Source organism: Gopherus flavomarginatus, chromosome 1, assembly GCF_025201925.1.
Source record: "Gopherus flavomarginatus isolate rGopFla2 chromosome 1, rGopFla2.mat.asm, whole genome shotgun sequence".
NCBI lineage: Eukaryota > Metazoa > Chordata > Testudines > Testudinidae > Gopherus > Gopherus flavomarginatus.
Genome location: NC_066617.1, coordinates 368,899,496 through 368,971,187, shown reverse-complemented (window position 1 = coordinate 368,971,187; position 71,692 = coordinate 368,899,496). Strand labels below are relative to the sequence as shown.

General features: G+C 46.2%; 3 protein-coding genes and 1 pseudogene across 3 annotated transcripts; all 4 read left to right on the top strand.

Moving 5' to 3' along the window:
- Window positions 1-16,609: 16,609 nt before the first annotated feature.
- Window positions 16,610-17,575, top strand: LOC127037633 (olfactory receptor 51G2-like). Its single transcript, XM_050929665.1, has one exon. The coding sequence runs from the start codon at window positions 16,640-16,642 to the stop codon at window positions 17,573-17,575; it is 936 nt and encodes a 311-aa protein (XP_050785622.1). The 5' UTR covers window positions 16,610-16,639.
- Window positions 17,576-27,443: 9,868 nt separating this feature from the next.
- LOC127044068 (olfactory receptor 51G2-like) lies at window positions 27,444-28,371 on the top strand (annotated as a pseudogene).
- Window positions 28,372-45,884: 17,513 nt separating this feature from the next.
- Window positions 45,885-48,984, top strand: LOC127058030 (olfactory receptor 51G2-like). The gene is made up of 2 exons (XM_050967451.1): window positions 45,885-45,899; window positions 48,043-48,984. The coding sequence occupies exons 1-2, from the start codon at window positions 45,885-45,887 to the stop codon at window positions 48,982-48,984; spliced, it is 957 nt and encodes a 318-aa protein (XP_050823408.1).
- Window positions 48,985-63,349: 14,365 nt separating this feature from the next.
- LOC127036898 (olfactory receptor 51G2-like) lies at window positions 63,350-64,318 on the top strand. The gene has a single exon (XM_050928208.1). It carries the CDS (start codon window positions 63,383-63,385, stop codon window positions 64,316-64,318), a length of 936 nt encoding a protein of 311 aa, XP_050784165.1. The 5' UTR covers window positions 63,350-63,382.
- Window positions 64,319-71,692: the final 7,374 nt, after the last annotated feature.

Sequence of the window (71,692 nt, the reverse complement as noted above, 5' to 3'; positions counted from 1 at the left end):
TAGGCACTGTATAATTCCTAGCTGGTGGCAGCGATACCAGGTCCAAGCTGGTACCTAAGCTTGGAGGTTTTCATGCTAACACCCATATTTTGGAGGCTAAGGTCCAGATCTGGGAAGAAATGTTATGACAGGAGACGAGAAACATGGATCACCTATTCCATCCTGGAGCCTCCCATCCAGCTCTGGGTGCTGTGTGATCCATGGGGACTGCTCCAGCTGTGGTCAGGGGCTATTCATGGGGCACAGTCACACATCCTTCCCCTGCGTCCTCAGGAAAGGGCTTGTGAGTGAGTCATGTCAGAGACATGATTAACACAGGAACCCCAGGAGAAGCCATTCAGGCAGCCCAGCCACTCCACGCCCATTGATGGCTCTGCATTCAGCAAACCTACAGAGTGCCCCCCCATCTAGCCGTAATTCCCCAGATGTGGAGCACAGCTGTGTCTGTGAGAGAGGGTCGACTCTGGCCCATTTTCTGGCCATCATTCCGCTCATTTGGTGCTGCCCCAGCAATGCAAAGGGGTGGAAACAGGCCTCAGCTCCCTGACAGAGGCACTGCCAGCTCCTATCCAAGCCCAGCCCATTCAGTGCAGGATGGCTGCCCTTTCTAAAGGGAAAAGTGGGACACAGGCAGGAGCCCCATCCCCTCTGCGACCCCGCCCTTCCCCCTCATCTTCCCCCAAAACCCATCCACTAGAGAGGCCAGAAGCCAGAGCTAAGCCAAGGTAAGTGCCGCTCAGGGAGAAAGGGTCACTCTGGGGAACCTGGACCCTCCAGCTGCCCTGGGCGGGTTATGGGGACTTGGGGGAAAGAGGAGCAGTAGCAGGGCCTCGTAGTGAGGGGAGCTAGGACCTTCTCATCCCCCTCCCCACTGAGAAGAGACTCGCGCCACCCATGAGCTTCAGGTATTCACAGAATGGCACCGCAGGGAATTCAGACTTGGCCAGAGTAATCTGTGCTCCAGGAAGCCGTTACTAATGGGCAGAGGTCAGCCCAGCACCCAGGCTGCTCTAAACTCCACTGGGGAAGACAGAGAAAAGGCCAGAGAATCAAACCACTTTAACTGGACTTTGCCATCTCCACTCTCTGCATCGCACGGCGGAGCTCTGCTGGCACAGCACAGAATCCAGCCGGGCCTGTCAACACTGAAAGGTGAGATTGCCGAGCAGTGTCTTGATTCCAGAAGTTGGGGCTTTAAGAAAGATGGGCAATAGTGCAAGTCTCCTGATGAAATCCCAGGAGCTGGCACTGCTGGCCGTATCTCAAGTGGAGCACCCACAAACGCAGGCACTGAGGGTTAGTTAGTGGTCACACAATCCATCAGTTGCAGAGACGCTGTTACCCTCTGCACTTGGCTGCAAAGACCCCTGTTGTAAGGAACAGGGTTACACCATAGACAGCCGGACATAACAGTGACGGGCTCGCAGAGCCGCTGGGTTCCTGGGCACAGTTCAGAGGGTCTCCTCCCCTAGTCAGGCATGAGACACACACACACTGGGTAAGCAAGGCCATGCACATTCTTAATAGACATGGGAATGACCCAAGCCAAGCTCACATGCCTGCTGCTAGCTCTCTATTGAATCCACACAAATCCTTCCCCAATCTAAGTGCCCCCAAAGTTGGTGACATTGGAAATTTGGATGCAGGGTTTGAGATCTATCTCCAGCTACAAAAGTTCTTAGTGCTCACAGAGCAGGTGAGGATCAGGATCAGACTGAGGGGCAGCCCATCTAGGCTCTGTTCTGCCAGGCAACTCTCTACAGATACTTCGCTGTCTGAAAGCACGTCCTGATTCCCCCTCTTACTGCCGAGCTGCAGGAGGGGCCCAGAACCCCCTCATCAAAGGGGGCTGTGCTAATGACAGGCCGCATCACCAAGGGATGTTGGGAAGGGTTCAGTTTCTCCACCCAGAGCCCCAAATCGTCCTTATGAGGCACACAGAGCTGAAATCTCTCTAAAGCTCTTAGCTCTGGGTATAATTACTGTAGCATCTGAGCTCTTCACAATCACTGACATGTTTATCAGTACAACACCCCATGATGCTGTGCTTTTAACTCCACTGAGCAGATCCCAAGGCCAGAAGGCACCACTGTGATCACCTAGTCTGACCCCCTGTATAGCGCAGACCAGAGACCTGCCCCACAATAACTCCTAGAACAGAGTTAGAACAACCTCCTGCCTTGATTTAACAGTTCTCAGTGATGGAGAATCTACCACGGCCCTTGGTAAATTGTTCCACTGGTTAATTACCCTCATTGTTAAAAATTTACACCTTAGTTCCAGCCTGAATGTGTCTAGCTTTGGCTTCCAGTCTTTGGATCCTCTTGTAAGTTTCTCTGCTAGCTTGATTGTTAAACATTTGTTCCTCATGCTGGTATTTACAGACTGTGATCAAGTCACACCATAACCTTCTCTTTGTTATGCTAAATAGATCGAGCTCCTTGAGTCCATCACTATAAGGCAGGTTTTCTAATCCTTTAATCATTCCCATAGCTATTCTCTGACCCCCCTCCAATTTAACAACTTCCTTCTTGAACAGTAGACACCAGAACTGGATCCCTGCAGTGGTCACACCAGGGCCAAACAGAGAGGTAAAATAACCTCTCTGCTCCTACTCGAGATTCCCCTGGTTGTACATTCCAGATTGCACTCACTTTTTGAGCCCTAGAACTGAACTGGGAGCTCACGTTCAGCTATTATAACCCCCAAGTCGTTTTCAGAGTCACTGTTTCCCAGGATTGGGTATCCCATCTGGTATAGATTGCCTGTGTTCCTTGTTTCTAGATTTATACCTGTATATTGAGCGGTATTAAAACACTTATTTTTGTGGCACAGAGGGACTAAGTGAGTTGCCTAAGGTCACAGGAGAAGTCTGTGGAAGAGCCTGGAATTAAGTCCGATCCTCTGTCTCCCAGGGTAGCACTTTAACCATTGAACCATCACTCCTCATGGGGGCTAGTGGCTGGAGAGGGGGCAGCTGGCAGCTCAGCAGGCTGAGATTAGCAAAAACGGAGGAAATTAAAGTCCTGTGACATCACAAAACAGGAATACAAGAAGAATTCCTTTTCCAGATAATAATGCAGAGTCATGCTTTCTCCTGAATCGAATTCTTTTTTGGACCCAATTAACTTTTGGCCTTTACAACATCCCTTGGCAATGAGTTCTTCAGGCTGCATGCACGTTGTGTGAAGAAATACATCCTTTTATTTGTTTTAAACCTGCTGCCTATTAATTTCATTTGATGACCCCACTTCTTGTGTTATCATAGAATATCAGGGTTGGAAGGGACCTCAGGATGTATCTAGTCCCACCCCCTGCTCAAAGCTTATGAAGAGGAGTAAATAATACTTCTTTATTTACTTTCTCCACATCAGTCATATCCCCACTAAGTTGTCTCTTTTCCAAGACGAAAAGTCCAAGTCTGATGAATCTGTTAATCTCTCCTTATATAGTAGTTGTTCCATACCTCTAATCATTTTTGTTGTCCTTCTCTGTAGTCTTACCGTTCAAATGTATCTTTTTTGAGATGGGGCAACAGGAAGTGCACGCGATATTCAAGATGGGGGCGTGCCATGGCTTTGTACTGAGGCAATTTGATATTTTCTGTTTATTATCTATCCCTTTCCAAATGGTACCTAACATTCTGTTCAGTCTTCTTTGTCTGCTGCTTCACCATGAATGGATGTTTTCAGAGTACTATCCCCAGTGACTCCAACATTTTTGAGTGGTACTCAACTTTTTTGAGTGGTAACAGCTAATTTTGACCCAATCATTTTGTATGTATCATTGGCATTATGTTTTCCATTGTGCATTACTTTGCATTTATCAACACTGAATTTCGTTTGCCCTTTTGTTGCCCAGTCCCCCAGTTTTGTGAGATCCCTTTGTAACTTTTTGTAATCTTCTTTGGACTCCAGTGTATTGAATAAATTTGCTCATCTGCAAATTTTGCCTCCTTTTTTCACATAATTTATGAGTATGTTGACTACGACTGGTCCCCGCACAGATCTCTCTGGCACACCACTATTTGCAACTCTCCATTCCAAAAACTTATCACCCTTTCTTTCTTATCTTTTAACCAGTTACCAACCCATGAGACCACGTTCCTTCTTATCCCAGGACAGCTTTCTTTGCTTAATAGCTTTTAGTGAGGGGCCTTGTCAAAGGTTTTCTGAAATTCTAAATACAGTATGTCCGCCGGATCCCCCTTCTCCACATCCTTGTTGATGCCTCAGAGAATTCTAGTAGATTGGTGAGGCAGGATTTCCCTTTACAAAAGGCATGTTGATTCTTCCCCAACAAATTGTATTAATCTGTGTGTGTGATAATTCTGTTCTGTACTATAGTTTCAACCAATTTGCCTGATACTTAAATCAGGCTTACTGGCCTGTAATTGCCAGGATCACCTCTGGAGCACTTTTTAAATATTGGCATCACATTAGCTATCCTGGAACATAAGCTGATTTAAATGATAGGTTACAAACTAATTAGTAATTCTGCAATTTCACATTTGAGTTCCATCAGAACCCTTGGGTGAATCCCATCTGGTCCTGACGACTTATTGCTTAGTTTATCAATTTGTTCCAATTTGTTCCTATGTGATTGGAATTTTATACAGTTTGCCAAAGGAGGTCTCACCAGTGCCTCGTATAAGTATATTAATATTTCCCTATCTTGCTCGACACATTCTAGGATCTCATTTGCTTTGTTCACAGATGCATCACATTATTGGCTCACAGTCATCCTGGGACTGACTAATACATCAAGCATTTTCTCCTCTGTCGTTTCCAAGTTTCCCTCGGCTATATAAACAGGGGTGCAGTGAGTAGAAGTAGGGAAGATAGAGAGCTGACTTGTTGACAGTGAACAAACACGTTCATAGGGACAAAATACAGCCAGGTATTTCTCTTCCTCTGTTGTTTCAAACTTACCCTTGGCTGTATAAACGGGGATATAATGAGCAGAAATAGGAAGACTGAGAGCTGATTTGATGACAGTGGACAAGCACTTTCACAGGGATGAAATATTAGCTACTAATGGGCTCTTTAATCTAGCAGGGAAAGGTATTACACCAACCAATGTCTGGAAACTGAAGCCAGACAAATTACGTTTGGAAATGAGGCACACATTTTTATCCGCAAGGGTGCTTAGGCAATGGGACAAACTCCCAAGGGAGGTGGTGGATTCTCCTGATACCACCAGACCAAGACGGGATACCTTCCTGGAAGATGCGCTTTAGAAGAACACAAGTTATGCGTTAGTCAAGCAAAAGTCACTGGGATCAATACAGGAGGTAACTGGGTGAAGTTCTGGAGCCTGTGCTGGTCAGACTCAGTCAGTGGTTCTTAAAAATTTTTGATCACGCCCCCTGTTCTTTGTGTCTGTACGAGTTTACTCCCCCCTCCCCACCACACAAATACATATACTGATATATGGTGGAGCAAGGCTTCACTTGAAGCAGTTTCAGCTTCTTTGTTCTTCATTTGTGTTTTTTTTTTTTTGTTGCACAAATGAGTCAACGATCCATAGGAATAAGAGCAAAAAAGAAAACTGTGACTTACCTGTCTGAAGGAATCAGCTTTGCTAGTTATTCATTGCTCTGGGTATAATGTGCACTGGAAGGTCTTTTCTCTAAAGCTTCTCATGCCTCCCTGGATACATTCTCCCACCCAGGGGCACTCGCCCCCTGTTTGTGAATCTCTGGACTAGATGATCTAATGGCTCCTCCTGGCCTTAAATTCTATGACTCTAAGAATCATGGTCATTAGTGGATTGTTATCTTGAACAAGTTGCTGCTCTGCATGCTGATAGGCACTCAACAAGAATATACGTGTTAGGCAAAAACATTCTCTACCCCAAGAATCAGACAAGCACAGACAATACTGAAGGAGGATTCATTCACGGCACCGGGAAAACTGGTAAACAGCTTAAAAAATATGGTGCCCCAGTGGCCAGTTATGTACATTTTCTTATCAATTCATTTGCATTTATTTGTACATACAGATACAGACATTATTAGAAGTAGGGGGGAGGGATAGCTCGGTGGTTTGAGCACTGGTCTGCTAAACCCAGGGTTGTGAGTTCAATCCTTGAGGGGGCCACTTAGGAATCTAGGGGAAAATCAGTACCTTCATCCTGCTCTTGAAGGCAGGGGGCTGGACTTGATGACCTTTCAAGGTCTTTCCTAGCTCTAGAAGATAGGATGTCTCCATTGTTTAAAGAGAGAACTCTTAACAAAGATCATAATAGGTACTTACAGAAGTCATCCTGATTACATCTCTGATGAAGGGATTAGCACTGAAATTGACTCTGCTGGGTCAAATTTGGGGTAGTGTGGTTACAATTCAACTGTATTGGCCTCCGGGAGCTATCCCAGAGTGCTTCATTATGACTGCCCTGGACAGCACTCTCAACTCAGATGCACTAGACAGGAAAAGGCTCTTGAACTTCTGAATCTCATTTCCTGTTTGGCCAGTGTGGCAATCTGCAGGTGAGTGCAGATCTCATCAGCAATGGTGAATATGATGGAGTCCTAGAATTGCAAAAGAGCCCCAGTATTGACCGAACGGGAGGTACAGGACCTGATCCCTGTATGGAGAGACAAATCTGTGCTATCAGAACTCCATTCCAAAAGATGAAATGCCCAAATATTTGAAAAAATATCCAAGTGCATGAAGGACAGAGGCTGTAACAGGGACCTGCATCAGTACCAGGTGAAACTTAAGTTGCTCAGGCAAGCCTACCAAAACACCAGAGAGGCAAATGGTCACTCTGAGTCAGAGCCCCAGACATGCTACTTCTATGATGAGCTGCATGCCATTCTAGGAGGTGCCCCTACAATTACCCCACGCCTGTACTTTGACCCCTTCAATGGAGTAACACGCAATAAGGATGTGGGTTTTGGGGACAAGGAAGATAGCTCACAGGAAGCAAGCAGAGAAACCATTTCCCCGAGAGTTGAGAACTGTTTCTCGCCCTAGACCTGGAATCAGTACCCCCAAACCTACCCAAGACTGCCTCCCAGACCAGCCAGGCAGAGAAGGAACCTCTTATGAGTGTACCTTTGTAAATATTGTACATGGTTTAAAAGCAAATGTATTTAATGATTAATTTGCCCTAGCATTAACGGCCAGTACAACTACTGGAAAAGTCTGTTAACGTGTTTGAGGATAGGCGGAAATCCTCCAGGGACATCTCCATAAACCTTTCCTGGATGTACTCCCAAAGCTTTTGCAAAAGGTTTCTGGGGAGGGCAGCCTTATTTCATCCTCCATGGTAGAACACTTTACTATGCCAGACCAGTAGCACATAGTCTGGAATCACTGTATAACACAGCGTACGGTCCTGGTGTTTGCTGACATTTAAACAACATCTGTTCTTTATCTCTCTGTTATCCTCAGGAGAGTGATACCATTCATGCTCACTTGGTTGAACTAGAGTGATTTTATTAAGTAGACATTCAGAGGTGCCCGTTCCTGCTGGGCTGTTTGCCTGTGGCTAAACAGAAATGTTGTCCGCTGTTAGCCACGCAGTGGAGGGAGGGGTGAAGTGATCATCCTAGAGAATTGGGTGTGTGGGGAGGAGGTTAGTTGGGTTTGTACTGCATGTTAACCCAAAAAACCACAGTCCCTCCTCCTTTTAAATTGCCAACCCATTTTAAAAAGTCTATCCATTGTTCTCTAAAATGTCGTTTTAACTAGCACTCTCACTTTTTTTCCCTCCACCAGCTGCAAATGTTTCAACGCTAACACTATCTTCTCCTTCCCTGAGGCTACCAAAGATTATAAGGCAAAAAAAATGCACTCACGATTAAATATTCTCTGAGCTCATGCAGTCCTCCCACACTGAAAGAGTTCAGAAGAATGCGTGAAAGCACAGTATGAACAGGAGGACAGGTGGTGGGCTGAAGATGATACGTGGCATCAGCTTGTTGACAGAAAGCAAGAGGCAATGCTGAGGCGACTGGAGGAACAAACTGATATGCTCCAGTGTATGGCTGAGGTTCAGGAAAGGCAGCATGAGCACAGACCAGCACTACAGCTCTGTGTAATCAATCGCCTTCCACCCCAAGTTCCATTGCCTCCTCGCCCAGCTGCCCTAGAATGTAGTGGAGGGGCCTCCACGCCGTAGGACTGCCCAAGCAACAGAAAGCTGGCATTGAATAAGTTTTAAAGTGCAGTGTGACTTTGTCCTTCCCTCCTCCCCCACCCCACCTGGTACTTGCCTCCTCTCCCACCCCTCCTGGGCTACCTTGGCAGTTATTCTCCCTATTTGTGTGATGAATTAATGAAGAATGCATGAATGTGAGGCAACAATGACTTTACTGCCTGTGCAAGTGGTGATTGAAGAGAGGAGGGGAGGGTGGTTAGCTTACAGGGAAGTAGAGTGAACCAAGGCAAGGAGGGGGTTTCCTCAAGGAGAAACAAACAGAACGTTCACACCATAGCCTGGCCAGTCATGAAACTGGTTTTCAAAGCTTCTTCGATGCGCACCGTGCCCTCCTGTACTCTGCTAACCATGCTGGTCTCTGGCTGCGTGTAATCAGCGGCCAGGCGATTTGCCTCAATCTCCCACCCCACCATAAACATCTCCCCCTTACTCTCATAGATATTGTAGAATGCATAGCAAGCATTAATAATAATGGGAATATTGGTTTTGCTGAGGTCTAGCCGAGACAGTAAACTGCACCAGCAAGCTTTTAAACGTCCAAATGCACATTCTTCCACCCTCCTGCACTTGCTCAGCCTGTAGCTGAACAGCTCCTGACTCCTGTCCAGGCTGCCTGTGTACGGCTTAATGAACCATGACATTAAGGGGTAGGCTGGGTCCCCAAGGATAACTATAGGCATTTCAACATCCTCAACGGTTATTTTCTGGTCTGTGAAAAAAGCTGCAGCATTTGAAACAGACCAGAGTTCCTGACGATGTGAGTATCATGTACCTTTCCCGGCCACCTCTCGTTGATGTTAGTGAAATGTCCCTTGTGATCCTCCAGTGCTTGCAGCACCATTGAAAAGTACCCCTTTCGGTTTATGTACTTGCTGGCTTGGTGCTCCGGTGCCAAGATAGGGATATGCGTTCCGTCTATCGCCCCACCACAGATAGGGAATCCCATTGCAGAAAAGCCGTCCACTATGACCTGCACATTTCCCAGAGTCACTCCCTTGATATCAGCAGCTTTTTGATTGCCTTGGCTACTTGGATCACAGCAGCCCCCACAGTAGATTTGCCCACTCCAAATTGATGCTCAACTCACTGGTATCTGTCTGATGTTGCAAGCTTCCACAGGGCTTTCACCACTCGCTTTTGAACGGTGAGGGCTGCTCTCATCTTGGTGTTCTTGGACTTCAGAGCAGGGGAAAGCAAGTCACAAAGGTCAATGAAAGTGCCCTTACACATGAAAAAGTTTTGCAGCCACTGGGACTTGTACCAGACATGCAACATCATGTGGTCTCACCATTCTGTGCTTGTTTCCAGAGCCCAGAATCGGAGTTCTACAGCATAAACTTGTCCCATTAACACCATGATGTCCACATTGGCAGAGCCTTCACTTTGAGAGAAGACTGTATCCATGTCCTCATCACTCGTCATCACACTGCCATCGCCTCCTCACCTGGTTTTGCTTTTGCAGGTTCTGGTTCTGCATATACTGCACGATAATCAGCGTGGTGTTTACAGTGATCATAATTGCACAGTGACCTGAGCGGGCTCTGTGCTTGCCATGCTATGGCATTTGCAATAAAGAAAGGTGCAAAATGATTGTCAGCCATTGCTGTGATGGAGGGAGAGGTGACTTGGCTTACAGGGAATTAAAATCAGAAAAAGAGGTGGATTTGTATTAAGGAAAAACATACACAATGGCCCCCTCAAGGATTGAACTCAAAACCCTGTGTTTAGCAACCCAGTGCTCAAACCACTTGTCATAAACCGATAGCTAAGGGTTAATGTTCTTTTACCTGTAAAGGGTTAACCAGAGGACCAATCAGGAAACAAAACTTTTTCAAATCTGGGTGGAGGGAAGTTTTGGGTGTGTGTCCTTTGTTCTTGGTCTGTTCCCTCTCTCGGCTCTGAGAGTGATTTTTCTATCTCCAGGTTTTCTAATCTTCTGTTTCCAAGTTGTAAGTACAAGGATAGTAAGACAATAGGTTTATATTGTTTTTTTATATTTACATGTGTGTAGTTGCTGGAATGTGTTAAATTGTATTCTTTTTGGATAAGGCTGTTTATTCACTTTTTTTCTTAAGCAATTGACCCTGTATATTGTCACCGTTATACAGAGACTATATTTTATGTCCTTTTTCATTCTTTTTATACAAAGCTTTCTTTTTAAGACCTGTTGGAGTTTCTCTTTAGTGGGGACTCCAGGGAATTGAGTCTGCAGCTCACCAGGGAATTGGTGGGAGGAAGAAGTCAGGGGGAAAATCTCTTTGTGTTAGATTTACTAAGCCTGACTTTGCATACTCTCTGGGTGAGGGGGAGAGAGATTAGCTCTCTCGGTACTTGTGTTTCCAGGACTGGAAACAGGGAGGATAGAATCCCTTTGTTTAGATTCACGGAGTTTGCTTCTGTATATCTCTCCAGGAACCCAGGGAGGGAACACCTGGAGGGGAGGAGGGGGAAGGGAAATAGTTTATTCCCCTTTGTTGTGAGACTCAAGGAATCTGAGTCTTGGGGTCCCCCAGGGAAGGTTTTGGGGACACCACAGTGAGCTAGGCACTGTATAATTCCTAGCTGGTGGCAACAATTACCAGGTCCAAGCTGGTAACTAAGCTTGGAGGTTTTCATGCTAACACCCATATTCTGGACACTAAGGTCCAGATCTGGGTAAAATGTTATGACACCACTGAACCATCCGTCCCACCAGTATTCAGAGTGGGAGGGAGGGGGAGCAAATGAATACAAAAGAAAAATCTGGTCTTTTGTTTTGGTCCATTCTATCTCTCTTATACATCTTAAGCTGGCAGCAGACAGCGCAGTATAACTGCTAGCCATCATTGTCTCCTGGGTGCTCTCCAGAAGACGGTGCAGTACCACTGCTAGCCATCCTCTCCTGGCTCCTCACTAGAAGACAGTGCAGTATGACTGCAGGCAGGACTAAATCTCCAGGAGATGAAACTTGAAAAGAGAATGACCTGGAGTCACTGTCATTTATGTCACCAAGGTCTGCCAGGAGCACCCATGTCTGCCCAGACGCCCCTGACCGACCTTACAGAGGTCAGCTCTCGTACTCCTCAGTCCTCTGGCAGTTCGCCTTCCCACTCTCAGCTCCTAGTGCTTCTGGCTCCCAGATCCTTGCACACACCTCTCTGGCTGAGGTGAGGTCCTTTTTAAACACAGCTGCCCTGATTAGCCAGACTGTCCTAATTGATTCTAGGTGCTTCTTCATTCTTCATTGGCTCCAGATGTCATAATTAGTCTGCCTGCCTTAATTAGTTCCAGCAAGTTCCTGCTTATTCTGGAACTGCCCCTGTTACCTTACCCAGGGAAAAGGGACCTACTTAATTTGGGACTAATATAGCTGCCTTCTATCACTCTTCTGTAACCATCTGGTCTGACCCTGTCACAGGTGTCACTCCAGGTTTACATGTGTAAATTTGATCAGAACCTGGCTCTGTTAATTTACCCTTATCAAATGCTCCAGGTGTTACACTCTTACCCCCAAGAATCCCTCCAAGAGAAGTGACGTGGTTTATCTGCCCAGCATTGGCTGAATCCAGAGAGTTTGATCATCCTATAGGCGTCTCTTCATCCTCACAGGACCTGCATCCTATCCCCATGCAAGGGTCTGTAGGTATCTGGTAAGATACGAGCTCACACAGACAATTACTTCAGATGGGTAAGGGAAGGGTTGAAGTCACAAAAGGGTGAATAGTGCAAACACTAATTTTGCACTTGTATACAGTTGAGTGTTATCATAAACAGACAGTTAAGGGTTAATTCCTCTTTTACCTGTAAAGGATTAAGTTCACAATACCTAGCTGACATCAGACCAGAAGGACCAATAAGAGAACGAGATACTTTTAAAGTTGGGACAGGGGAAAACACTCCTTTGGCTGTTCTGTCTGTGCTTTTGCCAGCATCAAAGACCCCCAAAACAACCATCTAACCCTTATTTAAATTTTGAGTATTTAGACAAGAATGTGGAAAATTTCTTTATTTTTCTCTTTGTCATTTCTTTTGCAAACATAGAGGGAGAATCAAATTGGGTTTTTGTGTAACATTAAGGTTTTGCCCAGAGGGACATACTCTGTGTTTTGAATCTGTTGTCTGTGAGATCATCTTGCTTTCTAATCTCACAGAGGTATTCCTTTCACCCTTTCTCTTTAATTTAAAGTCTTCTTTTAAGAACCTGATTGATTTTTCCCTGTTTTAAGATCCAAGGATTTTGTATCTGGGCTCACTAGGAATTGGCCTTGCTTCCCTGTGTGTGCATTCATATATAAAAGTATGACTGGTTCCGAAAAAGAATTAGATACGTTGATGGAGGATAGGTCCATCAATAGCTATTTGCCAAGATGCTCAGGGGACATAACCCCATGCTCTGGGTGTCTCTAAACCTCTGACTGCGAGAAGCTGGGAGCAGATGACAGGGGATGGATCAGTAGATAATTGTTCTTTCCCCTTGAAGAGTCTGCACCATTCACTGTCAGAGGACAGGACACAGGGGTAGATGGACCATTGGTCTGACCCAATATGGCCATAAAAGTGTTACACTGATGGAGGGGCTGCTGCAGAAAAGCCTTTTCCAGGGATCCCTTTATAGAGCTGGTGTAGCCACCCTAGCAGACATCCAGGGGTTGCTCAGTGTGGGAGGCAGAGAGGTCACTACTGCTGCCACCTAGGAGTGTGATTCTGTAGCACAGGTGATAGAGGCTCATGGTTTGCACTAAATCTGGGCTGGAAAAGAGAGTCCCCCCCCCCAACCCACACAAAATGTCTTGACCCAAGCTGAAATGTTTCCTTTTCATCCATTTTTTTGGGGTAAGATTTCGAAGAACACTGGTCATTTTTCTGTGATAGCTCAGTTACAAGGATGCTTCCTAGTTGCAGCTGCCTGGATATCAAGAGAAATTAGAGGCTTTTCATCTGGCTGCACTCTGCGTATGGAAAGGTCAAAACCTTCTGCCCAGTCTATGGCTGGGATATTGTGCCCATCAGCTGCTTTAACCAGCCTTCCCATCTCTGGGCAGCCTCCTCCACCCAGTACATCTCCCCCTTCAGAACATGACAAGAAATCTGTTTGGAATTTCTGGTATCCTTCCAAAATCAAATACCCACTCTACCAGCACCTAGACAATCTGTCACAGCGATCTGAGTTACAGTATCACCAAGCCTCATTCAACAAGCATGAGCCACACCTCCAAACACCAATGCGACTGGATTAAAAATAATGGGATATAAATATACAGTAATGTGGGGTTCGTTTTCATGTGTCATTGGTTTCTCAGACTTCTGGGGTGCAATTGATTCAGGGTTTCTAGCTTTTCTGCAACTATTTTTTTTTAAATTCTTTGGAAAAGTGAAAGCTGAGATTCCTGCACAGTGTCTAGATTCCAGAAGTTGGGGCTGTAAGAAAGAGAGGAACTAGTGTGAGAATCCCAGTAAAATCCCAGTTGCTGGCACAAACACGGAGCCTTAGTGATGACAAGCCCAGATTCGAGGAACAGAGCGTGCAGCAGGGCTGGTGCTGCAGTCCAGGTGGGTAGGATCACCAGGCACCCCCTGTGATTTACCCTCCTGCAGTTTGCCATTGGGTGTGACAGGGGTTAGAGCTGCTGCACACTAAGCCAAGCAGCTGAGGTTCCCTGATGGCCAAGTGGCCCCCCAGGGAATGTGCAGATGTGCTTCATAAAGACACTTGCCTCCCTGTCTGAACAGATACTGCCTGCTGCCTGTGCAACCTCTTCAGTGACTCCCTGTCCTTCAGGGTGAAGATCTCTGGTGTCAGCGGTTCCTCTGCTAGCAGGAATTGGGTAAGTTAGCAGGATTCACAATCTTTAAAATGTGAAGTGAAGGGGAAAGGCTACAAGTTGTTTCCATTTTCAGATATTCTGTGCAGCAGCAGGGGACTCAGCTGGGCTGTCAGGGTGACACAGCGATAGTGGCTTTAGGGCAGGCAGCAGTAGGTAGCTTGGGACCCTCTCCCCTGCCTGTGCCCATGCTCCACTGTGGGTTATTAAAGCTACACAGAAATCTGAGATTCAAAGCAAGTTCAAAGTGTGAAAACGCCGATGCCCCAAGTCAGGATTTCTTAAGGGGTCCCATTTCTAGAGGTGCCATGTGCTCTAGGCCCGATCCTGTCAGGGGCTGAGCAAGAGAAGATGCCACGGAATTTCAGTGACTAGTTCCCAAGTCACCTCAGGTGTATTTGCTCATGGAAATTTAATCAGCAAATGCATTTTCAAAGGTTTTATTCTCTGGCTCGATTGTGAATATAGGAATTCAGAGCTGTGTTGCTCTGTGGAAATAACCTAAAGAACAGGTGTTGGAGTTACTATGTACTACAGAGTGATACACATACTAATCCCAGTGCCCATTACTACTCCAGATACAGACTTCAGACTGACAGAACAGAACTTGAGGAGAACCAGTCACCTATTAATCCAGGGACAGAGGAGCTCCTAGATTTTTGTTTGCTGACAAGCCACTGACTGAGGGCTGAGACACAGGGATCTTTTCAGGTTCTGAAGAAATCCCAGTGACAGATGCTACATTTTACATCCCGCTCTAACCTGAGAAATCATCTCAGAAAGCAGATCACAGGAGAAATGATTGGTGGACATCTGTGTACTAAAGTACAGATGTGTAAATGTTATGAGAAAATTTTTCCATTCTAATACAAATATTACAACTCAAACTTTCAAGATATGCCTGTATACTGAAAGCCAGCAGCAGAGTTGTTGGAATCTCTACAGGAAGGAGCAGTGGAAACTTTACTGCTTAATGGCTTTTGCTTTAGAAAGTATTTCAGAAGTGCTTCACATACTGTGTGCAATGGGTTTGTGCTATTAACCCATTGTTCAGTGAACAGTTGGCTGATTCTTCCATCTGGTAACTGACCAGTAGCTGTTTCTAACGCTTACATTCAGGGTCAAGAACACAATCCCTCTGCAATCCCTGGGCAAGACTTTCCAAAAAGTAAAGTCATGAGAGAACAGAACTCCTGGCCTCTGTTTCAGCAGAGTAGAGCTCAGCTGCAGAAATGGGGAGTGCAATAGGGGTTGTATGTAATTGACTCCCATCACCACTTACACAAGCATGGCTGAAGAAACTGACTCACTCAAGCAGATATTAATGCAAACATAATGTTTTCACTGTTCACCCATATGTGACGCTAACCAAGCATCTGTCCAAATAAAGTAAATGTCTGTGTTAGCTTGTAACTTTCCAAATATCTACAGACCATCACCTGTGGAGAGGGTGCAGGTCCTGTGAGGATGAAGAGAAGCTTGTAGGATGATTGAACTTTCTGGATTCAGTCAACATAGGCCAGGCAAAGTACTTCAACTTCTCTTGGAAGGATTTTTGGGGGTCAGAGTGTATCACTGGGATCATTTGGTAAGGAAAAGTTAACAGAGCCTGGTTCTTATCGAATTTACACATGTAAATCAGGAACAATGTCGTTCAAGTCAATGTTATTGAATTAAGAACTTGTGCCTAAGAATGTATCTGATGTACTGCAAAGAGGCAGTGGCTGAATGTGGACTCTCAGGACTGGAGAATATAAAGAAGTGTATATAATGAGACAATGAAATACATTTATAAATAGCTTCAGTGCAGGACAGAAAAATACAATGACAGTTTTATCCATGCACTTCCTGTGTGTTCACACTCTTCTCATGATAAAAATGGACCACTCTCAGAAGTGGAAGGCCAGAAAGAGTGTCTGTGGGAAAGTCACAATTATAAAATCACACAGCGCTCAAGTAAGTTGTGGATCTCCCAGCCACAAGATATCAGTTAGACCAAGAGTTTAATATGATTTAAAGAGGGACTGGATGTTTATATAGATAACCAGAAAATTGAATTAGAATAGTGAGGATAGTTCCAAAAACTCTTCAACGGGTTGTAAAACTTCCTGATTTGCATCACAAAAATTGTCTAATTAGTGGGTGCAGTTTATTCCAAAGCTCCCTATTGCAGGGCGTCTTCCACTACCTCTGAAGCACCCGGAACAGGCCACTTCATACTAGGCTAGATCAGTGATTCTCAAACGGTTGTACAGGTGACCCCTTTCCCACAGCAGCCTCTGAGTGGGACCCCCTCTTACAAATTAAAAACACTTGTTTATTTATTGAAAAGCATTATAAATGCTGGAGGCATAGCGGGATTAGGAGTGGAGGCTGACAACTCGCTACCCACCCATATAAAATCTCCTGACACCCTGAGGGGTCCCGATCCCCAGTTTGAGAACCTCTGGGCTAGAGGGACTATGGGTCTGATGCACGATGGCAATGCCTATCTTCCTATGTGTTGTGTAAATCCAAGACTGTGTTTTTGCTGATCTTCCCTGAGCTCCTGGAAGTCTTTAGACTTGCACTGAGAGCAGAAAGATGTCTCATTAAATGGCATCTAGTCTCCTGTTCTTTTTCCTTATAGGAAGGAAAGTTCAGAACTCCTCGGATCTGCCCAGTACATTATGTCAGCTGTCAATGACACCAACTACAACCCTGCAGTGTTCCTGCTCACCGGGATACCTGGGCTGGAAGATGTCCATCTCTGGATCTCTATCGTCTTCTGTTTAATGTACGTTTTTTCCATAGTAGGAAATTCAGTCATTCTGTTCATTATAAAAATAGATCCAAGCCTCCATGAGCCCATGTACATTTTCCTTTCCATGTTGGCTGTCACAGACATTGGCTTATCGATAGCCACCGTGCCGACAATACTGAGTGTATACTTGTTTAACTCTAGGGAAATCAGCCTCAATGCCTGTTTTGCCCAGCTGTTCTTCATCCACTTGCTTAAATGCTCTGAATCCTCTGTGCTCTTGTGGATGGCCTTTGACCACTTCATCGCGATCCGTAACCCGCTGAGATATGCTTCCATCTTAACCCTGCCAAGAATAAGCAAGATGGGACTGGTGTGTGTGCTAAGAGCGGTGGCTGTAATACTTCCAATCCCTTTTCTCCTTCAACGGTTCCAATATTGTCAGTCTAATGTCCTCTCCCATTGCTACTGCATAAACCAGGAGGTCATGAAGTTGTCTTGTTCGGATATCAGAGTGAACAGCATCTATGGCTTGTTTATTACAGTTCTAACAGTGGGGTTGGACTCGCTGCTCATCTTTCTCTCTTATGTGATGATCCTCAAAAGAGTGCTGAGCATCGCGTCCTATGCGGAGTGTCTTAGGGCCCTGAACACCTGTGTCTCTCATCTCTGTGCCGTCCTGCTCTTCTATATGCCAATCATCGGCCTGTCTGTGATACACAGATTCGGGGAGGGCTCTTCTCCCTTGTTTCAAACTGTCCTGGGTTATATCTACCTGCTCGTCTCGCCCCTGATGAACCCAGTTGTGTACAGCGTGAAAAGCAAACACCTTCGTGGGAGGATAATCAGGGCATTCATCAAGTGAAGGGTCAGTTCAACATCCAGCTCCAGGGCTGATGAAGTGATATACAAAAAATACAGACCACTTATTCCATCCTGGACTCTTAAATCCGAGAAGACATGAGCTAGTGATCTCCATTATGGAGAGATAGGTTCAGATTGGGTCTAAGGCCTGGAGCAATTGGAGAGCAGCTGGTGAGGGCGGACAGGACACTGGGGGAAGGAGACCAAGGCAGGTAGCAGCATTTAAAAGTGACTGTGTTTGTGAAGAGCCAGGGAACCAGTGGGATACTGGTCAAAGAAGAGCCACATCAGTGGCTGCTCTGACCTCAGAATTCCTGTTGATACAGTTAATAAAAAGAAGGGATGTAGATGCTGTTTCCCATTACACTTGGCCTGTCACTGTCCTGTCTGTGGTTAAACACTCATAGGCTATGAAAAACGGTGCAGCGCTGTTCTACTGTTGCTGTCCTGGCCCTTCCTGAGAGCTCTGGGTGCTGCGAGTTCCTTGGGGGCTGCACCAGCTGTGGACAGGAGCTGTTCAAGGGGCACGGACACCCCACCGTCCCCTTATGCCCTCAGCCAGATGTTTGTGACTGAATCATGTCAGATCCATGATTAACACAGGAGCCCCCGGAGAAGGCATTGAGGCAAATCCTCTACCCCCATTGATGGCTCTGCACACAGCACACCTCTGAGCCCACTTCTCACCAAGGCAGAGCTGCCTGTGTGAATGAGGTTCTGACACATAGGAGACCTGGCAAGAGACTGAGGCCCACGTTCCCTCATCCTCCCCTCCATTTGTGTTGCCCTAGCAATGAAATGGGAGTGGAAATAGCCCTTACCTCCCCAACAGAGGCACAGCTAGCACCTGTCCCCTATTAAGAATGTGCATGGCCTTTCTCATCCGGCATGTGCATGTCTCATGTCTGAAGAAGAGGAAGAGACCCTCTGAGCGGTGCTGCAAGAACCAGTGATTCTTCGAGACAGTCACTGCTATATCCAGCTGTCTGTGGTGAAACCCTGTTTCTTACCATAGGAGGCTTTGTAGCCCAGTTCAGAGAGACGCAGTGTTTCTGCCACTGATGTACTGTGTGACTAGAAATATCGACTAACTAACCCTCAGTACCTTTGTTTGTGCCTGGAGAGGCTGGCTGTGTCACCAGCAGAGCAGTGTGAAAGAAGCCAGCCCAGCTGAATGGTTAGGAGCTCAGCAGTTCCAACAGCTCCCAGACTGCACCGCGAGGTTGATGGCCGATCACAATGGCACAACAAGCCGTGTTAAATGCATAGCTTGCTGTTCAGGGTGAGATTTTCACTTCATACAGTGGCGGAGATTTTAAGTGAGGTTTATGTGAGGTGGCTTGAGCTCTGTCAAAGAGGTTTCCACTTTGTTATTATCTCTTTGCTTATTTGGGAAAAGGAAAGTAAGGACAGAAAAGCAGGAGAATGAGTGAGAGTGAAACTGTTGTGAAATTGGAGTCAGTGCAGATTGCAGGCAGAAGGAAAAGAAGATGAACATAAAAGACTTTTGGAGTTAAAAGAATTCCAGGTAAAAGATAGGGAAGCTCAGAAGCAAGCGGAAGGAGCTGCACACCAGAGAATTTTGGAGCTCAAACAGGCAGAAATTGAGTAAAAGAAACTAGCCATGTAACTGCCAGGCAAAGAAATGGAGGAGAAGGAGAGAGAGAGAGAAGGCAACTGGGCCAGCAACAGCAGTTTTAGTTTGAGTATGTGGGAATGGGCTCAGGGCTAGGGGCAGGGGGTTATAGTGTAGGGTGGCTCTTACATCAGGGTTGCGGGAACCCTGTCTCCCACCGTCTTGTACGTGCAGCTCCTAGAAGGAGGGGCCAGGTGGCTCCGCATGCTGCCCTCACCCACAAACTCCACCCCTGCAGCTCTTATTGGCTTCAGTTCCCATATGCTCAGGAGCTGCAGGGACACATGCAAGTGGGTAGATAACCTGCCAGTCTTATCAACCCCCGCTCCCCACCACTGGCACGATGCTGCTTTCCCTCCCCTTCCACCATCAGAGGGGTTCCCATGCCATGTGTCACAACCACACCCTCCCCAGCACTAGCAGTGGTCCCAGGCCGTCTCTACCAACACCTCCGGTGTCCCCAGATGACGCCCCTCCCTGGGCACCCACAGCCCTCCAGCCAAGTTTTAAGTGGGGTACGTATTAAAAGTCATGTACAGGTCACGGACCATGAGTTTTTGTTTATTGTGCAAGATCTGTCGAGGAATTGTCCTAAAAATACTTGTGACTAAAATATAGCCTTATTGATGGCTCATAGACACAGACAGTGGACCATGGAAGAGCTTCATCTTCCTGTGAGCATTTCAGCCAGCCTGTCAGTAATGGATGCTATGACTCAGCAGAGCATCCAAGGACACAGGACCAGATCATTTGATACTGAACTCCCTTTCGGTACCTATATTTTTCCACACTCTGGGCTGGGAACTTGCCTTGTTGCATATCTTGGCTGTCTCTGAGCCTCTGCACAGGTGGATAATAGCCCTGGCCTGCCTCACAGGGGTGGCAAGAGGATCAATACATTCCAGGTGCTCAGATAGTCTGAGACCCTAAGATCAGGGCCATGTCCGGGTTCCACAGAGCAACAATTCTGACATTGTCTGTCAAAAGCCTCTTACCACAGCCTCCTGTGACAGCTGGTTTCTGGGAAACCCTGTGACTCCAGCACCTTGGTGTCTATGGCAGATGTGGGGGTGCTTAGGAGTGACAGTGAGGGGTAGGTAGTAGAATTCTGAGGGGAGTGCTGGAGTTTCACAATGATACCGAACCTTTCGGCACAGTCAGCAGACCAGAGTTTGCAGCCACTGAGGTTGAATGGGTCTAACTGCCAAACAATGGATCAACGGCCATGGTGGCCTCATCTTAGATGGTCTCGTTGGGAGAAAGCCGTCTGAGGGCAAAGGTCAGCTTCATACCTTGGCCCCTTAACACAGATACGGCTGAGCACTGTGATGGCTGGGCCCAGGCTCACACAGGTTTCAGCACAAGCTGCTTCCAAAAGAAAGGAGCAAAGAGATGGGAAGATACTGTCAGGACACAGCGAAGCTAGGCTGGGTCTGAAGCAGTGTGTAGTCATGGGTGGGCCTAGATGGACAATGGCCCACTCATTTAGCATCCAGGCCCACCCAAATCAGGGCAAAGCCCCTCATTCCACTGGCTGGGACTACGGAACACAGCTCGGTGTCCAGCTGTGTCCCTTTCCTGCCAGTCCCACATGATGATGCCCTAGTCACCCAGCCCAAATGGGATGTGCCTCATGGGTGACAGTCTGGGCCAATAGCAGATTAGCCACTGGGTCTGGGCCAACAGGTCCGTCCCAATCCACTCCACCTGCACAGCGCTCCTGCGGAGAAGCAGGGTCCAAGCATGGGGGCTTGCCCTACTCCCTCCATCTGGTGCTCCTGCCGGGAATGGGTTGTGGTGTCGGAAGAGCGCCGGGAGGGGGTAGTGGAAGAAGGCTCCTCACCCGGACCCACTCGCTGGCAGTATTGTTGGGCAGTGGTAGTGGGTCACTCCCGTGCACCTCAACCCTCCTTCCATGCAGAAGTGCTGGGCAGGGCAAGTGGGGCAATCCCCCCTGCCCAGACCCCACTAACCTGCAGGAGCACCGGGAGAAGCAAACCCCCATACACCAAACCCACTGTTTGGTAAGAGTGTGGCTGCGGAAGGGATGAGGAAGGATCCCCAGTTGTCCTGGCCCAGTCAGGGCCCAACAATTCCTAATCTCCCTCTGTGGGGAGAGACACAGATGGGATGTTGTTCTCAGCTCCAACAGTGGGACAATTAAGAACAGAAAAACACAAGAATGGCAATACTGGGTTAGACTAAAGGTCCATCTAGCCCAGTATTCTGTCTTCCTACAGTGGTGAATGACAGATGCTCCAGAGGGAATGAGCAGAACAGGTTATCATCAAGTGATCCATTCCGTGTCGCCCATTCCCAGATTCTGGCAAGGAAGAGACTAGGGACACCATCCCTGTCCATTCTGACTAATAACAATTAATGGATCTATCCTCCATGAAAGCACTCAGGCAGCTGAGTTGAGTGAGTGACACCACTTGCTGTCATGCTGGGTGATAACAGAGATTGCACAGGCTGGCTGTGTTACCAAGAAAGCAGTGTAAGATTGGCCAGACAAGTTGCAGGGTTAAGGGGCACAGCAGTTCCCATGGCTCCCAGACTACACTCTTGGGTGACAATCTGTCACAGTGGTCTGTGTTACTAAACTTCCTGCATTCATCAGTAATCTACATGGACTCCAGGGAGTTACTGATGAATCCAGGACGATGAGCACCACATACTGCCTCCTCAGCCACACTGGAAAATTCATGGTGCATAATAATAAGCAAAAACTTCCCAGAGCAAACCCCACAACTGGCAGCCAGAGGGCACAGCTGTGTCAGGGGAGACTTAGCCTGTCCTGGCCAATTATATCTGCCACCCATGGTTCCCAACATTCAATTAGTTTTTTTTGACTTCTGCTGCATATTGAGTGGATGTTTACATAGAACTATCCACAGTGACTCCAAGATCCCTTTCTTGAGTGGTAACAGCTAATTTGGAAACATCATTTCACAGGTATAGTTGGAAGTACGTGTTCCAATGTGCATTACTTTGCATTTATTTACACTGAATTTCACTCGCCATTTTGCTGCCCAATCACTGAGTTTTGTGAGATCACTTTGTAACTCTTCGCAGTCTGCTTTGGACTTCAGTATATTGTATAATATTGTCTTATCTGCAAATTTTGCCACCTCACGCCTTACTCCTTTTTCCAGATCATTTATGACTATGTTGAACAACACTGGTCCCAGTACAGACTCCCGGGGGACATCACTAATTACCTCTCTCCATTTTGAAAACTGACCTTTTATTCTTACCATTTGTTTCCTATCTTTAAACCTGTTACTGACTCAGGAGAGAACCTTCCTGCTTATCCCATTACTGCTTAATTTTCTTAAGAGCCTCTGCTGAGGGACCTTGTCAAAAGCTTTCGGAAAGTTCAAGTACACTATATCCTCTGGATCACCCTTGCCAATATTTCTGTTGACCAGTTCAAAGAATTCTTATAGATTGGTGAGGCACAATTTCCCTTTGCAGAAGCTGTGTTGTCTCTTCCCCAGCAAATCAAGTTCCTGTATTTGTCTGATAATTGTCTTCTTTAATATAGTTTCAAACAATTTGTCTGATACTGAAGTTAGAATTACTTGCCTGCAATTTCTGGGATCACCTCTGGACTCTTCTTAAAAAATCAGCATCAAATTAGCTATTTGCCAGTCACCTGGTAGAGTGGCTGATTTAAACCATAGGTCACATAACACTTTAAGTAATTCTGCAATTTGATGTTTGAGTTCCTTCAGAACTATTGGGTGAATCCCATCTGGTCCTGGTGGCTTACATTGTTTAATTTACCAGTTTGTTTTCAAACCTCTGGGATGGGTTGTCCCCTCTGGGTTACAGTTTAGGAGCCGGTGGAATTGCTGAGCCCCCTAACACTTCAGCTGGGCTGTCCTCTCTCACACTGCTGTGCCGGTGTCAGGCCAGGCTCTCCAGACCCCGTTCTCACCCCACATGACAGCAGGTGGCACGACAATCCCAGCTGAGCTATCTGAGTGCTTTACCAAAGCCACTCAAGGACAAATAGAATACAACAGCCAATTTCCTAGCTCCTCAGTGTTGCACAATTTCTGAGGAATAAACCCAGAATCATACTATCTTCAAATGCACGGGGATCTGTACAATGCAAATTCATGACTGTAGGTCATTTCACCTTCAATGTGGGATAGATACTCAACAGCCTTTGTTTAGAGAGCGACATTTTGGATCCCCAAGAGAAATTGGAGGTTTCTCATCTCCTCTTCACTTCTAACATAAACAAAGGTTTCACTGACTGAGTCTGTGACTGCCCTCTGGGTATGGAATGATGTAATCCTCCCAACCTGTCCATGGCTGGGCTATAGTGCCCATCAGCTACACTAATCAGCCTTCTCGTCTCTGTGCAGGCCCCTGTACCCTGTGCAACAACCCCTAAACAGATCCTGTGGGCAGTGGCTGCTGTGACAGGCCCTGGTAGAAAACCTCTGATGAACCTGTGCTACCACAGACCTGGAGAGTGTTCAAGAGCAGTTGTGGAGACACAAAGATTGTGGTTGGGTCTAGCTAGCAGTGGATCACTGACATCTGTGCATAGCTTTGGGACTTTCTGGATCCTGAGTCTCCCTTTTCATTCTTTCATTCTTCTCCTATTGGAACGGTGCACGGAATATTTCCATGTAGGGAGCCTTGTGGAGTCTTCCTTCCCAGCTCTGCACCCTGGGTTTGTAATTCAGGAAAGGGGGCTGCTGGGGAGAAATTAGTCCCATATTATTTATTTATTTATTTATTTATTTCATTTCAGCAAGATCACAGCTGTGATAGCATGATTGTTACCACTCAGCCACCCCCGAGATAGCCATGTGACAGATTGGAACCACACAAATAGAGATGACAAGCTTATATAACAGGAAAATATTCTGTAGCAGTGCATGACAGTGCATCCCTTGTGATTTGGTCTCCCGCACTTTGTTATTGGCCGTGACGGTGTAAAAGCTGGTGCACATTAATCCAAGCAGCTGAGATTAGCTGATGGCCAAGTGCCCCTCAAGGGAATGTGCAAGCACACTTCATAAAGACAGTTCCCCTTCATCTAAACAGATACTGTCTCCTGCCTGTGCAAACTGTCTGATGACTCCTTGTCCTTTAGGGTGAAGACCTCTGGTGTCAATGGCTCCCCTTCCGACAGGAACTGGGTACGTTGGTAGATTCCACTATCTTTAAAATGTGAAGTGAAGGGGGAAAGCTGTGAGCTGTTTCCATCTGCAGATGTTCTGTGCAGCAGCAGAGGGTTCAGCTGAGCAGTCGGAGTGTCTGAGTAACAGAGGCTGGAGGGCAGGCAGCACTAAGTAGCTTGGGAACTTCACCGCTACATCTGACCATGGTCCTTGGGGGGTTGTTCAAGCTACACAGAAATCTCAGATTCAGAATGAGCTCAGAGAGTTAAAACCCCAAAGCCCTGAGTCTGGATTTCTCAAGAGGTTCCATTTCTAGAGATGCTGTGTGCTCTGGGCCCGATCCTGCCAGGGGCTGAGCGAGAGGATATCACACAGAATATCAGTCACTTGTTCCCCAATAGCCTCAGGTTTATTTGCTCCTCAAAATTTAATAATCAAATGCATTTTCAAAGGCTTTTTTTCTCCAGGTTAATTGTGAACGCAGGAATTCAGAGCCGATTGGTCTGCAGTGAAAGGTCCAGTTAGGCATATTTCTGTTTCCTGACTGGCTGAGGGCTCTAGAATTTCTGCCCTGTAGGTACCATCAAAGTTCCCAGGTACCAGCATCTCTTACCCTTCTCTGATCTCTGAGTGCTGCATATCAGGCCTCATACCTTTTCCTCTTATGGGATGGTATCTCACTATCCTCCCACCCTCAGACTGGCCCCTGGGCTACAGCACACTGAGGTTTGATTGTGCCTGCACTGCAGGTCTGAGTGGGTTCAGCACCTGTGGTTCTTCCCTTTGGGAGGCTGTGATAGAGGTGAGATGAGTGACCAACCAGCCTTCTGGAACCAAAATGGTGTGCAATTTGAACTGTAAGAATAAAGCACAATATCGGAGAGTAAGAGGGTTTTCAAAAATCAGTCTGTACACGTCTCTTACCTCCAACCCTGCCACTCTAATGGGAACCCAGGCAGGCCAGGGCCTTCAGACTTCCCCAGCGGTGTCTGTGCTTTTCAGTCTGAAGAGTTTCTTAGCAACAGCTGCCCTACATCAATACAGACTTCCAGCCTGGCATAGCAAGCTGGGTAAGGTGACTGGAGCCTGGAAAGAGGCTCTTCCCAGCTTGTAGCTCCGGTGTTGTCTCTGAACCCCCATGAAGTGCTCCTGAGTGATGACTTATCTTGAGCTGTTGCTTCTCATCCTGTTTGTTCTCCAGCAAGCTGCTATTACATTAAAAAGAGCCATACTGGTTTCACCCAATACAGCCGTAAGACAAACATCCCAAGAACTCGGTTTAACCTACACATTCATTATGACATCTCAGCTCCATACCATTCTCCATACTGTTTTTTGGTGCTATGTGTTTTAGGAATACAGGACAGAGACAGGAAAGAGAGAGAGAGAGAGCATTAGATGACTTTCCTGTGTAAAACGAAGTTCCATTTCCCTGAATACTCCTGCATTCGACTTTGACATCCACTTCCTGCAAACCCTCATCGTGCCTGTTTAAAAGGTGTTGGGGGTACTATGTACTAGAGAGTGAGAGCTCAGGGAATGGATATTTTCTATATGGAACCCAGTGCTGTTACCACTCTGGATACAGGCTACAGACTGACAGAACAGAACCTGAGGAGAACCAGTCAGCTATTAACCCAGGGACAAAGGAGCTATAATGCTCCACATACTGTTTGCAATGGGTTTGTGCTATTAACCCTTTGTTCAGCGGACAGTTGTAAAATTCCTTCACCTGGTAATGGACCAGTAGCAGTTTCTCACACTTACATTCAGGGTCAACACACAATCTCTCTGCAACACCTGTGCAAGACTTTCCAAAGAGTCATGAGAGAACAGAACCGCTGGTCTGTGTTTCAGCAGAGTAGAGCTGAGGTGCAGGAAAGGGGAGTGGAATAGCAGTTGTATGAAATTTATGCCCATAACTGTTTACACCAGCATGGCTGAAGTAACTTGCAAACTCAACTGGATATTAGTGCAAACTTAGTGTTTTCACTGTTCACCCATATGTGACACTAACCCCACACTTGCCCAACTGAAGTAACTGTCTGTGTTAGCTTGTAACTCTCCAAAGATCTACAGACCATTGCATGTGGAGAGGGTGCAGGTCCTGTGAGGATGAAGAGAAGGCTGTAGGATGATTGAACTCTCTGGATTCAGTCAACATAGGCCAGCCAAAGCACTTCAGTTCCTCTTGGATGGATTTTTGGAGATCAGAGCATATCACCAGGAGCAGCTGAAAAGGGAAAGTTAACAGATCCTGGTTCTGATTGAATTTATACATGTAAATCTGGAACAATGTCATTCAAGTCAATGTTGTTGAATTAAGAACTTGTGCCTAAGAATGTATCTCATTTACTGCAAAGAGGCAGTGGCTTTATCTGGACCCTCAAAAATGGAGAAAATAAAAAAGTGTGTATAATGAGGTAATGAAAGGCGTTTATAAATAGCTTCAGTGCAGGACAGATAAATATGACGGTTTTCCCAGCACACTTGCCATGTGTTCACACACATCTCATGATTCAATGGACCACACTCAGAAGTAGAGGACCAGAAAGAGTGCCTGTGGGAAAGTCACAACTGTAAAATCACACAGCTCTAAACTAGACTGTGGATCTCCCATCTAAAAGATATCAATGGGGCCAAGAGTTTAGAAGGATTCAAAGAGGGACTGAATGTTAATATAGATAACCAGAAAATAGAATTAGAGCAGTGAGGATCATTTCAAAAACTCTTCAATGGGCTCTAAACCTTATTGATTTGCACCACAAAGTTTGTCTATTTAGTGGGTGCAGGTTATTTCTAAGCTGCCTATTGCAGGGCCTCTTCCACTTCCTTTGAAGCATCTGGAACTGATCACTAGGTACCAGGCTAGATAGACTATGGATCTGACCCACTCTGGCAGTGTGTATCTGCCTATTCATTGTGTAAATCTAAGACTATGTTTTTGCTGATCTTCCTTGAGCTCCTGGGAGTCTCTAGATTTGCACTTGGAGCAGAAAGATGTCTCGCTAAATGTAATCCAGTCTCCTGTCCTTTTTCCTTTTAGGAAAGAAAGTTCAGAACTCCTTGGACCTCCCCAGTGTATTATGTCTGCTGTCAATGACACCAAATTCAACTCTGCAGTGTTCCTTCTCACTGGGATGCCTGGTCAGGAAGATGTCCATCTCTGGATCTCTATCCCTTTCTGCTTAGTGTATGTTTTTTTCATAATAGGGAATTCAGTCATTCTGTTCATTATAAAAACAGATCCAAGCCTCTATGAGCCCATGCACATTCTCCTTTCCATGTTGGCCGTCACAAACCTTGCTTTATCTATATCAACCATGCCGACAACACTGGGTATATTCTTGTTTAAGTCTAGAGAGATCAGCCTCGATGCCTGTTTTGCCCAGCTGTTCTTCATCTACATGCTTGAATGCATTGAATCCTCTGTGCTCTTGCTGATGGCCTTTGACCGATTCATCACGATCCGTAACCCACTGAGATATGCTTCCATCTTAACCCTGCCAAGAATAGACAAGATGGGACTGGTGTGTGTGCTAAGAGGGGTGGCTATAATGATCCCACTCCCTTCAATAGTTCCAATATTGTCGATTCAATGTCCTCTCTCATTGCTACTGCATAAACGAGGATGTCATGAAGATTGCTTGTTCGGATGTCAGAGTAAACAGCATCTATGGCTTGTCTGCTACACACTTAATGGAGGGGCTGGACTCACTGCTCATCTTTCTGTCTTATGTGATGATCCTCAAAACATTGCTGAACATCACCTCCCACGTGGAGTGTCTTAGGGCCCTGAACACCTGTGTCTCCCACCTCTGCGCTCTCCTGCTCTTCTATGTACCCATGGTCAGCCTGTCTGTGATACACAGATGAGGGGAGAGTTTTTCTCTCTTGCTTAAGATTCTTCTGGGCTACATCTCCCTGTTTGTCCAACCCCTAATGAACCCAATTGTGTACAATGTTAAAAGCAAACACCTTCGTGCGAGGATAATCAGAGTGTTCGTCAACTGAAGAGTGAGTTCATCATCTGGCTCCAGTGGTGGTGAAATGAGAAATGAAAAATATGGGCCACCAATTCTATCCAGGACAATTATATCCAAGATGACAGGAGCTACTGATCTGTGCAATGTAGGGACAGGTTCAGAGAGGGTCTAAGGCCTGGAGCAATGGGAGAGCAGCTGGTGAGGGAGGACAGTGCGCTGAGAGAAGGAAGCCAAGGCAGGCAGCAGCCTTTTAAAAGGGACTTTGTTCATGCATAGCCAGGGGATGAGTGGGATTTTGGCTCATAAAGAGCCAGCCACATCAGTGGCTGCTCCAATCTCATAATTTCTCTCGATATAGTAAATAAAAAGAAGGGATGTGGATGTTGGTTCCCATTACACCTGGCCTGTCACTGACTCGTCTCTGGTTAAACATTCAAAAGCCATGAAAAAGCTTCAGAGCTGTTCTGCAGTCACAATCCTGGCCCTTCCCGAGTGCTCAGGCTGCTGCGTGATCCATGGGGGCTGATCCAGCTGTGGACAGGGGCTATTCAAGTGACACAGACACTCATCCTTCCCCCACACCCTCTGCCAGGCGTTTGTGACTGAGTCATGTGAGACAAACGATTTACACAGGAGCCCCTGGAGAAGCCATTCAGGCAGTTCCGTACCCCCATTCATGACTTTGCACCCAACACACCTCAGAGCCCACTCCCCACCGAGATTGAGCAGAGTGGCATGAGTGAATAAGGGCCTGACAGACAGGAGTTCTCGCAAGAGACTCAGGCCCAGGTTCCCTCCTCTGCCCCACCATTTGTGTTGCCACAGCAATGAAAAAGATGGAAATAGTCCTCAGTTCCCCAACAGAGGCACAGCTAGCACCTGTTCCAGTGACGTCCATTCACTGCAGAGTGTCCACCTTTTCAAAAGCAAGACACAGGCAGGAGCCTTGCCCCTTCTGCGGCCCCGCCCATGTCCCTCTTCTTCCCCCTGTAGGCCTCACATTCTACTAATCCTCTTCCCCCTTGAGGCCCCACACGCTGCTCTTCCTTTTCCTGAGGCCTTGGCCCTGGCCAGACTGGAAGCCACAGCTGGACCATTTGAAGAGCTGTCCAAGGAGCTAGAGTCAATAGGAGGGAAGGAGCCCCAAAGCCTCCACCTGCCCTGCACGGGAGACTGGTCATCCTGAGAGTAGCCACAGCCAATGTCCCCATCCCCCAGGCTGCATCACACAGGGAAGGTGGAGAACCTAGGTCTCCCCAAGGCAGTCTGGGCTCCCTGGGTAGCTCTTACCACAGCCCAGCTCTGGCCTGGACCTGGGGCAGAGCCTCAGGGAAAGTGGAGGAGCAGCTGCTGGGGCTTAAGAGGCAGAAATGGGGCAGAGGGTGTGGCAAGCCTGAACCAGCGCTTACCACAGCAAGCAGGGCAGCGGGGCGGAGGGGCCCTGAGTAAAGGAGGAGGGTGGGACAGGAAGGTAGGAGAGCCTGTGTTTTAGAGAAGACTGAATAAATGCGACCCCACAAAAGAGGACTCCTGTTTTAAGTATTGCAGGCTGAGAGTAAGCCATTGCAAGGACCTTTGAGGGACTGGCAGGGCACCTCCAGGGCTACCTTATGTCACAAGGGGGCACTCTGGGGTGACACCCATGTGCAGGGATTTGGACAGAGTGTGCAGTGCTCTGGGAAGCTGTTAGGAAAAGTCAGAGTTCAGCTCTGCCGAGAGGCCACTCCAAAATCTGCTGAGGCAGGGGGAGAACAGGCCAGTGAATCCAACCACTGTCACTGGTTCCTTGACATCGACATCCCCGCTCACTACAGCACGGAAGGGAGCTCTGCTGGTGCAGCAGAGAATCCAGCCAGCCCTGCCATTGCTTGGAAGGCTTGTCTTGTGGTTTAGGTAGTTCTCTGTAACTCAAGAGATCTGGGTTTGATTCCTTTGCTGTGTGTGACTATGGGCAAGCCATTAATTGTCTCTGAGCCTCTGCACAGGTGGATAACAGCCCTCCTGTGCCTCACAGAAGTGGCATAAAAATAAATACAATATTCTTGGGGACCTTCATCTTAGATTGTCTGGCTGGGAGAGAGCAGTCTGAGCACAAAAGTCAGCTTCACACTTAGGCCTTCTAACACGGGCACGGCTGAGCGCTATGGTGATGGAGTCCAAGCTCACACAGGTTTCAGCAAAGGCTGTTCCCCCTAGAAAAGGGGAAACAGATGGGAAGATGCTCAGGCAAACTAGGCTGTGTCCTTGGATTCCCAAGAGAATATAAATTGGGCCAGCTCCAATTCTCTATCACCAGAGCAAAACTTGTCCAGCTTAGCTTGTAGTGATAGATGAGTGTAGATTTGTGGAGCTCCTTGTCATTTTAAAATCATGTTCTCCAACGCTTTGTGCTGTTTGCTAATAAACCTATTTGTTTTAAGGAGGCTGGGGGTGACTGTATAGGTCTGGTCAACGGCACCTGAAGGGAAGAGACTGAAGTGTCTAGTCTGACATGAATGGTGATAAGTGTTTAGCGGTGACAGTAGGATAAATACATTCCAGGTGCTTAGATACTCTGGGACCCTAAGATCAGGGCTGTCAGGGTTCCACAGAGCACCACCTCTGACATCTGTCTATTAAAGGCCTCTTATCAAAGCCTTCTGTGACAGCTGCTTCTGGGAAGCCCCATGACTCCAGCACCTGGGTGTCTGTGGCAGATGTGAGGGGTGCTCGGAGGTGACAGTGAGAGGTAGGTACTGGATTTCTGAGGGGAATGTTGGACAGTCATGAGGTTGCAAAGGGGATGCATGTCCCCTGGAATGGTTGTAGAAACATGAAAATATATGAATCTTTAGCACATCTGGCATGTAAATATGTTGTGACGCCGTCTACAACAGTGGCATGTGAAAGCCTCCTCTCACTTGCAGGTGACATTGTAAACAAGCAGCAGGCAATTTTATCCCTTGCAAATGTAAACAAACTTGTTTGTCTGAGCAAATGGCTGAATAAGAAGTAGGATTGAGTGGACTTGCAGTCTGTAAAATGTTACTTTGTTCTCTTTTTTATGCAGGTTTTTACTTATAATTCTACATTTATAAGTTTAACTTTCATGATAAAGAGATTGCACTACAGTTCCAGTATTCGGTGAATTTAAAAATATTATTTCTTTTTTTCTTTTATGGTGCAGCACTTGTAATTGTAAGCAGTCAGGATGAGGTCTACCCTGACATCTGGTGGTGAATTATGGGAAGCATGAAAGAATTTCAGAACCTTTGAATTCTCATATATTTGCATGGGCACGCCCAACATAGCCCAATGCAGCTTAGGATGGTTATTTTGACAGCTCTGGGCTCCCCAATTTCTTTGTTATTGGAGCAGGATAAATAAAGTGTTGACACCTGATTATGTGAATGAGGAACTATGAGACTACTTTATGACAGAGATGTCTCAATATAACTTAAGTAACACTTGTGAAACAAGGGAAATGGGTTCCAATAGCCAGTGAGTTGAGAGAGGTTGGTGTGTGTGCATCTGATAGTGGGGGCCCCCTTTTGAGGGTCTGGAACACCAATTGTGCATTCTTTCTCCACTGTGAAAGAGTAGAGCTAATTTTGATTCTGTTAGGAATCCATCTAGAGGTTGTTGAGCTGAGTTCATGTTGGGCCAGTGGTGCACCAGGACTCCCCTAATAAGAGCTGAGATTGCTGAGTGTTGTGTTAACTAGTGAACCTGAAAACGTCTTGTTAAGTGGCTGCTAGAGTAGAGCAGTTTGCAGCATGTTGGAACAGCCCATGGAACAGTGAGTGGAATGAAGTGGTTTGCAGGGATGGCTGGAGGAGCAGCACAGTTGGTGTAGTGGATTTGGTCGTGGTGAAGGCTGCAGCAGAACTCCATGGAGAGGTGGAGCAGTTGGCCCTGGCCCATGTAAGGTGCTCCTTAACACCTTGTGTGGACTTCCCCCTCCTCCCATTTCCACCCAGGCTGGGGCTGGTAAAACTCTGCAGATAAACTTTTGAATTCTGGGGTAGCACTGACTAGAGACTTTCGGGTTGTTGGACTTTTGATTTGGGCTTAAGACCCTAAGGGGGAAAGGACATTGCCAAACGTACTTGGAGGTGGGTTTTTGCTTATGGTTTGTGTTATAATTCTGTTTGTGGTGTTTCTCCAATGGGATGCCATATTGTTTCCTTCTTTTATTAAAAAGATTTTGCTACACTCAGACTCCGTGCTTGTAAGAGGGGAAGTATTGCCTCCTAGAGACACCCAGGGGAGTGTGGTAGGTAAGTGTCCCAGGTCACTGGGTGGGGGCTCGAGCCGATTTTGCATTGTGTTATTGAAATGGAACCCCTGGACACTGAACCCGGCCCTTGCTGCTGCCAACTCAGAGGGGCAGAAGGGTTACATAATAAAAAATGCACATAAAGTGACCACTGTTCACTGTGTATTCTGTGTTGTAATTCATAGACTCATAGACTCATAGACTCCAGGACTGGAAGGGATTTTTGAAAATGTAGAAAACATGCAAAATATCTAAATAAATGATAGTCTATTACTGTTTAACAGTGCAATTAATTGTGCAATTAATCACAATTATTTTTAATTACATGATTAAATCATGATTACTTTTTTTTTATCACTTGACATCCCTTTAGAAAACCTAAAGCAGCTGATCCCAAAGGCTGGTACACCAAAGGCAAATGAAAATGAACCCCACATTAATGTATCTCATTATTTTTAAACCAATCTCATGATTTTGGGGGTAGTGACTTATACTTGTTGAATGGGACTTCGTGATACTGCGTAACGAGTTCAAAAGATCTGAAAAGCAACTAGCAAATGAAACAAAAAGTGACAGCAATTTTTTTTTCAAAGTACATGAGAAGCAGTAAGACTGTAAACCAATCAATGGGGCTACTGGATGATTGAGGTGCAGTCACGGAAGATGAGGCTGTTGCAGAGAGGTTAAATGAAACTGTTTGATTGGTCTTCGCTGCAGAGGATGTGAGGGAGATTCCCAAACCTGAGCCGTTCTTTTTAGGTGACACATATGAGGAACTGATTAAAAGAGCTTTAAACTAGGCATTTGGGGGAGACGGTTGGGAGATGTCCAGGTAATCTCCATGCTGGAATTTAAAGAAAACAAAGTAAGAGAGGATACGACCATGGGCAGAAGAATGGACATAAGGAGGAAGAGTAGTGTAGATACCAGTCTAATAGGTGATACTGGTGGTAGGATGTCTGTGCCTAATAAGGTAAAGAATGTCAGTGAAACCAAATGGCAAAAATTAAGATGTCTGTACACTAATGCAAGGAGCCTAGGTAACAAAAAGGAGGAACTAGAGCTTCTGGTGCAGGAAGTGAAACCGGATATTATAGGGATAACAGAAACATGGTGGAATAGTAGTCATGACTGGAGTACAGGTTTTGAAGGCTATGTGCTCTTTAGGAAAGACAGAAATAAAAGGCAAAGGTGGTGGAGTAGCACTGTATATCTATGATGAGGTTAACTGTAAAGAAATAAGAAGTGATGGAATGGATAAGACAGAGTCTGTCTGGGCAAAAATCACATTGGGAAAGAAAGCTACTAGAGCCTCCCCTGAGATAGTGCTTGGGGTGTGCTGCAGACCTCCAGGATCTGATCTGGATATGGATAGAGACCTCTTTATTGTTTTTAATGAAGTAAACACTAATGGGAATTGTGTGACCATGAGAGACTTTAACTTCCCAGATATAGACTGGAGGACAAGTGCTACTAACAATAATAGGGCTCAGATTTTTCTGGGTGTGATAGCTGATGGATTTCTTCACCAATTAGTTGAACCAACAAGAGCGGCTGCCATTTTAGATTTGGTCTTGGTGAGTAGTGAGGACCTCACAGAAGAAACGGCTGTAGGGGACAACCTTGGTTCAAGTGATCATGAGCTAATTCAGTTCAAACTAGATGGAAGGATAAACAAAAATAGATCTGGGACTAAGGTTTTTGATTTCAAAAGGGCTAACTTTAAAGAATTAAGGAAATTAGTTAGGGAAGTGGATTGGACTGAAGAACTTATGGATCTAAAGGCAGAGGAGGCCTGAAATTACTTCAAATCAAAGTTGCAGAAACTATCAGAAGCCTGCATTCCAAGAAAGGGGAAAAAATCATAGGCAGGAGTTGTAGACCAAGCTGGATGAGCAAGCATCTCAGAGAAGTGATTAAGAAAAAGCAGAAAGCCTACAAGGAGTGAAAGATGGGCAGGATTAGCAAGGAAAGCTACCTTATTAAGGTCAGAACATGTAGGGATGAAGTGAGAAAGGCTAAAAACCATGAAGAGTTGGACCTTGCAAAGGGAATTAAAACCAATAGTAAAAGGTTCTATAGCCATATAAATAAGAAGATAACAAAGAAAGAAGAAGTGGACCGCTAAACACTGAGGATGGAATAATCTAGGCAGGGCCCAATATCTAAACAAATACTTGGCCTCAGTCTTTAATGAGGCTAATGAGGCGCTTAGGGATAATGGTAGGATGACAAATGGGAATGAGGATATGGAGGTAGCTATTACCACATCCGAGGTAGAAGCCAAACTAGAACAGCTTAATGGGACAAAATCGGAGGGCCCAGATAATCTTCATCCAAGAATATTAAAGGAACTGGCGCATGAAATTGCAAGCCCATTAGCAAGAATTTTTAATTTATCAGTAGACTCAGGGGTTGTACTGTACCACTGAAGAATTGCTAACATAGTTCCTATTTTTGAGAAAGGGAAAAAAAGCGATCCAAGTAACTATAGACCTGTTAGTTTGACATCTTCTAGTATGTAAGGTCTTGGAAAAAATTTTGAAGGAAAAAGTAGTTCATAACATTGAGGTCAATGGCAATTGGAACTGTCATAAACAGATGGTTAAGGGTTAATGTCTGTTTTACCTGTAAAGAATTAAGAAGCTCAGTGAACCTGGCTGACATCTGACCAGAGGACCAATGTGGGGACAAGATATTTTCAAATCTTGGTGGAGGGAAGTCTTTGTTTGTGCTATTTGTTTTGTTTGTCGTTCACTCTTGGGGCTAAGAGGGACCAGACATACACCCAGGTTATCTCCAATCTTTCTGAATCAGTCTTTCATGTTTCAAAATAGTAAGTAATAACCAGGAAAGGCAGATTAGTCTTATGTTTGTTTTCTTAACTTGTAAATGTCTTTTGCTGGAAGGATTTTTACCTCTGTTTGCTGTAACTTTAAATCTTAGGCTAAGGTGGGGGGAGTCCCTCTAGGCTATATGAATCTGAATACCCTGTAAAGCATTTTACATCCTGATATTACAGAGATAATTTTTACTTTGTCTTTCTTTTATTAAAAATCTTCTTTTTTAAGAACCTGAGTACTTTTTTTCCTTGTTTTAAGACACAAGGGGATTGGGTCTGAACTCACCAGGGATTGGTGAGGGGAAAAGGAGGAAGGGAATGGTTAATTCCTCTTTGTTTCAAGATCCAAGGAGTTTGGATCTTTTTATAGCTTCCCAAGGCAACCTAGGGAGGGGAAAGTCTGGGGTGGGAAAGGAGAGGGGATGGTTTATTTCTCCTTATTTTAAGATCCAAGGGTTTGGGTCTTGGGTTCCCCAGGGAAGATTTTGGGGCAACAGGAAGTGTGCCAAACGCTATATTTTTGGCTGGTGGTAGCATTATCAAATCTAAGCTAGGAATTAAGCTTAGAAGGGTCCATGCAGGTCCCCACTTTTTGGACGCTAAAGTTCAAAATGGGGAAAAAACCTTGACAGGGGCAAAATACAGCATAGTTTTACAAAAGATAGATTTTGCCAAACCAACCTAATCGCCTTCTTTGAGAGAGTAACAGATTTTTTAGGCAAAGGAAACACAGTGGATCTAATTTACCTTGATTTCAGTAAGGCATTTTATGCGGTTCCACATGGGGAATTATTAGTTAAATTGGAAAAGATGAGGATCAATATGAAAATTGAAAGGTGGATAAGGAACTGGTTAAAAGGGAAACTACAATGGGTGGTACTGAAAGGTGAACTGTCAGGCTGGAAGGAGGTTACTAGTGGAGTTCCTGAGGGATCAGTTTTGGGACCAATCTTATTTAACCTTTTTATTACTGACCTTGGCACATAAAGTGGGAATGTGCTAATAAAGTTTGCAGATGACACAAAACTGGGAGGTATTGCTAACACAGAGAAGGACCAGGATATCCTACAGGAAGATCTGGATGAACATGTAAACTGGAGTAATAGTAATACAATGAAATTTAAGAGTGAAAAGTGCAAGGTCATGCATTTAGGGATTAATAACAAGAATTTTAGTTATAATTTGGGGACACATCAGTTGGAAGTAGCAGAGGAGAAGATGGACCTCGGAGTATTAGTTGATCATAGGATGACTATGAGCCATCAATGTGATATATCTGTTAAAAAAGCTAATGCAGTTTTAGGATGCATCAGGCGAGGTGTTTCGAGTAAAGATAGGGAGGTGTTAGTACCGTTATACAAGGCACTGGTGAGGCCTCATCTGGAATGCTGTGTGCAGTTCTGGTCTCCCATATTTAGGAAGGATGAATTCAAACTGGAACAGGTACAGAGAAGGGCTACTAGAATGATACAAGGAATGGAAAATCTATCTTATGAAAGGAGACTCAAAGAGCTTGGCTTGTTTAGCCTAACCAAAAGAAGGCTGAGTGGGGATATGATTGCTCTTTATAAAAATTTCAGAGGGATAAATATTAAGGATGGAAAGGAGTTATTTAAGCTTAGTACCAATGTGGACACAAGAACAAATGGATATAAACTGGACACTAGGAAGTTTAGACTTGAAATTAGACCAAGGTTTCTAACCATTAGAGGAGTGAAGTTCTGGAAAAGCCTCCCAAGGGGAGTAGTGGAGGCAAAAGACATATCTGGCTTTAAGACTAAGCTTGATAAGTTTATGGAGGGGATAGTATGATGGAATAGCCTAATTTTGGCAATTAATTTGGCAATTGATATTTGATTATCAGCAGTTACGTATGTCCAGTAGTCTGTGATGGGATGTTAGATGGGATGGGATCTGAGTTACTACAGAGAATTCTTTCCTGGATGCTGGCTGGTGAGTCTTGCCCACATGCTCAGGGTTTAACTGATCACCATATTTGGGGTCGGGAAGGAATTTTCCTCCAGGGCAGATTTGCAGAGGCCCTGGAGATTTTTAGCCTTCCTCTGCAGCGTGGAGCATGGGTCACTTGCTGGTGGATTCTCTGCAGCTTGAGGTCTTCAAACCACAATTTGAGGACTTCAAAAACTCAGACATAGGTTAGGGGTTTGTTACAGGAGTGTGTGGGTGAGATTATGTGGCCTGCATTGTGCAGAAGGTCAGACTAGATGATCATAATGGTCCCTTCTGACCTTAAAATCTATTAGTCTATGAGTCTAACTGTTCCACATTGAGGTGTTAATATAGGAGGTTGTGAGGCTGCACCATATTCATCATAGTGGTATAACTATGACATAATTATGAAGCATCTGGTACAGTATATGTCTCGTGAGGTGTCATTTGAAAAGTTATGATTTGCTGAATATGATTATCCTATATGTGTGAATGTATTATTTTGGTACCTGAAGTTATATATATTAGGACCAGAGTACTTGACACTGAACTCCATTTTGGTAACTGTATTTTTCTACAAACTGAGATGGGAACTTGTCTTGAAACAAAGGGTTCCTGCTGTATTGAAAAATTATATATGGCAGGGAGTGACATCCTCTCTTGCTGTCAGTCCCCACACGTAAAAACTCCTGGAAACATCTGAAGAACAAAGACTAAACTGGGGGAAGTGTTGGTCCCAGGATAAAGGGATTTCAGCCTGTGTATGAAAACTTTGTGAACTGCTTGCATCATCAATCAGGGTGACAAACTGACAATTCATATCCTATCCTATCTATCTATCTATCTATCTATCTATCTATCTATCTATCTATCTATCTATCTATCTATCTAATTAGGCTCAGTCTGCAGCTCTGTCTATTTGCTAGGTAATCTGCTTTGATCGGTTTGCTATCACTTATAATCACTTAAAATATCTTTATGTAATTAATAAACTTGGTCTATGTTTTTTCATAAACAGTTTGTTTTGAATTATGTGTTTGGAAAAATTGCAGCGCTGTAAACAAAGTCTGTTGCATATCTCTCCCACATTGAGGGGAAAACGACCTATATTAATGAGTTTGCATTTTAGAGATCACGGTGCAGTGCAAGATGGTGTAATTCTGGCTTTATACTCCAGGAAAGGTGCAAGTCCGGGGAGCTGGGAAATTAGCTCTTCTCTCTTGTTTGTCCTTATGTGGCATAAGAAAAGCACTCAGGTAAATCAGTTGGTGTGCAGCGTCACTTGCTGTTGTGTTGGGTGATAACAGGGCCTGGAGAGGCTGGCTGTGTCACCAGCAGAGCAGTGTGAAAGAAGCCAGCCCAGCTGAATGGTTAGGAGCTCAGCGGTTCCAGTGGCTCCCAGACTGCACCCCAGGGTTGGCGACCGATCACAGTAGCACAACAAGTCGTATGAAATGCATAGCTTGCTGTTCAGAGTGAGATTTGCACTTCATACTGTGGTGGAGTTTTTAAGTGAGGTTTATGTGAGGTGGCTCGAGATCTGTCGAAGAGGTTTCCACTTTGTTATTATCTCTTTGCTTATTTTGGAAAATGTAAGAAGGGACAGAAAAGCAGGAAAATGAGTGAGAGTGAAACTGTTGTGAAATTGGAGCCATGCAGATTGCAGGCAGAAGAAAAAGAAGATGAACATAAAAGACTTTTGGAGTTAAAAGAATTCCAGATAAAAGAAATGGAAGCTCAGAAGCAAGTGGAAGGAGCTCCACACCAGAGAATTTTGGAACTCAAACAGGCAGAAATTGAGTAAAAGAAACTAGCCATGTAACTGCCAGGCAAAGAAATGGAGGGGAAGGAAAGAGAGAGAAAGCATCTGGGTCAGCAACAGCAGTTTTAGTTTGAGTACGTGGGAATGGGCTCAGGGCTAGGGGCAGGGGTCTATAGTGTAGGGTGGCTCTTATGTCGGGGTGGTGGGAACCCTGTCTCCCACTGTCATGAACTTGCAGCTCCTAGGAAGAGGGGCCAGGGGCTCTATGCGCTGTCCATGCCCACAGACCCTACCCCCGCAGCCCCTATTGGTTGCAGTTCCCTTATGCACAGGAGCTGCAGGGACACATGTATGTGGGTAGGTAGCCTGCCAGCCCTATCCACCCTGAACTCCACTACCAGCACAGCGATGCCTTCCCCGCCAGCTCCAGCACCAGTGGGGTTCCCGGGCAATGTGTCACAGACTGCGCCCCCCAGCACCAGCAGTGGTCCCATGCCATCTCCCTCAGCACCTCGAGTGCCCCCGGATGACCCCCTCCCCAGGCACCCACAGACCTCCACCTAAGTTTTAGGTAGGGGTACATATTAAAAGTCATGAGTTTTTGTTTATTGTGCAAGAGCTGTCCATAACTAACCATAACTAAAACTAACCATGACTAAAATATAGCCTTACTGATGGCTCATAAACAAAGATAATGGACCATGGAGAAGTTGAGCCTTCCTGTGAACCTTTCAGCCAGCCTATCAGTAATGGATGCTATGACTCAGCATGAGTAGCATGACAACGCATCCCTTATGATTTGGCCTCCTGCAATTTGCCGTTGACTGTGATGGTGGTTAAATCTGGTGGACACTAATCCAAGCAGCTGAGTTTCCCTAATGGCCAAGTGGCCCCTAAGGGAATGTGCAGACATGCTTCATAAAGATACCTGCCTCCCTCTCTGAACAGATACTGCCTGCTGCCTGTGCTACCTCTCTGATGACTCTTTGTCCTTTAGGGTGAAGACCTCTGGTGTCAGTGGCTCCCCTTCTAGCAGGAATTGGGTACGTTGGAAGGTTTCAGTATCTTTAAATGAAAAGTGAAGGGGAAAGACTGCAAGCTGTTTCCATTTGCAGACGTTCTGTAGTGAGACAGAAAAATAAGCTGGGCTGTCGGGGTGACTCAGTGTTAGGGCTGGAGAGCAGGCAGTGCTGGGTAGCTTGGGAATCCCACCACTTCATCTGGCTATTGTCCTTGGTGGGTTGTTCAAGCTATGCAGAAATCTGAGATTCAAAATGAACTCGGAGTGTAAAAACCCAAAGCCCCTGAGTCAGCGGCACAGCAGCCAGCAAACAGAGCTGTAATCAGGGGAGTTTCAGTGGGAGTTTACAGGGGGAGTTCGTGGGGGAGACTTAGAGACCTAGGCAGAGGAACTGACAGGCTAGTGAAGGGAGTGAGTTGTGGTCTGCCCATGTTCTGGTGCCTGTTGGGGGTTTGTTTTGGTTTGTGTTTCTTGGACTAACAGGTTTTAGGTGGGAAGGCTATGACTGATACAGAGGCAGCAGTGAAAGACACAATGAGGATGACTGGATGTGGAAGCTGCGGCATGTACATGATCCTGGAGGTGGTACCTGAAAAGAGTTTCGTCTGCATGAAGTGCCGCCTGATAGAGCTGATGGAAGAAAAGATCCAAGGACTGGAGAGAGAGGTGGAAACTCTAGTTGAGTTTAGAAGGGGGTTCGAGCAGATGATGGAGCAAAGATGTGAAGAGGCTGAAGGGATAAGCTCAGACTTGCAGATGGAAACAGGACCAAAGAATTCTGAGGAAAGACTGCTGGGTGAGAAAAGTGGACGATGGAAGCATGTGACTAAGAGAACCAGGCAGAGGAAAAGACGAGCCAGTGAAGGAGAAATAGATCTCAGGAACAGGTTTGCAGAGTTGGAAAATGAAGAAGTTGCACAGCAGGTGGTCGCTGAAGATGAGATGAGATACAAGAACGAATGGGTATAAACTGGGCACTAGGAAGTTTAGACTTGAAATTAGACGAAGGTTTCTAACATTAGAGGAGTGAAAATCTGGAACAGCCTTCCAAGGGGAGTAGTGGGGGCAAAAGACATATCTGGCTTTAAGATTAAGCTTGATAAGTTTATGGAAGGGATGATTTGATGAGAGAGTCTAATTTTGGCAATTGATCTTTGATTATCGCCAGATAAGTATGCCCAGTGGTTGGTGATGGGATGTTGGATGGGATGGGATCTGAGTTACTGCAGAGAATTCTTTTCTGAGTGCTGGCTGGTGAGTCTTGACCACATGCTCAGGGTTTAGCTGATCGCCATATTTGGGGTCGGGAGGGAATTTTCCTCCAGGGCAGATTGGCAGAGGCCCTGGAGGTTTTTCGCCTTCCCCTGCAGCGTAGGGCATGGGTCACTTGCTGGTGGATTCTCTGCAACTTGAGGTCTTCAAACCACAATTTGAAGACTTCAGTAACTCTGGCATAGGTTTAGGGGTTTGTTATAGAACTGGATGGGTAGGGTTCTGTGGACTGCTTTGTGCAGGGAGTCGGACTAGATGATCACATTGGTCCCTTCTGACCCTAGAATCTATGAATCTATGAGAGGGCAAGGAAAAAGAGAAGAGCTGTTAGTCCTACAGGAGGAGGGGAAGAGTCAATGGAGACAACACCAAATATGAGCCCCAGGAGGGTACGTGATGGGTTGCGGAGGATTGCAAGGGTAAATAGGAATCAAGAGGACTTGCAGCCAGTGGTAGCAGGGTATAGACCGGAGAATCACACTGTCACCAGGAAAAAGCAGGTCTACGTGACTGGGGACTCCTTACTGAGAAGAATAGACAGGCCTGTAACTAGAGCTGATCCAGAGAACAGAATGGTGTGCTGTCTGCCGGGTGCTAAGACACGGGATGTGGACCTGAGGCTGAAAAGGATCCTAACAGGAGCGGGAAAGTATCCGTTGATTCTATTTCATGTGAGAACGAATGATATGGCTAGATTTTCGCTGGAATGTATCAAGAGAGACTATGCCAGACTGAGGAAGACGCTTAAGGAAATCAAGGCTTAGGTGATCTTCAGTAGGATTTTGCCTGTTCCTAGAGAAGGGCAACAATGATGTGACAAGATTATGGTGATAAACAGATGGCTCAGGTAGTGGTGCTATAAGGAGAGCTTTGGGATGTACGGCCACTGGGAAGCATTCATGGACAGAGGATTGTTCTCTTGGGATGGACTTCACCTGAGTAAGGAGGGAAATAGACTTCTAGGATGGAGGCTGGCACAACTGATTAAGAGAGCTTTAAACTAGGCATTTGGGGGAGACGGTTGGGAGATGTCCAGGTAATCTCCACACCAGAATTTAACATTGAGAGGGAAGAAAACAAAGTAAGAGAGGATACAACCACGGGCAGAAGAATGGGCATAAGGAGGAAGGGTATGGGAAGATACCAGTCTAGCAGGTGATGGTGGTGGTAGAATGTCTGTGCTTAACCGGGTAAAGAATGTCAGTGAAGCCAAACGGCAAAAATTAAGATGTCTGTACACTAATGTGAGGAGCCTAGGTAACAAAATGGAGGAACTAGAGCTACTGGTGCAGGAAGTGAAACCGGATATTATAGGGATAACAGAAACATGGTGGAATAGTACTCATGACTGGAGTACAGGTATTGAAGGTTATGTGCTGTTTAGGAAAGACAGAAATAAAAGCAAAGGTGTTGGAGTAGCATTGTATATCAAGGATGAGGTTAACTATAAAGAAATAAGAAGTGATGGAATGGATAAGACAGAGTCTGTCTGGGCAAAAATCACATTGGGAAAGAAAGCTACTAGAGCCTCCCCTGAGATAGTGCTTGGGGTGTGCTACAGGCCACCGGGATCTGATTTGGATATGGATAGAGACCTCTTTAATGTTTTTAATGAAGTAAACACTAATGGGGGCTGTGTGATCATGGGAGACTTTAACTTGTATAATGGAGTAGATGAGATTCTGTGAGTGGGTGAGATTTTGTGGCCTGCATTGTGTAGGAGGTCAGACTAGATGATTATACTGGTCTCTTCTGACCTTAAAGTCTATGAGTCTATGAAGATTTCTCAAGGGCGTCCCATTTCTACTGGTGCCGTGTGCTTTGGGCCCGATCCTGACAGGGGCTGAGTGCAAGGAGACCGCACAGAATAACAGTGATTAGTTCCCCAGTTGCCTCAGGTTTATTTGCTGCTTGAAATTTATTCACAAACACATTTTCAAAGGTTTTATTCTCCAGTTTAATTGTGAAGGCAGGAATTCAGAGCTTATTGCTCTGTGATGAAAGATCTGATGAGGCATATTTCTATTTCCTGACTGGCTGAGGGCTCCAGAATCTCTGTCCTGTAGATGTCCCTTAGCGTTCCCAGGGCTTCCGGCATCTCTGAGTCTCTGAGTGCCGCATGTCAGGCCGTGGGTTGGCATCCTCTGATGCTCCCACCCTCATATTGGCCCCTGGGCTACAGCACACTGCAATTTGACTGTGCCTGCCCTGCAGGTCCGAGTGGGTTCAGCACCTGTGGTTCTTTCCTTTGAGAGGCTGTGAGCAGTGGTGAGATGAGTGACCAGCCAGCCTTCTGAAACCAAAGTGGTGTGTAATGTGAACTGTAGGAATAAAGCGTAACATGGGAGAATAAGAGGGTTTTCAAGGAACAGTCTGTTTTGTCAGACTCCCAAACCCTACCACTCTAATGGGGAACCAGGCAGGCCGAGGGCCTTCAGACTTTCTCAGTGGTGTCTGTGCCTGTCAGTCTGAAAAGTTTCTCTGCAACAATTGCTCCACCTCTCTACAGACTCCCAGAACTAAGAAAAAAAGCTGGATAACGTGGCTAGAGCATGGAAATAGACTCTTCCCAGCCTGTAGCTCCGCTGTTGCCTCTCAACCTCCATGAAGTGCTCACTGAGAGATAGTTCTTCTTCAGCTGCTGCTTCCCTTCCTTCATGATTTCCAGCAGCCTGTTTTTAAATTAAGAAGAGCCATAGCGGTTTCACCCAATATAGCCATAAGACAAACATCCCAGTAGTTAACCCAATATAGCTATAAGCAAACATCCCAAGAACTCGGTTTAACCTACACATTCATTATGGCATCTCAGCTCCATATCTCTCCCAGTACTAATTTTGGGTGCCACGCATTTTAGGAATACAGGACAGAGACACTCAGAAAGAGAGAGAGAGAGAGAGAGAGTGCGACAGACTATTTTTATGTGTGAAATGACGTTCAATTTCCATGTGTACTCCATGCATTTGACTTTGAAATCCACTTCCTGCAAACCCTTATTGTGCTTGAATAACAGCTGCTGGTTGTACTATCTACCACAGCGTGAGAGCTCAAGGAATGAAAAATAATTATACTGACCTCAATGCCTGTTACCACTCCAGATACAGGCTACAGCCTGACAGAACAGAACCTGAGGAGAACCAGTCAGCTACTAACTAAGAGTCAGAGGAGCTACAATACGCCACATACTATTTGCAATGGGTTTGTGCTATTAACTCTTTGTTCAGTGGAACAACTGTATAATGCTGTCACCTGGTAACTGACCAGTAGCTGTTTCAAACACTCACATTCAGGGTCAAGAACACAGTCCCTCTACTATACCTGTGCAAGACTTTCCAAAGAGTCATGAGACAACAGAACTGCTGTTCTGTGTTTCAGCAGAGAAGAGCTCAGGTGCAGGAAAGGGGAGTGTAAGGGTACGTCTACACTATGGGATTATTCCGATTTTACATAAACCGGTTTTATAAAACAGATTGTATAAAGTCGAGTGTACGTGGCCACACTAAGTACATTAATTCGAAGGTGTGCGTCCATGGTCCGAGGCTAGTGTCTATTTCCGGAGCATTGCACTGCGGGTAGCTATCCCATAGCTATCCAATAGTTCCCACAGTCTCCCCCGTCCCTTAAAATTCTGGGTTGAGAGCCCAGTGGCTGATGGGGCAAAAATCATTGTCGCGTGTCGTTCTGGGTAAATGCCGTCAGTCATTCCTTCCTCCGGGAAAGTAACAGCAGACAATCATTTTGCGCCCTTTTCCCCTGGATTGCCCTGGCAGATGCCATAGCACGGCAACCATGGAGCCCGTTCAGCTTTTTTTTTTTTTTACAGTCACCGTATGTGTACTGGATGCCGCGTACAGAAGCGATATTCCAGCGCTACACAGCAGCATTCATTTGCTTTTGCATGATAGCAGAGATGGTTATCAGTCATTCTGTACTGTCTGCTGCCGGTGTAAATGGGCAATGAAATGATGGTTATCTGTCTTTCTATGCTGTCTACTGCTATCATGGGTGCCCCTGGCTGAGATTGGCCGGGGGGTGCAAAGGCAAAGCTGGGAATGACTCCCTGAGTCAATTCCTTCTTTATGGTTTCTAAAAATAGAGTCAGTCCTGCCTAGAATATGGGGCAAGTGTGCTAGAGAACCAGTGTATCACAGAGCACATCTGCTCCATGCCAGATCCCACAGAAATGATGAGCTACATACCATTCACCGGGGGTGCCCCTGCAACAACCCCATCTGTTGCTTCCCTCCTCCCACAACCTTCCTGGGCTACCATGGCAGTGTCCCCCCATTTGTGTCATGAAGTTGTAAAGAATGCAGGAATAAGAAACAATGACTTGTTAGTGAGATAAAATGAGGGGGAGGCAGCCTCCTGGTGCTATGACAGTCCAGGCAGGATATTAAGCAGTGCGGGGGAGAGGAGCCCAGCATCCCGCTGATATGATAGTCCAGGCAGTACAGAATCTTTTCTTTACACAGGAAAGGAAGGGGACTGATGGAGCTCAGCCCCCAGTTGCTATGATGAAAACAGTTATCAGCCATTCTGTATCATCTACTGGGAATAACCAGGAATCATTCCTGTTTTTACCCAGGCACCCTCAGCCAACCTCACCTGAGGCAAGCCAAGAGCACTCACAGGCTGATAGTAACAACAGATATCATTCACATTGTACCATCTGCCACCAGGGAAGGGAGAGGAGTGGATACTGCTCTTCACTGCTGCAGCATCGCGTCTACCACCAGCATTCAGTAGACATAGGGTGACATTGAAAAAAGTCAAGAAACGATTTCTTTCCCTTTTCTTTCACATGGTGGGGGGAGGGAGTAAAATTGATGAACTATACCCTGAACCAGGCTGGACAATGTGTTTGAACCTACAGGCATTGGGAACTCAGCCAAGAATGCAAATACTTTTCGGAGACTGCTGTGGACTGTGGGATAGCTGGAGTCCTCAGTACTCCCTCCCTCCCTCCATGAGCGTCCATTTGATTCTTTGGCTTTCCGTTACGCTTGTCACGCAGCACTGTGTAGCATGGAGATTTTTTTCGAACGCTTTGGCATTTCGTCTTCTGTAACAGAGCTTTGATAGAACAGATTTGTCTCCCCATACAGCGATCAGATCCAGTATCTCCCGTACGGTCCATGCTGGAGCTCTTTTTGGATTTGGGACTGCATCGCCACCCGTGCTGATCAGAGCTCCATGCTGGGCAAACAGGAAATGTAATTCAAAAGTTTGCGGGGCATTTCCTGTTTACCAGGCCACTGCATCCGAGTTCAGATTGCTGTCCAGAGAGGTCACAGTGGTGCACTGTGAGATACCGCCCGGAGGCCAATACCGTTGATTTGCGGCCACACTAACCCTAATCCGATATGGTAATACCGATTTTAGCGCTACTCCTCTCATTTGGGAAGAGTACAGAAACCGATTTAAAGAGCCCTTTACATTGATATTAAGGGCCTCATAGTGTGGACGGGTGCACCGTTAAATCGGTTTAACGCTGCTAAATTCGGTTTCAATGCATAGTGTAGACCAAGCCTAAGAGTGTTTATATGTAATTTACGTCCATCACTGCTTACACAAGAATGGTAAAGTAAAGTGCACACTCAACTGGATATTAGTGCAAACCTAGTGTTTTCACTATTCACCCATATGTGACACTAACTCCACACCTGCCCAACTGAAGTAACTGTCTGTGTTAGCTTGTAACATGCCAAATATCTACAGACCATTCCATGAGAAGAGGATGAAGTGAGGATGAAGAGAAGGCTGTAGGATGATTGAACTCTGGATTCAGTCAACATTGGCCAGGCAAAGCACTTCAGTTCCTCTTGGAGGGATTTTTGATGATCAGAGCATATCACTGGGAAAATTTGGAAAGGGAAAGTTAACAGAGCCCAGTTCTGACTGAATTTATACTTGTAAATCTGGAGCGTTGCCATTCAAGTCAATGATATTAAATTAAGAACTTCTGCCTAAGAAGAATGTATATCATGTACTGCAAAGAGGCAGTGGCTTCATTTGGACTCTCAGGAGTGGAGAATATATATATATATATAATATGGCAATGAAACACATTTATAAATAGCTTCAGTGCAGGACAGATAAATACAGTGACAGTTTAACCCATGCATTTGCAATGTATTTACATCAATGGGGCCAAGAGTTTAGCAGGATTCAAAGAGGGACTGGATGTTTATATAGATAAACAGAAAATCCAACCAAAGTAGTGAAGATTGTTTCAAAAACCCTCTGATGGGCTCTAAACGTTCCTGATTTGCACTGCAAAATTTGTCTAATTAGTGGATGCAGGTTATTTGAAAGCTGCCTATTGCAGGGTGTCTTCCATTTCCTCTGAAGCATCTGGAACTGGCCACTGGATACTAGGTTAGATAAACTACGGGTCTGATCCACTCTGGCAATGTCCATCTGCCTATTTATTGTGTAAATCCAAGACTATGTTTTTGCTGATCTTCCTTGAGCTCCTGGGAGTCTCTAGACTTGCACTGAGAGCAGAAAGATGTCTCGCTAAATGTCATCCAATCTCCTGTCCTTTTTCCTTTTAGGAAGGAAAGTTCAGAACTCCTCGGACCTGCCCAGTACATTATGTCAGCTGTCAATAACACCAAATTCAACTCTGCAGTGTTCCTTCTCACCGGGTTCCCAGGTGAGGAAGACATCCATCTCTGGATTTCTATCCCCTTCTGCTTAATGTATCTTATTTCGATAGTAGGAAATTCAGTCATTCTGTTCATTATAAAAACAGATCCAAGCCTCCATGAGTCAATGTATATTTTCCTTTCCATGTTGGCCATCACAGACCTTGCCTTATCGATATCCACCATGCCAACGACACTGGGTATATTCTTTTTTAACTCTAGGGAGATCAGCTTTGATGCCTGTTTTGCCCAGCTGTTCTTCATCCACTTGCTCGAATGCATTGAATCCTCTGTCCTCTTGTTGATGGCCTTTGACCGCTTCATCGCGATCCGTAACCCACTGAGATATGCCTCCATCTTAACTCTGCCGAGAATAGGCAAGATGGGACTGGTGTGTGTGCTAAGAGGGGTGGCTGTAATTCTCCCGCTCCCTTTTCTTCTTCAACGGTTCCAATATTGTCGATCCAATATCCTCTCCCATTGCTACTGCATAAACCAGGACGTCATGAAGATGGCTTGTTCGGATATCAGAGTAAACAGTATCTATGGCTTGTCGGTTGCACTCTTGACAGTGGGGTTGGACTCGCTGCTCATCTTCCTCTCTTATGTGATGATCCTTAAAACAGTGCTGAGCATCACGACCCAAGTGGAGTGTCTTAGGGCCCTGAACACCTGCATCTCCCACCTCTGTGCCGTCCTGCTCTTCTACATGCCAATGATCGGCCTTTCCATGGTACATAGATTCGGGGAGGACTCTTCTCACTTGCTTCAGATTCTCCTGGGCTACGTCTACCTGCTCATCCCACCTCTGATGAACCCAATTGTGTATAGCGTGAAAAGCAAACACCTTCGTGAGAGGATAATCAGGGTGTTCATCAAGTGAAGAGTCAGTTCATCATCCAGCTCCAAAACTGGTGACACAGGATGCGAAAAATATGGGCCACCTATTCCGTCCTGGACCCTTAAACCTGAGACAACATGAGATACTGATCCGTGCTATGTAGAGACAGGTTCAGAGAGGGTCTAAGACCTGGAACAATGGGAGAGGGGCTGGTGAGGGAGGACAGTGCAATGGGAGAAGGAAGCCAAGGCAGGCAGCAGCGTTTTAAAAGTGACTTTGTTCACGGAAAGCCAGGGAACTAGTGGGATCTTGGCCCATAAAGAGCCACATCAGTGGCTGCTCCAACCTCATAATTCCTCTCAATACAGTCAATAAAGAGAAGGGATGTGGATGTTGTTTCCCATTACACTTGGCCTGTCACTGTCCTGTCTCTGGTTAAACATCCACAGGCCATAAAAAAGGCTGCAGAGCTGTTCTGCAGTCACACCCCTGGCCCTTCCCGAGCGCTCTGGGTGCTGTGTGATCTATGAGAACTGCAGCAGCTGTGGCCAGGGGCTACTGAAAGGGCACAGACATTCACCCTTCCCCTATGCCCTCAGCCAGGTCTTTGTGACAGTGTCATCTCAGACACATGATTAACGCAGGAGTCCCGGGAGAAGCCATTCAGGCAGCCCCCGACCTCCATTCAAGGCTTTGCACACAACACACATCTGAGGACGCTTCCCTCCGAGACATAGCAGAGTGGCATGTGTGAGTGAAGGCCTGACACACAGGAGTCCTGGCAAGAGACTCAGACCTAGGTTCCTTCCTCCTCCCCCCATTTGTGCTGCCCCAGCAGGGAAGAGGGGTGGAAACGGTCCTCATCTCCCCCACAGAGTCACAGCTAGTGCCTATCTGCCCTTCTCATTCACTGCGGGGTGACCACCTTTTAAAAATCAGAAAAGGGACAGAGGCAGGAGCCCCACTCCCTCTGTGACACTGCCCCACCCCTCTTCTTCCCCCGTGAGGCCCCACCCCCTGCTCCCCTTTTCCCCCAAGGCTCCACCCACTCTCCAGGCCAGAAGCTATAGCTGGGCCATGGTGAAATGTGTCCAGGGAGCTAGAACCACTGTGAGGACCACCAGATCCTCCACCTGCCCTGGACAGAGGGCTGGAGGGCTCAACAGAAGCCTCCAGCCTGTGTCTCTGCCTCACAGGATGCACCCCAGGGGAGATGGAGAATCTGGGGCTCCCCACCCCAGCCTTGGCTCCCAGGATAGCTCTTACCATGGTCCAGCTTGTGGCCTGGCCAGGGGGGCAGAGCCTCATGGGAAGTGGAGTAGGGGGAGGGGCCTAGTGGGAAGAGATGGGGCACATGGGAGGGCCTCTGCAGAAAAGGAGCATGGGTTGCAGCAAGCCTGAACTGATTCCCACCCCAAAAAAGAGTTTGGTGGGGCGGTTCCTGAGAAAAGGGGAAGGATGTGGCCAGAGGGTAGGAAATCTTGAGTTTTAGAGAAGACTGGATTAATGCGACCCCACAAAGGAGGCTATTGTTTTAAATACTTCTGTCTGAGTGTCATAAACAGATAGCTAAGGGTTAATGTCTCTTTCACCTGAAGCACCTGACCAGAGGACCAATCAGGAAACTGGATTTTTTCAACTTTGGGTGGAGGGAATTGAGTGTCTGTGTCTTTGTTTTTCTGGCTGCCTGCTTTCTCTGAGCTTTGGAGAAGTAGTTCTACTTTCTAGTCTTCTGTTTCTAAGTGTAAGGACAAAGAAATCAGATAGTAAGTTATATGGTTTCTTTTCTTTGGTATTTGCATGAATATAAGTGCTGGAGTGCTTTGATTTGTATTCTTTTTGAATAAGGCTGTTTATTCAATATTCTTTTAAGAAATTGCCCTGTATTGTGTCATCTTAATACAGAGAGACTATTTGTATTTTTTCTTTCTTTTTTTTATATAAAGCTTTCTTTTAAGACCTGTTGGAGTTTTTCTTTACTGCAGGGAAATTGAGTCTGTACTCACCAGGGAATTGGTGGGAGGAAGAAATCAGGGGAGATCTGTGTGTGTTGAAGTGGCTAGCCTGATTTTGCATTCCCTCTGGGTGAAGAGGAAAGTACTTTTTGTTTCCAGGATTGGGAACAGAGAGGGAGATTCACTCTGTTTGGATTCACAGAGCTTGTGTCTGTGTATCTCTCCAGGAGCACCTGGAGGGGGAAGGGAAAAAGGATTATTTCCCTTTGTTGTGAGACTCAAGGGATTTGGGTCTTGGGGTCCCCAGGGAAGGTTTTTCAGGGGGACCAGAGTGCCCCAAAACACTCTAATTTTTTGGGTGGTGGCAGCAGGTACCAGGTCCAAGCTGGTAACTAAGCTTGGAGGTTTTCATGCTAACCCCCATATTTTGGACGCTAAGGTCCAAATCTGGGACTAAGGTTATTACATGGCGGCAGCGGTGGGATATAGACAGAATCCAGAAGCCAGTAGAAATATTATATTTTTCGTTTCTCTGCTAAGGGCTTTTTAGCAGAGAGAAACAGTTTGATTTTAAAAGGGAACCAGAGAGAAATTTTTTTTTCTGCTCTCTCTGGCAGTTTGTGGCTTGCATGTTAAGCAGAAGTCGTTAAGGACTATTAACAGTCTTTTGTCACACAATAGCCCTCCCATTAGGAGTCAAGTACCAGCACTTATAGGCATGCAAATAAAGTGGTTTTTCTGGTTTCCCTTCATTGAACATTAGCTAGAAAGAGAAAAGGAAAAAAGCACTGTTGCTAGGCAGACTTCAGGAGGCAACAGAACCTGCAGTTCAGAAGATAAACACCGGAGGGCACCCCAACACAAGAAAACAGGAACCATGACTTCTAAGGCAAAAATTGACGCCGAAGAACAAATCAAAGAAGCTGAACACAGGCGAGAGATGGAAAAACACAAACAGCAACTGGAAATAAAACAAAAAGAGATGGAGATGAAAGAAAGAGAAGAACAGATCAAAGAGGCAGCCTACCAAAGAGAACAGGCAGCCTACCAAAGAGAACAGGCAGCCAAAGAGGCAGCCAAGGAGGCAGCACACAGAAGAAAACTAGAAGAAGAAGAGGTGGCCCACCGCCGAGAAATGGAAAACCACCACCGAGAAATGGAAAAACAACAAAAAGAGAATGAAGAGAAGGAAAAACAGAGAAAACATGAACTAGAGTTGGCAAAAGCTGGGCTGCCTGTGCCAGCCAACCCTAACAACCCGGCGCCAAATATTGCTCCACAGCACAGGAAATTTCCCACCTACAAGGCAGGTGATGACACCGAGGCCTTCTTGGAAAATTTTGAAAGAGCCTGTCTTGGGTACAGCATTCCCGAAGACCAGTACATGGTAGAATTGAGGTCACAGCTCAGTGGACCTTTAGCAGAGGTGGCAGCTGAAATGCCTAAGCACCAAATGAATGACTATAAACTTTTCCTAATCAAGGCCAGATACAGGATGGGGATAACCCCAGATCATGCCCGTCGGCGTTTCAGAAACCAAAAGTGGAAACCAGAGGAGTCATTTCCCAAACACGCCTACTGCATTGCAAAAAACTATGAGGCCTGGCTAACAGGAAACAACATTCAAACCTTGGAAGAACTGAACCTCCTCATACAAATGGAGCAGTTCTTGGATGGTGTTCCTGAAGACATCACACGGTACATACAAGATGGAAACCCCAAGAATATCGCTGAGGCGGGGGAGATTGGAGCCAAATGGATGGAACTGGCAGAAAGCAAGAAAGCTACTGTCAAGGGGAACGATTACCCCAGGGGGCACACAGACCATAAACCCTACAACCGAGGACAGCCAAAGACCCCACATACCACCCAAGTAAAGCCACAGATACCCTACCCTTCAACCTCACCAGTCTCCAGTAACTCACCTCGGCCCAGTGACCCATCAGATGGAAGATGCTTTAAGTGTAATGAACTGGGACATATCAAGGCCAAGTGTCCCAAGAACACCATGCGAGTGCAATTCATTACACCACCATCACACCAAAGATCCCCAGGCCCGGATGCCTCTCAAATACCCTTGGAGCGAAGGGAAAATTTGAGAGTGGGCGGAAAGAAGGTTACTGCATGGAGAGACACGGGGGCACAAGTGTCAGCTATCCACCAATCCTTCGTTGACCCCAAATTCATCAACCCAAAGGCCAAAGTTACAATTTACCCCTTCATGTCACAAGCTGTAGACTTGCCTACAGCTCAACTGCCTGTCCAGTACAAAGGCTGGTCAGGAATGTGGACTTTTGCAGTCTATGACAATTATCCTATCCCCATGCTACTGGGGGAAGACTTGGCCAACCAGGTGAGGCGGGCCAAGAGAGTGGGAATGGTTACACGTAGCCAAACCAGGCAAGCTTCCAGACCCATTCCTGTTCCTGAACCGTCCACAGAGGCCCCGTCTGTGTTACCAGAGACCCAGACAGAGGTAGTGGACCCAGATTCCATGCCTACCACTGAAACAGCCACAGCATCTCCAGTCCCAGGCCCGGAACTGGAACAGCAACCAGCACCAGCAAGTGCAACCCCATCTTCAAACTCAACGCCAGAGGGCGCCAGCGAGCCAGAACTGGCAGAAGCAAAAGACAACCATACCCAAAAGGCTCAGCCAGAGCCTAAAATACCCTCAGGTGCACCAGCGGAGAGCGGTTCACCAGCAACGGAAACAACCCCATCACCTACATCGCTTCCAGAGGGACCAAGCCCAAGTCCCCAGTCTGAGGAAGAACTGGTGACCCCAGCCTCAAGGGAACAGTTCCAGACTGAGCAGGAAGCAGATGACAGCCTACAGAAAGCTTGGGCGGCGGCACGGAGCACCCCACCGCCTCTCAGCTCTTCTAATCGATCCCGGTTTGTTATAGACCAAGGACTTTTATACAAGGAAATTCTTTCTGGTGGACACCGGGAAGAATGGCAGCCGCAAAAACAGTTGGTGGTTCCAACTAAGTACCGGGGGAAGCTCTTAAGCTTAGCCCATGATCATCCCAGTGGCCATGCTGGGGTGAACAGAACCAAGAACCGGTTGGGGAAGTCCTTCCACTGGGAGGGGATGGGCAAGGACGTTGCCAAGTATGTCCGGTCTTGTGAGGTATGCCAAAGAGTGGGTAAGCCTCAAGACCAGGTCAAGGCCCCTCTCCAGCCACTCCCCATAATTGAGGTCCCATTTCAGCGAGTAGCTGTGGATATTCTGGGCCCTTTCCCAAAAAAGACGCCCAGAGGGAAGCAGTACGTACTGACTTTAGTGGACTTTGCTACCCGATGGCCAGAAGCAGTAGCTCTAGGCAACACCAGGGCTAACACTGTGTGCCTGGCCCTAACAGACATCTTTGCCAGAGTAGGTTGGCCCTGCGACATCCTTACAGATTCAGGGTCTAATTTCCTGGCAGGGACCATGGAAAAACTGTGGGAAACTCATGGGGTGAATCACTTGGTTGCCACCCCGTACCACCATCAAACCAATGGCCTGGTTGAAAGGTTCAATGGAACTTTGGGGGCCATGATACGAAAATTCATCAACGAATTCTCCAATAATTGGGACCTAGTGTTGCAGCAGTTGCTGTTTGCCTACAGGGCTGTACCACATCCCAGTTTAGGGTTTTCACCATTTGAACTTGTGTATGGTCACGAGGTTAAGGGGCCATTACAGTTGGTGAAGCAGCAATGGGAGGGGTTTACGCCTTCTCCAGGAACTAACATTCTGGACTTTGTAAGCAACCTACAAAGCACCCTCCGACACTCTTTAGCCCTTGCTAGAGAGAACCTAAAGGATGCTCAAAAAGAGCAAAAGGCCTGGTATGACAGACATGCCAGAGATCGGTCCTTCAAGGTAGGAGACCAGGTTATGGTCTTCAAGGCGCAACAGGCCCATAAGATGGAAGCATCATGGGAAGGGCCATTCACGGTCCAAGAGCGCCTGGGAGCTGTAAACTACCTCATAGCATTTCCCAATTCCTCACTAAAGCCTAAAGTGTACCATGTTAATTCTCTCAAGCCTTTCTATTCCAGAGACTTACAGGTTTGTCAGTTTACAGTCCAGGGAGAGGATGCTGAGTGGCCTGACGGTGTCTACTATGACGGGAAAAAAGACGGTGGCGTGGAAGAGGTGAACCTCTCAACCACCCTGGAACGTCTGCAGCGGCAACAAATCAAGGAGCTGTGCACTAGCTTCGCCCCATTGTTCTCAGCCACCCCAGGACGGACTGAACGGGCATACCACTCCATTGATACAGGTAATGCTCACCCAATCAGAACCCCACCCTACCGAGTGTCTCCTCATGCCCAAGCTGCTATAGAACGGGAGATCCAGAACATGCTACAGATGGGTATAATCCGCTCATCTACCAGTGCATGGGCATCTCCAGTGGTTCTGGTACCCAAACCAGATGGGGAAATACGCTTTTGCGTGGACTACCGTAAGCTAAATGCTGTAACTCGTCCGGACAACTATCCAATGCCACGTACCGATGAGCTATTGGAAAAGTTGGGACGTGCCCAGTTCATCTCTACAATAGACTTAACCAAGGGGTACTGGCAAGTACCACTAGATGAACCTGCCAAGGAGAGGTCAGCATTCGTCACCCATGCGGGGGTGTATGAATTCAATGTCCTTCCTTTCGGCCTTCGAAATGCACCCGCCACCTTCCAGAGGCTGGTAGATGGTCTACTAGCTGGACTGGGAGAATTTGCAGTTGCCTACCTCGATGATGTGGCCATTTTTTCAGACTCCTGGCCCGAACACCTACTACACCTGGAAAAGGTCTTTGAGCGCATCAGGCAGGCCGGACTAACTGTTAAGGCCAAAAAGTGTCAAATAGGCCAAAACAGAGTGACTTACCTGGGGCACCAGGTGGGTCGAGGAACCATAAACCCCCTACAGGCCAAGGTGGATGCTATCCAAAAGTGGCCTGTCCCAAAGTCAAAGAAGCAGGTCCAATCCTTCTTAGGCTTGGCCGGATACTACAGGCGATTTGTACCCCACTACAGCCAAATCGCTGCCCCATTGACTGACCTGACCAAAAAGACCCAGCCAAATGCAGTTAAGTGGACGGATGAGTGTCAAAAGGCCTTTACCCAACTTAAGGCAACGCTCATGTCTGACCCTGTGCTCAGGGCCCCGGATTTTGACAAGCCATTCCTAGTAACCACCGATGCATCTGAGCGTGGTATAGGAGCAGTGCTCATGCAGGAAGCAACAGATCACAACTTCCATCCTGTCGTGTTTCTCAGCAAGAAACTGTCTGAGAGGGAAAGTCACTGGTCAGTCAGTGAAAAGGAATGCTATGCCATAGTGTACGCCCTGGAAAAGCTACGCCCATATGTTTGGGGACGGCGGTTCCAACTACAAACTGACCATGCTGCACTAAAGTGGCTTCATACTGCCAAGGGGAACAACAAGAAACTTCTTCGTTGGAGTTTAGCTCTCCAAGATTTTGATTTTGAAATTCAACACATCACAGGAGCTTCTAACAAAGTAGCTGATGCACTCTCCCGTGAGAGTTTCCCAGAATTCAGTAGTTAAAAAGTTTTCTTAAAATGTAGAAGTCTGTTAGTTATATACTTAGTAGTATATGTAAAGGTGCATGTGTTGTATTAATCTGTTTATTTTCAAGTTCTAGAAGGAAATCGCCGCCAGTGAGCTTCCCCACTGTCTGCAATTTGGGGGGCGTGTCATAAACAGATAGCTAAGGGTTAATGTCTCTTTCACCTGAAGCACCTGACCAGAGGACCAATCAGGAAACTGGATTTTTTCAACTTTGGGTGGAGGGAATTGAGTGTCTGTGTCTTTGTTTTTCTGGCTGCCTGCTTTCTCTGAGCTTTGGAGAAGTAGTTCTACTTTCTAGTCTTCTGTTTCTAAGTGTAAGGACAAAGAAATCAGATAGTAAGTTATATGGTTTCTTTTCTTTGGTATTTGCATGAATATAAGTGCTGGAGTGCTTTGATTTGTATTCTTTTTGAATAAGGCTGTTTATTCAATATTCTTTTAAGAAATTGCCCTGTATTGTGTCATCTTAATACAGAGAGACTATTTGTATTTTTTCTTTCTTTTTTTTATATAAAGCTTTCTTTTAAGACCTGTTGGAGTTTTTCTTTACTGCAGGGAAATTGAGTCTGTACTCACCAGGGAATTGGTGGGAGGAAGAAATCAGGGGAGATCTGTGTGTGTTGAAGTGGCTAGCCTGATTTTGCATTCCCTCTGGGTGAAGAGGAAAGTACTTTTTGTTTCCAGGATTGGGAACAGAGAGGGAGATTCACTCTGTTTGGATTCACAGAGCTTGTGTCTGTGTATCTCTCCAGGAGCACCTGGAGGGGGAAGGGAAAAAGGATTATTTCCCTTTGTTGTGAGACTCAAGGGATTTGGGTCTTGGGGTCCCCAGGGAAGGTTTTTCAGGGGGACCAGAGTGCCCCAAAACACTCTAATTTTTTGGGTGGTGGCAGCAGGTACCAGGTCCAAGCTGGTAACTAAGCTTGGAGGTTTTCATGCTAACCCCCATATTTTGGACGCTAAGGTCCAAATCTGGGACTAAGGTTATTACACTGAGAATAAATTATTGTTCTTATTATTACCTTGGAGGTAAGGGAAAGATGTGTGCAGGCCTACCTCAGGCCACTAGGGGGCACTCTGGTGTGACCCCCATCCCCACGGCCTTAGCAAGAATGAGCTGTGCACTTGAAAGCTGTTACGAGTGGGCTGAGTTTCGCTCAGCCCCTGGGCTGCTCTGAATCCCACTGATGCAGGAGAAGAACAGGCCAGCAAATCAAACCCCTGCAACTGGCTTTTTGCCATCCCTGCTGTCTGCAGTGAAGCGGGGAGCTCTGCTGGTGCAGCAGAGATTCCAGCCATACTTCTCACTGCTCGGATGGCTGGAAGGCTGGCCCTGTGTTGTGGGCATTGCTCTATGACTCAAGACAGCTGGGTTTGATTCCTTTGCCATGTGTGACCATGGGGGAGCCATTGGGTGTCTCTGAGCCCCTGCACAGGTGGATTATAGCCCTGCCCTGCCTCACAGCGGTGTCAGGAGGATAAATACATTCCAGGTGACCAGATACTCTGGGACCCTAAGATCAGGGCTGTGTCAGGGTTCCACAGAGCAACACCTCTGACATTTGTCTATAAAAGTTTTCTTACATCAGCCTCCTGTGACAACTGCTTCTGGGAAGCCCCATGACTACAGCACCTTGGTGTCTGTGGCAAATTAGGGGTCCCCAAGAGTGATAGTGAGGGAATGTAGTTGAAGTGTGAGGGTGGTGTTGGGGTGTCATGATTTGGAGCCTTTCAGCACAGTCACCAGACCGGTGTTTGCAGCCATTGAGGCTGAATGGATGTAACTTCCAAACAATGGAGTAACAGCCATAGGGGCCTCATCTTAGACAGCTTTGTTGGGAGAAAGCAGTCTGAGGTCAAAGATCAGCTCCACAGCTTGGCCCAGTAACATGGGCACGGCTGAGCACTGTGGTGAGTGGGCCCATGCTCACACAGGTTTCAAACAATTTGTCTAATACTGAAGTTAGAATTACTTGCCTGCAATTTCTGGGATCGCCTCTGGACCCTTCTTAAAAATTCAGCAAATATTAGCTATTTGCCAGTCATCAGGTAGAGAGGCTGATTTAATCCATAGGTCACATAGCACATTTAGTAGTTCTGCAATTTGGGATTTGAGTTCCTTCAGAACTCTTGGTGAATATCATCTGGTCCTGGTGACTTATATTGTTTAATTTATTCATTTGTTTTAAATTCTCTGTAAAGGGTTGTCATCCCTGAGCTACACTCTGGGAGCCGGTGGAACTGCTGAGCCCCTAACACTTCAGCTCGGCTGGCCTCTCTCACACGGCTCTGCTGGTGACAGCCAGGCTCTCCAGGCCCTGTTATCACTCAACAAGGCAGCAGGTGGCGCCACAAGCCCAGCTGAGCTACCTGAGTGCTCTGCCTAAGCCACTCACGGACAAATAGGAGACAACAGCCAATTTCCCAGCTTCTCAGCTTTGCTCCCTTTCTGGAGAATAAAAGCAGAATTATGCCATCTTGCACTGCGCGTGGATGTGTACAATGCAAACTCGTTAATATAGGTCATTTTCCCCTCATCATGGGATAAATACGCAACAGCCTTTGTTTACAGAGCTGACATTTTGGATCCCCAAGAGAAATTGGAAGTTTCTCATGTCCTTTTCCCTTGTAACATAAACAAAGTTTTCACTGACTGAGTCTGTGACGGCCCTCTGGGTATGATGTAAACCTCCGGACCAGTCCATGGCTGGACTATTGTGCCCATCAGCTACTCTAACCAGCCTTCCCATGTCTGTACAGCCCCCTGTACCCTATATAATGACCCTTTACGCAGATCCTGTGGGCAGTAATTACTGTTGCAAGCCCTTGTAGAACATCTGTAATGAATCTGTGCTACAAGAGACCTGGAGAGGTTCCTAGAGCAGTTGTGGAGGCCCAGAGATTGTGGGTGGGTCTAGCTACCAGTGGATCACTGAGATCTGTGCATAACTTTGGGAATTCCTGGGTCCCTTTTCATTCTTCAGGGAGAAGGGAAGGGACCTTTTCTATTGAAATGATTTGAGGTTTATTTCCATGTAGAAGCCTTGTGGAATCTGCACTCTGGGTTTGTAATACAGGAAAAGGGCTACTGGGGAAAAATCTGGCTGTATATTATTAGGATGATGATTTTATTATATTTTATTTTTTTTAATTTCAGCAAGATCACAGCTGTGATAGAATCATTGTTACCACTCAGCCACCCTCAAGTGAGCCATGTGACAAATTGGAACCGTACAAACGGTGATGACAAGCCTGTATTACAGGAATAAATTCTGTAGCAGGGCTGGCACTGCAGACCAGTTGGGTGGCATCACCAGGCATCCCCTGTGATTTGACCTCCTGGAGTTTACCATTGGCATGACGAGGGTTAAAGCTGGAGCACAAGAAGCTAAGCAGCAGAGAATCCCTGATGGACAAATGGCCCCAAGGGAATGTGCAAACTTGCTTCATAAAGACAGTTCCCTCCCTGTCTGAACAGATGCTGCCTGCTACCTGTGCAGCCTCTCCGATGACTCCTTGTCCTTTACGGTGAAGAACTCTGGTATCAGCGGCTCCCCTTCTAGCAGGAATTGGGTACGTTGGCAGGTTTCACTATCTTTAAAGTGTGAAGTTAAGGGTAAAGACTGCAAGCTCTTTATCTTGGCAGATGTTCTGTGCAGCATCAAAGGAATCAGCTGGGCTGTCGGAGTATCTCAGTGACATTGGCTGGAGGGCGGGCAGCACTAGGTAGCATGGAAACCCCTCACCGACATCTGTCCATAGTCCTCAGTGGGTTGTTGAAGCTACACAGAAATCTGACATTCAAAATGTGTTAAAACTCCAAAGCCCTGAGTCAAGATTTCTCACAGGGTCCCATTTCTAGAGTTACGGGAGGTATTGGATCCGATCGTCCCAGGGGCTGAGCGCGAGGAGGCTGCACGCAATATCAGTGACTAGTTCCCAGATCGCTTCAGGTGTATTTGCTGCTGGAAATTTAATCAGCAAAAACATTTTCAAAGGTCTGATGAGGCATTTTTCTATTTCCTGACTGGCTGAGGGTCTCTAGAATCTCTCTCCTGTAGATAACCCTTAGAGTTCCTGGACTACCGGCATCTCTTCTCCCTCTCTGATCTCTGAATGCCACATATCAGGCTTTGTACCCTTCTCTCTCCTGGGATCCCCGATCCTCCTACCCTCTGAGTGGCCCCTGGGGTACAGCACATTGTGGTTCAACTGTGCTTACCCTGCAGGTCCAAATGAGTTCAGCACCTGTGTTTCTTCCCTTTGTGAGGCTGTGAACAGTGGTGAAATTAGTGACCAGCCAGCCTTCTTGAACCAAAGTGGTGTATAATGTGAGCTTTAGGAATAAAGCGTAACATGGGAGAATAACAGGGTTTTCAAAAATCAGTCTGAATGCGTCTGACTCCAAACCCAACTACTTTAACGGGGACCCAGGCAGGCCGAGGGCCTTCAGACTTCCCCAGTGGTGTCTGTGCCTGTCAGTCAGAAAAGTTTCTCAACAACAGCTGCCCCACCTCTGTACAGACTCCCAGAACTGGGAAAACAAGCTGGGTATTGTGGCTAGAAACAGTAAATAGATTCTTCCCAGTTTGTAGCTCCAGTGTTGTCTCTCAACCTCCTTGAGTTGCTTACTGAGAGATTGTTTTTTCTTCAGCTGTTGCTTCCCATCCTTCGTGTTTTCCAGCAGCCTGTTATGATATTAAAAAGAGCCATACTGCTTTCACCCAATATAGCATAATAGAACCATCCCAATAGTTGACCCAATGAAACACTTTTATCAATCACTTCACAGCAGGACAGATAAATAGAATTACAATTTTCCCCAAAGGACTTCCAATGTGTTTACAAACATCTCATGATATCAAGGACCACACTCAGATGTGGAGGGCTAGAAAGAGTGTCTGTGGGAAAGTTACAATTGTAAAATCACAGTGCTCAAGTACACTGTGGGACTCCCAGCCACAAGAGATCAGTGAGGACAAGAGTTTCGCAGGATTCAAAGAGGGACTGGATGTTTATATAGATAACCATAAAATCCAGTTAGAGTAGAGGGGATAGTTTCAAAAACTCTTCGATGAGCACCAAACCTTCCTGATTTGCACCACAACGTTTGTCTAATAAGTGGGTACAGGTTATTTCCAAGCTCCTTATTGCAGAGCGTCTTCCAGTTCCTCTGAAGCACCCGGAACAGGCCACTGGATACTAGGCTAGATAAAAATATTGCTCAGGCTGCAGGGTGAAATCAGGAAGGCCCAATCACACTTGGAGTTGCAGCTAACAAGAGATGTTCAGAGTAACAAGAAGGGTTTCTTCAGGTATGTTAGCAACAAGAAGAAAGTCAAGGAAAGTGTGGGCCCCTTACAGAATGCGGGAGGCAACCTAGTGACAGAGGATGTGGAAAAAGCTAAAGTATTCAATGATTTTTTTGCCTCTGTCTTCGCAAACGAGGTCAGCTCCCAGACTGCTGCATTGGGCAGCAGAGTATGGGGAGGAGGTGACCAGCCCTCTGTGGAGAAAGAAGTGGTCCGGGACTGTCATGAACAGATAGCTAAGGGTTAATGTCTCTTTCACCTGAAAAAAAAAGTAACCTGAAGCACCTGACCAGAGGACCAATCAGGAAACCAGATTTTTTCAACTCTGGGTGGAGGAAAGTTTGTGTCTGAGTTCTTTGGCTTCTGCCTGCATCTCTCTCAGCTAGAGAAGGATTTTTCTATTTCCTGCTTTCTAATCTTCTGTTTCCAAGTTGTGAGTACAAAGTTGGTTTTTTGTTTTGTATTTACATGTCTATAGTTGCTGGAGTGCTTTAAATTGTGTTCTTTTGAATAAGGCTGTTTATTCAATATTCTTTTAAGCAATTGACCCTGTATTTGTCACCTTAATACAGAGAGACCATTTTTATGTATTTTTCTTTCTTTTTATATAAAGCTTTCTTTTAAGACCTGGTGGAGTTGTTCTTTAGTGGGGAACTTCAGGGAATTGGGTCTGCAGCTCACCAGGGAATTGGTGGGAGGAAGAAGTCAGAGGGAGATCTGTGTGTGTTAGATTTACTAGCCTGATTTTGCATTCCCTCTGGGTGAAGAGGGAGGTAATTCTGTTCTCCAGGACTGGGAACCAGGAGGATGGAGTCCCTCTGCTTAGATTCACGGAGGTTTCTTCTGTGTAGCTCTCCAGGAGCACCTGGAGGGGGGAAGGGAAAAGATTTCTTTTCCTTTGTTGTGAGACTCAAGGGTTTGGGTCTTGGGGTCCCCAGGGAAGGTTTTTGGGGGGACCAGAGTGCCCCAAAACACTCTAATTTTTTGGGTGGTGGTAACAGTACCAGGTCCAAGCTGGTAACTAAGCTTGGAGGTTTTCATGATAACCTCCATATTTTGGACGCTAAGGTCCAAATCTGGGACTAGGTTATGACAGGGACTATATAGAAAAACTGCACGAGCAGAAGTCCATGGGCCGGAAGTGCTGCATCCGATGGTGCTAAAGGAATTGGCGGATGTGATTGCACACCCATTGGCCATTATCTTTGAAAATTCTTGGTGATTGGGGTAGGTCCCGGATGACTGGAAAAATGCTACTGTAGTGCCCATTTTTGAAAAAAGGAAGAAGGAGGATCCAGGGAACTACAGGCCAGTCAGCCTCACCTCAGTCCCTGGAAAAATCATGCCGCAGGTCCTCAAGGAATCAATTCTGAAGCACTTAGAGGAGAGGAAAGTGATCAGGAACAGTCAGCGTGGATTCACCAAGGGCAAGTCATGCCTGACTAGCCTGATTGCCCTCTATGAGGTGACAATTGGGTCTGCACTGAGAGTAAAGAGATGTTTCATTAAATATCATCTAGTCTCCTGTTCTTTTTCCTTTTAGGAAGGAAAGTTCAGAACTCCTCAGACATGCGCAGTCCATAATGTCAGCTGCAAATGACACCAAATTGAACTCTGCAGTATTCCTTCTCACTGGGATACCTGGGCAGGAAGACGTCCATCTCTGGATTTCTGTCCCCTTCTGCTTAATGTATGTTATTTCAATAGTAGGAAATTCAGTCATTCTCTTCATTATAAAAACAGATCCAAGCCTCCATGAGCCCATGTACATTTTCCTCTCCATGTTGGCCGTCACAGACCTTGGCTTATCGATATCCAGCATGCCGACAACACTGGGTATATTCTTGTTTAACTCTAGAGAGATCAGCCTCAATGCCTGTTTTGCCCAGCTGTTCTTCATCCACGTGCTTAAAGGCACTGAATCCTCTGTGCTCTTGTTGATGGCCTTTGACCGCTATATCGCGATCCATGACCCACTGAGATATGCTTCCATCTTAACCCTGCCAAGAATAGCCAAGATGGGACTGGTGTGTGTGCTAAGAGGGGTGGCTCTAATACTTCCAATCCCTTTTCTCCTTCAACGGTTTCAATACTGTCGAGCCAATGTCCTCTCACATTGCTGCTGCCTAAACCAGGAGGTCATGAAGATGGCTTGTTCGGATATCAGAGTGAACAGCATCTATGGCTTGTCGGTTGCAATCTTTACAGTGTGGGTGGACTCACTGCTCATCTTTCTCTCTTATGTGATGATCCTCAAGACAGTGCTGAGCATCACGTCCCATGCAGAGTGTCTTAGGGCTCTGAGCATCTGCGTCTCTCACCTCTGCGCTGTCCTGCTCTTCTACACGCCAATGATCGGCCTCTCTGTGATGCACAGATTTTGGGAGGGGTCTTCTCCTTTGCTTCAGATTCCCCTGGGCTATATCTATGTTCTCGTCCCACCCGTGATGAATCCAATTGTGTACAGCATGAAGAGCAAACACCTTCGTGCGAGGATAATTAGGGTGTTCATCAAGTGAAAGGTCAATTCATCATCCAACTCCAGAGCTGACAACAAGGGAGACGAAAAATACAAGCCACCTATTCTATCATGGACACTTAAATCAAAAATGACATGAGCTACTGATCTCCAATATGTAGAGACAGGTTCAGACGGGGTCTAAGGCCTGGAGCAACTGGAGAGCAGCAGGTGAGGGATGACAATGCACTCGGGGAAGGAGACCAAGGCAGGCAGCAGAGTTTAAAAAGTGACTCTGTGGAGAGCCAGGGGACAGGTGGGATGTTGTCACCTAAAGAGCTACATCAGTGGCTGCCCCAACCTCAGAATTCCTCTCGATACAGACAATAAAGAGAAGGCATGTGGATGTTGTTTCCCATTACACCTGGCCTGTCACTGTCCCGTCTGTGATTCAACATTCACAGGCTATGAAAAAAGCTGCAGAGCTGTTCTTCTGGCGCAATCCTGGCCCTTCCTGAGGTCTCTGGGTGCTGTGTGATCCATGGGGGCTGCATCAGCTGTGGACAGGGGCTATTCGAGGGACACGGACACCCACCTTTCCCCCACACCCTCAGCCAGGTGTTTCTGACTGAGTCATGTCAGACACATGATTAACACAGGAGCCCCAGAAGAAGCCATTCAGGCAACCTCTCTACCCCCATTCATGGCTCTGCACACAGCACACCTCTGAGCCCACTCCCCACTGAGGCAGAGCAGAACTGCTTTTGTGAGTGAGGATATGACACACAGGAGTCCTGGGAAGAGACTCAGGCCCAGGTTCCCTCCTCCCCCCCTCCATTTGTGCTGCCCCAGCAATGAAAAGGGGTGGAAATAGTCCTCATCTGCTCAACAGAGGCACAACCAGCTCCAATCTCAGCGCATCCCATTCACTGCAGGGTGACCACCCTTTCAAAATCAAAAGAGGGATAGAGGCAGGAGCCCTGCACCCTCTGTGACACTGCCTCACCCCTCTTCTTCCCCCGTGAGGCCCCACCCTCTGCTCTTCTTCTTCCCCCAAGCCTCCACCCCCTCTCCAGGCCAGAAGCTCTATGTGGGCCATGGTGAAATGTGTCTGGGGAGCTAGAGCCACTTTGAGGAGAACAAGATCCTCCAGCTGCCCTGGACAGGAGGCTGAGGGGCCCAAGAGAAGCCCCCTGCCTGTGACCCTGTCCCCCAGGATGCACCCCAGGGTTGTTGGAGAGTCTGAGGCTCCCCACAGCAGCCTGAGGTCCTGGGGTTACTCTTCCCACGGCCCGGCTGGTGGCCTGGCTGGGGGTAAGAGCCTCAGAGGAAGTGGAGGAGTAGGGGGAAGGGTTTAGTGGGAAGAGATGGGACAGGGGGTGGGGACTCCTTGGAAAAGGAGCAGGGGTTGTGGCAAGACTGCTCCAATGTTCACCCCGAAAAGGAGTTTGGTGGGGAGCTCTTAAGTAAAGGAGGAGGATGGGGACAAAGGTTAGGAGACCTTGTGTTTTAGAGAAGACTGAATTAAGGTGAACCCTCAAATTGGGCTTTTGTATTAAATATCCCAGGCGGAGGGTATGTCTTGAATGGACCTTAGAGGGAAGGGCAGGGTGCATGAAGGGCTACCGCAGTCCACAAGGGGGCACTCTGGGGTGGCCCCATCCACAGGGAGTTAGCAAGAGTGAGCTGTGAACTTGAAAACTGTTACCACTGGGCAGAGTTTAGCTCAGCCCCCAGGCTGCTCTAGACCCCACTGAGACAGGGGGAGAACAGGCCAGTGAATCAAACCCCTGTAACTGGCTCTTTGCCATCCCTGCTCTCTACATGGTAGCAGGGATCTCTGCTGATGCAGCAGAGAATCCACCCGTACTTCTCACCACTCAGATGGCTGTAAGTCTGGCCCTGTCGTCTGGGCACTGCTCTGTCATTCAGGACAGCCGGGTTTGATTCCATTGCCAGGTGTAACCATGGGCAAAGCCATTGGCTGTCTCTGAGCCTCTGCACAGGTGGATAATAGCCCTGCCCTGCCTCACAGAAGTGGCGATAGGATAAATACATACAAGGTACAGTGAGGGGTAGGTAGTAGAATTCTGAGGGGAGTGTTGGAGTGTCACAATTCAGCACAGTCACCAGACTGGTGTGTGCAGCCATTGAGGCTGAATGGGTCTAACTTCCAAATAATGGAGCAACATCCACAGGGGCCTCACCTTAGACTGTCTGGCTGGGAGAAAGCAGTCTGAGGGCAAAGGTCAGCTCCACACCTTGGCCCGGTAACATGGACACGGCTGAGCACTATGGTGACTGGGCCCAGGCTCACACAGGTTTCAGCACAGGCTGCTTCCTCAGGAAATGGGCAAACAGATGGGAAGATGCTCTCAGAGACACAGGGAAATGAGGCTGTGTCCAAAGGAAGGGCATATTCATGGGTGGGCCCAAATCGAGCAGAGCCTCCCCCAATCCAGTGACTGCAAATCCTGACTGCAGATCAGTGTCCAGATGTCCAGCCGTGTCTCTCTCCTGCCAGTTCCATGCGATGATGCCCTGCCCAAATGGGATGTGCCTCGTGGGTGCCTGTCTGGCCCAATAGCAGATTAACCACTGGATCTGGGCCAACGGGGCCACCCCAACCTGCTCCACCTGCCCAGTGCTCCTGCAGAGAAGCAGGGTCCGAGCACGGGGGCTTGCCCTATTCCCCCCTCCCAGCACTCCTGCTGGGGAGTGGGTCAGGGTACAGGAAGAGGGGGAGAGGACAAGACCCAGCACATGGCCCACTCACAGGCAGGAGTGCCGGGCAGGGGAAGCGGGGGCAATCCCCCTGCCTGGACCCCACTAACCTGCAGGAGCACTGGGCGAGGCAAGCCCCCGTAACCCAAACCCACTGTCTGGTGGGAGTGGGGGCTGCGGTAGGGGTGAGGAGGAAGCCTCAGTTGACCTGGCCCAGTCAGGACCCCACAAATCCTAATCTGTCTCTGTGGGGGGAGGCAGCCCCCCCAGCCCCCGTCATTGCCTGTCCACCTGAAAGCTAAGCCCATTCAGTTTTCCTGTTTAGCTGCACCACTGGAGACCCTTGGCTTCCCAAAAGAATGTAAGTTGGGCCAGTTCTGTTCCTCTGTCTCTAGAGCAAAGCCCAAGTAACTTAGCCTGTAGTGACATGTGAGATACATGAGTGTAGATGTATGACAGCTGCCTGTTATTTTAAAATCATTTTCTCTAATGCTTTGTGCTGTTTGTTAATAAAGATACTACGTTTAAGCGGGCTGCGTGTGACTGTATCGTTCTGGTCACAAGCACCCGAAGGGAAGAGACGGAGGTGTCCAGTCAGACCTGCTTGGTGATAAGTGTTTAGCATAGATGGGGCGTTGTTCCCGGTTGGAACAATGGGACAATTAAGAATATAAGAACATAAGAATGGCAATACTGTTAGAACAAAGGTCCTGTGATGGTGCACCCCATAAGGATCTATGGAAATATGCTTATGAATGTATATATGACATAACTGGAATATGTTTTATGCTACATATGCTATGTATCCTATTTCTGTAAAGGTTATGATCTACTGAATCTATCCACCCTATTTGTATGCATGTGTCATTGTTGTATTCGAAGTTATGAATATTGCCTGTGTACTTGCTAAGTAACCTTAGTAAAGCATTTTGGTCAGCTTCCTGAGAATGGAATGTGTAAATTAAGTGTTCAATCAAGAAAACACTTAAAGGACAATGAATCTTGGAAGGCTCCAATCCACATAAGAAGTCTACCTGAAGACGTTCAGGGTAGCATGTAAACAATGGCTTCTGCCTGTAAAAACTGAGTCATGCATTTTGTTCTATTTGTGAATGCAGGTTTTTGTACATAATTCTACATTTGTAAGTTCAGCAGCTCCCATTGGCCTGAAGCAGTGATCTGCGGCCAGCGGGAGCGACGATCAGCCGGACCTGCAGACAGAGCAAGTAAACAAACCGGCCCAACCCACCAGGGGTTTTCCCTGTACAAGTGGCATCCCAGGTTTGGGAAACACTGTTTTAGAGGAAAAGGAACTCAGACTCCCCAGTATAACAGTGAAGAAGGATAAAGAATCAATGTCTAATGTGGAACCAGTAGAATCCAGTAGTCATGACTCTCCAATAACCATGGTAACAACTGTAAAAACCTTAGAAGCAATTGCAAAAATTGTAGGGCCAATGAAAAAGGGAGATCCAGTGGCTTCCAGTGGAGCACACTTGGAAACGGTAGTGAAACTCTTCCAGATAGATAAAGAGAATTTAATTAAACTTTTACCATTAACTGTAAACAAAGCCTTATGGAATATGTTGCCACCAGTATTTTTAAAAGGAGAAAAATCATTCAGAGACACTGCTGCTTTTAGAAAAAAATATGCATCCAGGCCAGACAGGACTTACTTTGGTAGCTAACATGAAGCAACGGGAAGGCAAATCACTGCATTAATTTCATAACAGACTTTCTGCAGCCCGGATATCTAAAAAAATGCCTGGAAAGGAAACAGAATCACAATATATTAATTTGCTCATTAACCATTCTTTACCAGCAGCTTGGGGTAAAGGAATAGTGCATGTGAACCCCGGGAGCACTCTTGCAAAAGTTCTAGATTTATTGTCTAAAGCCTATAGCTATATTCAAACTCACAACAAAAGAACTCACCCTCCTATAGCAGTTGCTCAAGGAGCTTCAGGTAAATCAGTAATTAAAGTATAAGACCCACAAACTGTTAGACAAGAACAATCACCTGATCCAAAAGGGTTGGATAATAATATTAAGATCAATTCAAACCCAAGGGGGGCCATACCACCACATCCCCAAATTGAAAATCCCAGATACTATAACCCTAGAAACATGAATGAAGGGATAGCGACATGTTCCATACCATCTTCACCAACTACAAGCAGGAAATAATTCATGTCTGATATGAACTGTTACCGCTCTCACCAGAGAAGCCCGATCTGTCGATCCCCTAGTCCTGTAATGGAGATGATTATTAAAGAACTCCGTCACGTGGGGGAAACATTAGATTCTCACAAGTGGGAAATACAAGAAATACAGCAGCAAATTCATTCCATAATATTAAACAACCAACAACCAACCAACTCAACCCATTCCAGTAGCAACTGAACTGGAATCCTGGATTTCAAATCCACACATGGAGTGTGAGAATCAGGAAGTGAGGAAAAATGTAGACTCAGAGGAACAGAATGCGAAATGCCAAAAGGTCCCCTGCAGAGTTGTTGTCTCTTTAAGAAGAGATGTAAGCAAGGGACCTACCATATCCTCAATGGTGAGGAGCCTCCAATTTTTGTTTATTATTAATTCTGGCACCTCAATCTGAATAATTAATGATCAAAATTTAAAATCATCCCCTTTATCATCAGGACAATCCAGAGTGTTAGCAGCATTTGCAAGTAACCAAATCACAGCTGTGTTATCAAACCCAGTAGTGATAAAAATAGGAAACATGAAACAAAAATGTATTTGCACCAGCAAATTTAAACAAACCCTGCAATTTATTGGAATAAATTTTCTGAGGAAACATGGAGGCATTATAGATTTAACCAGTCACTTGCTCTGCATAACTATAGTACAGGCATTAAACAATCAATCTGTTGTCATTTCCATTTGTAACATTGTTTCAACTGTAACAAAACCGGAAATATATACCCTAGAAAATATTGCAGAAGGGAAAACGGATGTGCAGGCATTGGTAACTAAGCATGTTGATGCTTTTGCTAAACATAAGCATACATTTGGAAAGATGAATACGACTGTTAACATTTCAGGAGAAGATTTTCCCCCACAGTTCAGCTATCTTCAATGGACAAATGAAATGAATTCTGTCTAGTTTTCCAGACCATCTGCTTTTTTCAGTATGTAGATAACATTTTTTTATCTGCAGAGACTCAGGAGAAACATCTGGAGTGCCTGGATGAACTTCTGCAAATCGTTAAGGAAGCAGGACTAAAGAGTTACCCAGCAAAGGTGCAACTAATAGACCCCAAAGTGTATTTTTTAGGCATCACATTGTCTCAAGGAAGTCTGACACCTGCCCAACAGAAGATGAATGCCATTTGGGAATTGTCTGTGCCCTCTAACATAAATTCTTTACTTTCTTTTTTAGGCTTAGCAGGAGACCATTGGGAATTCGTCCCTAACTTTGCTCACATTGGACGTCCACGCTACAATCTCTTGAAAAATGAAGTTGCCTGCATTACTGCTTGCTTTAACTTGATGAATGCATTTACATGCTGGTCCGCCCAGACCCAAGCAACAGATCCCAGCAAACCATATCATCTAGAGGTATCTGGTATTCCTGAATCCAAAGGGTTTGCACTTTGGTGTTGGCAGCATGTACCCATCTATGGTCAGAGAGAAGCTGTAACCTTGAGAGTTTAGTACAAGTCTGGAGTGGCCAGTATTAGTTTTCAGAGTCCTTGCAGGTCCCCACCTTCTGCACTCGAAATGCCGGAGTGGGGAATCAGCCTTGACAGTTGTGTTGGAACTGAACTCAAATTTGCCTATTAAAGCTAAAAATTGGCAAATAATAGTATCTTGGGTCCAAGAAAGAAGGAAACCAGACCAAAACCAATTTGGAATACCAGGCCTGTCAACTAAAATCTTCTTTAAATGGAATTATCAACCAAACCAAAAGCAATTTATATCTAAGACTTGGAATAAAGCTTTTTTTACTGCATGAACTAATAGTACAACTGTAGCAATTCATAAGGTTCAAAATCATATGCCAGGTTTGTACAGACTAGGATTGAAAGATGGGCAAAAATTGCTATTGTGGAAGGATTTCCCACTGAAGGTTCAGAAACATGAAGAAAGTTATGTACACTATTTTCCAAAGAAATCAGGCAGCTGAATACTTCACCCAGTCACTCATAACAATTTTTACCAACACTTTAAAGAAATAGTACGGAAACATATTATTCTTGTATATGATATGTAAAAAAATGAGCACATGTCTTATGTAAATTGGGGGGAAAATCTCTCCCTTATTGGACAAATCTGGGGGAGAAGGATGTAAAACATATATTCCAGAGGAAGTTCACACTTTGCCAATCAGTAATGAAATTCCAAATGGATCCTGGGAAAACAGAACTAAATGTCAAAGGTCAGTAAGAACTGAAACAATAATCAAATACAATCTAAAGCATAAGAATAAGGAAAAATATAAAGGCCTTATCCAAATTAAGGTTTTAGATAAAGTCAAAGTTATTAATAAATATTTAAAAGTAGAGGCATAGGCAAGGATAGTGAAAAATAACCATGATTCACATAACTCAGTGGAATGTCCAGAATTGCAGAAAGACCCTGTTATTGGTCTCACTGCCACACCTATGGCAGGGGTATTAATCAACCAAGTAAAATACATGCATATTCCTGTTCTGTTAATTTTATCTAAGTGACAAACCATGAGAGG

Coding starts and splice junctions, on each gene's coding strand:
- LOC127037633 (XM_050929665.1), top strand. CDS start 16,640: ATGTCAGCTGTCAATGACACCAACTACAACCCTGCAGTGTTCCTGCTC.
- LOC127036898 (XM_050928208.1), top strand. CDS start 63,383: ATGTCAGCTGCAAATGACACCAAATTGAACTCTGCAGTATTCCTTCTC.